Source organism: Lolium perenne, chromosome 3, assembly GCF_019359855.2.
Source record: "Lolium perenne isolate Kyuss_39 chromosome 3, Kyuss_2.0, whole genome shotgun sequence".
Taxonomy (NCBI): domain Eukaryota; kingdom Viridiplantae; phylum Streptophyta; class Magnoliopsida; order Poales; family Poaceae; genus Lolium; species Lolium perenne.
Genome location: NC_067246.2, coordinates 236,367,816 through 236,439,904, shown reverse-complemented (window position 1 = coordinate 236,439,904; position 72,089 = coordinate 236,367,816). Strand labels below are relative to the sequence as shown.

General features: G+C 45.3%; 3 protein-coding genes across 3 annotated transcripts; 2 read left to right on the top strand and 1 right to left on the bottom strand.

The window, feature by feature from the left end:
• Positions 1-58,821: 58,821 nt before the first annotated feature.
• LOC127338610 (GDSL esterase/lipase At5g03610-like) lies at positions 58,822-61,270 on the top strand. The gene is made up of 4 exons (XM_051364656.1): positions 58,822-59,996; positions 60,128-60,414; positions 60,513-60,789; positions 60,910-61,270. Exons 1-4 carry the CDS (start codon positions 59,690-59,692, stop codon positions 61,143-61,145), a joined length of 1,107 nt encoding a protein of 368 aa, XP_051220616.1. The 5' UTR covers positions 58,822-59,689; the 3' UTR covers positions 61,146-61,270.
• A 748-nt stretch (positions 61,271-62,018) lies between these two features.
• On the top strand, positions 62,019-63,088 carry LOC127339916 (cytochrome P450 71A1-like). Its single transcript, XM_051365712.1, has 3 exons — positions 62,019-62,030; positions 62,093-62,541; positions 62,797-63,088. Exons 1-3 carry the CDS (start codon positions 62,019-62,021, stop codon positions 63,086-63,088), a joined length of 753 nt encoding a protein of 250 aa, XP_051221672.1.
• Positions 63,089-69,125: 6,037 nt separating this feature from the next.
• Positions 69,126-69,975, bottom strand: LOC127343952 (uncharacterized). The gene has a single exon (XM_051370171.2). It carries the CDS (start codon positions 69,947-69,949, stop codon positions 69,365-69,367), a length of 585 nt encoding a protein of 194 aa, XP_051226131.1. The 5' UTR covers positions 69,950-69,975; the 3' UTR covers positions 69,126-69,364.
• Between the last annotated feature and the right edge of the window lie 2,114 nt (positions 69,976-72,089).

Sequence of the window (72,089 nt, the reverse complement as noted above, 5' to 3'; positions counted from 1 at the left end):
GCTAGATGGTTGTCTTCTCCTCATTGTGCTATCATGTTAGACCTTGTGAGCTGCCTATCATGATCAAGATCATCTACCTGTAATGCTACATGTTGTGTTTGTTGGGATCCGATGAATATTGAATACTATGTCAAGTTGATTATCAATCTATCATATATATTATTTATGTTCTTGCATGCTCTCCGTTGCTAGTAGAGGCTCTGGCCAAGTTGATACTTGTGACTCCAAGAGGGAGTATTTATGCTCGATAGTGGGTTCATGCCTCCATTAAATCTGGGACAGTGACAGAAAGTTCTAAGGTTGTGGATGTGCTGTTGCTACTAGGGATAAAACATCGATGATTTGTCTAAGGATATTTGTGTTGATTACATTACGCACCATACTTAATGCAATTGTCTGTTGCTTGCAACTTAATACCGGAAGGGGTTTGGATGATAACATGAAAGTGGACTTTTTAGGCATAGATGCATGGTGGATAGCGGTCTATGTACTTTGTCGTAATGCCCTGATTAAATCTCATAGTACTCATCATGATATATGTATGTGCATTGTTATGCCTTCTTTATTTGTCAATTGCCCAACTGTAATTTGTTCACCCAACATCTGTTTATCTTATGGGAGAGACACCACTAGTGAACTGTGGACACCAGTCCTATTCTTTACATCTGAAATACAATCTACTGCAATTGTTCTTTACTGTTCTTCGCAAACAATCATCATCATCCACACTATACATCTAATCCTTTGTTTACAGCAAGCCGGTGAGATTGACAACCTCACTGTTACGTTGGGGCAAAGTACTTTGATTGTGTTGTGTGATACGTTCCAAACGTATCTATAATTTCTTATGTTCCATGCTACTTTTATGATGATACACACATGTTTTGTACACACTTTATGTCATTATTATGCATTTTCCGGAACTAACCTATTGACAAGATGCCGAAGTGCCAGTTCCTGTTTTCTGCTGTTTTTGGTTTCAGAAATCCTAGTAAGGAAATATTCTCGGAATTGGATGAAATCAACGCCCAGCATCTTAGAATTCCACGAAGCTTCCAGAACACCCGAGAGGGACCAGAGGAGGGCCACAGGGCCACCAGACAGTAGGGCGGCGCGGCCCAAGGGGGGGCGCCCCCCTATTGTGTGGCGCCTTCGTAACCCCTCCGACTCCGCCTCTTCACCTATAAGAAGGTCCCTGACCTAAATCTTCGATACGGAAAAGCCACGGTACGAGAAACCTTCCTGAGCCGCCGCCATCGCGAAGCCAAGATCTGGGGGATAGGAGTCTCTGTTCCGGCACGCCGCCGGGACGGGGAAGTGCCCCCGGAAGGCATCTCCATCGACACCACCGCCATCTTCATCAACGCTGCTGTCTCCCATGAGGAGGGAGTAGTTCTCCATCGAGGCTAAGGGTTGTACCGGTAGCTATGTGGTTAATCTCTCTCCTATGTACTTCAATACAATGATCTCATGAGCTGCCTTACATGATTGAGATTCATATGAGCTTTGTATCACTATTAGTCTATGTGCTACTCTTGTGATGTTATTAAAGTAGTCTATTCCTCCTTCACGGTGTAATGGTGACAGTGTGTGCATCGTGTAGTACTTGGCGTAGGCTATGATCATAATCTCTTGTAGGTTATGGAGTTAATTATTACTATGATAGTATTGATGTGATTTATCCCCCGTTCATAGTGTAAAGGTGACAGTGTGTATGCTATGTTAGTACTCGGTTTAAATTGCAAAGATCTATTATGCTCTAAAGGTTACTTAAATATGAATGCTGAATGTTGTGGAGCTTGTTAACTCCGGCATTGAGGTGCTCTTGTAGCCCTACACAACGAATGGTGTTCATTATCAAACAAGAGTATATGTAGCACAAAGGAAGAGAACTTATTTATTTATGTGATCAATGTTGAGAGTGTCCACTAGTGAAAGTATGATCCCTAGGCCTTGTTTCCAAATACTGCAATCATCGCTTGTTTACTGTTTTACTGCATCTTTACTTCCTACAATATTACTACCATCAACTGCACGCCAGCAAGCACTTTTCTAGCACCGTTACTACTACTCATATTCATTCATACCACTTGTATTTCACTATCTCTTCGCCGAACTAGTGCACCTATACATCTGACAAGTGTATTAGGTGTGTTGGGGACACAAGAGACTTCTTGTATCGTGATTGCAGGGTTGCTTGAGAGGGATATCTTTGACCTCTTCCTCCCTGAGTTCGATAAACCTTGGGTGATCCACTTAAGGGAAACTTGCTGTTGTTCTACAAACCTCTGCTCTTGGAGGCCCAACATTGTCTACAAGAATAGAAGCACCCGTAGACATCAAGCACTTTTCTGGCGCCGTTGCCGGGGAGGAAAGGTAAAAGACACTCACACTCTGGTCCCAGGTAACTAAGTACTTTTCTGTTGCCGTTGTGTGTGTGCTCGAAGCTATTTCCTTTAGATCCTGCAATTGCATCTTTTTGTTTCTTGTTAAACACTAGCAAGGCATAATGGAAAACATTTCTGAGCTTTTTAAACTATTTCCTGAGTCAAGACATGAATGGTTTAATGCGAAAATTAAAAAACCTATGGAACCTTATTTGCATGCTAGTAGTAATATTAGTATGAACGCTTTGAACACCATTGTTGATAATGATATAGAAAATTCTAAGCTTGGGGAGGTCGGTTTTGATGGAAATGATCTCTTTAGCCCTCCGGGTATTGAGGAGAAAGTTTATGTTGATTATGATATACCTCCCATATATGATGATTATAATGATAGTGGTCTTTTGGTGCCGCCTACTATGGAGGATAAGTTTAATTATGATTACAATATGCATCCTATATTTGATGATGAGAATAATAATGATAGCTACTTTGTTGAATTTGCTCCCACTACAACTAATAAAATTGATTATGCTTATGTGGAGAGTAATGATACTTTTATGCATGTGAATAAGAATGCTTTATGTGATACTTATATTGTTGAGTTTGTTCATGATGCCTCTGAAAGTTATTATGAGAGAGGAAAATATGGTTGTAGAAAAATTTTCATGTTACTAAAACACCTCTCTATATGCTGAAATTTTTGAAGTTACACTGGTTTTATCTTCCTATGCTTGTTACTTTGCTCTTCATGAACTTGTTTATTTACAAGATTCCTATGCATAGGAAGCATGTTAGACTTAAATGTGTTTTGAATTTGCTTTTTGATTCTCTCTTTTGCTTCAACTCTTATTTCTCGGGAGTGCATCATTGAAATTACTGAGCCCATCTTAATGGCTATAAAGAAAGCACTTCTTGGGAGATAACCCATGTGTTTATTTTACTACAGTACTTTTGTTTTATATTTGAGTCTTGGAAGTTGTTACTACTGTAGCAAACTCTACTTATCTTATTTTATTGCATTGTTGTGCCAAGTAAAGTCTTTGATAGCAAGGTTCATACTAGATTTGGATTACTGCGCAGAAACAGATTTCTTGCTGTCACGAATTTGGGCAGGGTTCTCTGTAGGTAACTCAGAAAAATCTGCCAATTTACGTGCGTGATCCTCAGATATGTACGCAACTTTCATTCAATTTGAGCATTTTCATCTGAGCAAGTCCAGTGCCTCTAAAAAATTCGTCTTTACGGACTGTTCTGTTTTGACAGATTCTGCCTTTTATTTCGCATTGCCTCTTTTGCTGTGTTGGATGGATTTCTTTGTTCCATTGACTTCCAGTAGCTTTGTGCAATGTCCAGAAGTGTTAAGAATGATTGTGTCACCTCTGAACATGTGAATTTTTGATTATGCACTAACCCTCTAATGAGTTTGTTTTAAGTTTGGTGTGGAGGAAGTTTTCAAGGGTCAAGAGAGGAGGATGATATACTATGATCAAGAAGAGTGAAAATTCTAAGCTTGGGGATGCCCCCGTGGTTCATCCCTGCATATTTTAAGAAGACTCAAGCATCTAAGCTTGGGGATGCCCAAGGCATCCCCTTCTTCATCGACAACTTATCAGGTCACCTCTGTTGAAACTATATTTTTATTCGGTCACATCCTATGTACTTTACTTGGAGCGTCTGTTTGTTTTTATTTTTGTTTATGTTTGAATAAATTCATGCTTGTGTGGGAGAGAGACACGCTCCGCTGTTGCGTATGAACAAATGTGTTCTTAGCTTTACTCTTAATGTTCATGGCGAAGGTTGAAACTGCTTCGTTCATTGTTATATGGTTGGAAACAGAAAATGCTGCATGTAGTAATTGGTATAATGTCTTGAATAATTTGATACTTGGAAATTGTTGTGCTCATATAGATCATGTTTAAGCTCTTGCATCATGTACTTTGCACCTATTAATGAAGAACTACATAGAGCTTGTTAAAATTTGGTTTGCATGATTGGTCTCTCTAAGTCTAGATATTTTCTGGTTAAGGTGTTTGAACAACAAGGAGACGATGTAAAGTCTTATAATGCTTACAATATGTTCATATGCGAGTCTTGCTGCACCGTTTTATACTTGAGTTTGCTTCAAACAACCTTGCTAGCCAAAGCCTTGTACTGAGAGGGAATACTTCTCGTGCATCCAAATCCTTGAGCCAAATCCATGCCATTTGTGTCCACCATACCTACCTACTACATGGTATTTCCTACCATTCCAAGCAAATACTTCATGTGCTACCTTTAAACAATTCAAAAGCTATTATCTCTTATTTGTGTCAATGTTTTATAGCTCATGAGGAAGTATGTGGTGTTTTATCTTTCGATCTTGTCATTTACTTTTGACAGACTTTCACAATGGACTAGTGGCTTCATCCGCTTATCCAATAATTTTGCAAAAAGAGCTGGCGCGGGGTTCCCAGCCCCCAAATTAATCAACCTTCATTAATAATTCTCTTCACATGTTTTGCTCTGATTCATCAGTAAGCAACTTAATTTTGCAAATAGACACTCCTTCATGGTATGTGAATGTTGGAAGGCACCCGAGGATTCGGTTAGCCATGGCTTGTGTAAGCAAAAGGTTGGGAGGAGTGTCATCTATAAATAATGAAACTAAAATACATGTGTAAACAAAAGAGAAGAGGGATGATCTACCTTGCTGGTAGAGATAACGTCCTTCATGGGAGCCGCTCTTGAAAGTCTGGTTGATAAGGTAGTTAGAGTACCCATTACCATTCGTTGACAACAACAAACACCTCTCAAAACTTTATTTGTATGCTCTCTATATGATTTCAAAACTTAAAAAGCTCTAGCACATGATTTAATCCCTGCTTCCCTCTGCGAAGGGCCTTTCTTTTACTTTATGTTGAGTCATTTTACCTACTTCTTTCCATCTTAGAAGCAAACACTTGTGTCAACTGTGCATTGATTCTTACATGTTTACTTATTGCACTTGTTATATTGCTTTATGTTGACAACTATCCATGAGATATACATGTTACAAGTTGAAAGCAATTGCTGAAACTTAATCATCCTTTGTGTTGCTTCAATGCCTTTTACTTTGAATCTATTGCTTTATGAGTTAACTCTTATGCAAGACTTATTGATGCTTGTCTTGAAAGTACTATTCATGAAAAGCCTTTGTTATATGGTTCAGTTGTTTACTCATTGTCTTTATCATTGCTTTGAATCACTTCATTCATCTCATATGTTTTACAATAGTATTGATCAAGATCATGTTGGTAGCATGTCACTTAAGAAATTATCCTTGTTATCGTTTACCTACTCGAGGACGAGCAGGAACTAAGCTTGGGGATGCTTGATACGTCCCAAACATATCTATAATTTCTTATGTTCCATGCTACTTTTATGATGATACACACATGTTTTGTACACACTTTATGTCATTATTATGCATTTTCCGGAACTAACCTATTGACAAGATGCCGAAGTGCCAGTTCCTGTCACTGTTTTTGGTTTCAGAAATCCCAGTAAGGAAATATTCTCGGAATTGGATGAAATCAACGCCCAGCATCTTAGAATTCCACGAAGCTTCCAGAACACCCGAGAGGGACCAGAGGAGGGCCACAGGGCCACCAGACAGTAGGGCGGCGCGGCCCAAGGGGGGGTGCGCCTGTAGGGATTCGTTGCATAGAAAACAAAATTTTTCCTACCGCGAGAACGCAATCCAAGCAAAGATGCAATCTAGACGACGGGAGCAACGAGGGAATGATCAAGACTCACCCTTGAAGATTTCCAAAGCCTATAAGAGTAGGCTCTTATTGCTGCGGTAGACGATCACTTGCCGCTTGCAAAAGCGCGTAGAAGATCTTGATCACGGTGCCACGATCGGGCAGCACCTCCGTACTCGGTCACACGTTCGGTGTTGATGACGACGTGCTTCTCCCCGTTCCAGCGGGCAGCGGAAGTAGTAGATCCTCCTCGGAATCCCGGCAGCACGACGGCGTGGTGGCGGTGGTGGTGGAGAACTCCGGCAGGGCTTCGCCTATGCGCTGCGGGAGTTTGTACGTGGAGGAGGGGAGGCTAGGGTTTGGGGAGAGGGGGTGCCATGGGCGCCGGCCTCAAGGGGGCAGGGGTGGTGCGGCCAAGCCATGGGCTGCCCCCTCCCTCTCCTCCTCATTATATAGGTGGAACCCCAAGGGTTTGCCCAAAGTCTTCGAATAAGACCCCAACAGAAAAACTGCCTTATGGACGAAACCTAGAGGGACAGGCACTCTCCCCTTTCCCCTTTTCTTGGCCGGCCAAGGAGGTGGAGTCCACCATGGACTCCACCCTCCCACTTGGTTGGCTGGTTAGGGTTTGTGGAGTCCCTCCGGGACTCCTCCTTCCATAGTGATTTATTTCCGGATAATTCTAGAAACCACCTTCCATAAATTCACCGGATCATTTCCAAACTTGGAAAGTGACTTCCTATATATGAATCTTATTCTCCGGACCATTCCGGAACTCCTCGTGATGTCCTGGATCCCATCCGAGACTCCGAACAAAACTTCGAACTCCATTCCATATTCCATATCTACTTAAACGACATCAAACCTTAAGTGTGTCACCCTACGGTTCGCGAACTATGTAGACATGGTTGAGACTTCTCTCCGACCAATAACCAATAGCGGGATCTGGAGATCCATAATGGCTCCCACATATTCAACGATGACTTTAGTGATCGAATGAACCATTCACATACGATACCAATTCCCTTTGTCACGCGATATTTTACTTGTCCGAGGTTTGATCATCGGTATCTCTATACCTCGTTCAACCTCGTCTCATGACAAGTACTCTTTACTCGTACCATGGTATGTGGTCTCTTATGAACCATTCATATGCTTGCAAGCTATTAGATGACATTCCACCGAGAGGGCCCAGAGTATATCTATCCGTCATCGGGATGGACAAATCCCACTGTTGATCCATATGCCTCAACTCATACTTTCCGGAAACTTAATCCCACCTTTATAACCACCCATTTACGCAGTGGCGTTTGATGTAATCAAAGTACCTTTCCGGTATAAGTGATTTACATGATCTCATGGTCATAAGGACTAGGTAACTATGTATCGAAAGCTTATAGCAAATAACTTAATGACGTGATCTTATGCTACGCTTAATTGGGTGTGTCCATTATATCATTCACATAATGACATAACCTTGTTATTAATAACATCCAATGTTCATGATCATGAAACGATGATCATCTATTAATCAACAAGCTAGTTATACAAGAGGCTTACTAGGGACTCCTTGTTGTTCACATAACACACTTGTACCAATGTTTCGGTTAATACAATTATAGCATGGTATGTAAACATTATCATAAACTCAAAGATATTATAATAACCATTTTATTATTGCCTCTTGGGCATATCTCCAACAGTCTCCCACTTGCACTAGAGTCAATAATCTAGTTTACATTTGTAAAGATATAACACCTTGGCCTTCTGGTGCTTTATCATGTTTTGCTCACGGGAGAGGTTTTAGTCAACGGATCTGACACGCTCAGAAACGTATGTATTTTGCAATTCATTTGCGTCTCAACGCATCACTCATTTCCAAATGAGTCGGCATTAAATATGTTTGGTCTTCTGGTGGAACCTTAATTCCTTGGTCTGAAATAAGTCACTAATATTGTCACACACAATATAGCTTCAAAGTTCTGACACTATTGGAACTACACCAAGTTCTCAAAGAACTTCTTGACTTTAACATCCTCAGTCATTGTCAAAACAATGACATAATCTGCCTTCGTTTGTAGAATCCGTCACAACATTTAGAACTCATCTAAATCTAACATAGACAACTTCTATCTCATTGTGCTACCTTTTAAACAACACTTAGTCTAATTTGAGATTGAAATTTTATTTTCATATGTGACAAAACAAATATCGTTGCAACACCTTACAGTGATTTGTTTGTCATTTCTCCATACAAAACTATATATATATATATATCCTTGGTTCTTCTTAAGTACTCAAGGATATTCTTTACTGTTTTTCAATGATCATCACATGAATCATTCTGGTATATGCTCCTAACTCTTTAGAGCACAGGACATCTGATTTTGTACATATTCTTCGTGATCTAAATCACTCATGTGTTTTTACTCATCGAGTGTCAGATACACTTAAGTCTTGTTAAAACTTCACATGACAAGAACATTTTCTTAATATTTATATATTGAACTATTTCAATATCCATTCTATGTACTTTGACTTAAACATATTATGTGTTTCAATCTATCTTCATAGATCTTGATACAAAATTTGTTTCAGTCCATATCCTTTCATTGAATTTAATTTCTCAATGAAACCTTTTAATCAAGTATATAATTACATCATTTATAACCAACTATATGTCTTCTACATAAGTATTATAAATATGTCTCAGTGCTCCCACTTAATTTCTTGCAAATGCAAGCCTCTTCATCGTCTCTGATGAAATCAAAAACTCTTTGACTATTTCATCCGGTGAAGATTCCAACTCCGTGATACTCACTTTATCCAATTGAAGTTCGTATACCTATCTAGTATTCTACGGACTAGCAAAACAACTGGTTGTATCTTGTATACACTTCTAATACACACTTCTGTTAAGTAGTGTATTTTGCCATCCTACTAGCATATCTCATAAAAGAAATATGTAGTGATTACTAGAATAATTCATATAGACTATAAGCATTGCTACGGAAGATCTAATCTTGTCGTAGTCAACTCTTTGAACTTTATCGTAAACAACTTTTCGACAAGTCAAGCTTCTTCAAAGATATTTCATCCAAGTCCATCAATTTTATAGATCCATTTACTTTCAAAAAGTATTCATCTATCATGGATTTCATGGCGTATAGCCATTTTAACGGAGTCAGGGCCCATCATAACTTCTTTGTTTGTAGTTGGTTTATCATTGTTCAAAATCAATCCTTTGTCCACAAATCATTTATTTGATCACAAAGTAAACCATACATGCAAGGTTCAATATGTACTTTGATCTTCATGGCTAAAACACTTTGTAGTCATGGGAGCCATGATCGTCGTGGTCGCTTCCGGAACCAATTCCGATGCTGCGCTACTCTGATCATTATGCTCAGGTTCATAAACCTTATCAAATTATATTGTCCTCCCACTCAAATACTTCACTAGAAACAATTTCTCGGAAATAAGAAACATTGACAAACACTTTTGTCTTTGTCTCGTGGGAAGAATTCCCAATTAAATCTTTGGGATAACCAACAAAGACATTCATCCGATTTTGGTTGTAAACTCTTAGACCAAAATTTAAAGAAAGGACTATAAGGGTTTATACCTATGCCATAACTCGTATGGTGTCATTTCAACGGATCATGATGATGCTCTATTTAGTGTAAAAGCGGTAGTCACTAAAGCATAATCCACAAAAATATAATGGCATCATAATATTTTATCTCATCATTAATCCAACAAGGTTTGGATACATTTCTCGGATACTATATCATCATTATGATACTCCAAGAAATGTGAGTTGTAGAACAATTTCATGACTCTCTTAGATGTTCGCTAAAACTCGTAATTCAAATATTTCCACCATGATCCAATCATAGATATTTGATTTTTCTATTACGATGATTTCCACTTCATGCTGAAATTTATTTGAAGCTATTCAAATGTTTCAAACTTCTTCCTTATCGAATATATCCACATATATATACTCAATTCATTGTTGGAAGTTTTCATGAAGTAGAAGAATCTCCCGCACACAACTATGCCCAGTGAACCACATACATCATCATGTATGTTTTCACTAAGTTAGTTGCCCGTTCAACTCTTGGTCTATGAACGGTATTTTAGTCATTTCTCTTTTAGAAAATATTTGCAAGCGCCAAACGATTCAAAATATCAAATGACTCCAAAAATCCATTTGCATGGAGTTCCTTCATGCGTTCCTTTCTAACATGACCTAAATGGCGGTTCCACAAATAAGTGGAATTCAAATCATTTGCCTTATGGCATTTTAGCGTCAGTGTTATGTATATGTGTTTCACCATTAAGATTTATAATAACTTATCCATCGTACATGGAGTAATGTCATAATTTGAACAACTCATTGTTTTCATTTGACCAGAGCAAAATAACAATTATTAAGTTCCTTATTATAAATTCTAATGGCTAGATAGAATGCTAACGACGAACATAATAACACTTTATTTTGTTCCAGACGTGCATTATCATATTCCTTGTCAGTCACTTAGGCCATTGTATTCTTGTATTGCGTTGTTTTGTATGACACTTCATACCAACCAATATAGTACTAATACCCAAGAATTTCATAGTGTGACTTAACTAGGAATACAACCATAACATGTATATCATTTATATACACCTGAGCTAGACTTTCTAGTCTTTTATTTTCTTTTTGCCAAAATATCTTTTGCAGTTTCTCTTTTAGCTTTCCTCATTATTCAGAAAAACACTTCACTTTTAATAACTTCTAGGTTTGTTGGTCAAATAACAATAACCTTGATGTTCTTACATTGAAGTTGATCATCATATGACAAGTTTTTCAGATTTCACTATTAGTAACTTTGTAATATGATGAACAATTTCACTCATAATTTTATCCATTATATCATGACGACTTTCCGAGACCATGTCTGTACATGTTAGGCTCGTAAAGTTTTAACCTTGGTATTCGCATGTGCAAATCTGGCTTGCACCCGTTGTATGCACACGTAGAATCTATCACACCCGATCATCACGTGATGCTTCGAAACGACGAGTCTTAGCAACGGTGCATACTAAGGACGATAACTTCATGGCTATGCGAATATTATTAGTGCCCCAATAGTTGGAGGATTGTGACGCCTGGCGTCTTCAACCTTCATACATTCCCATAAAACTTATGAGTTTATGTAGTCTCACCAAATTTATATTCTATCATCTTGCAATAAGGTCTTAGATATCACATATATCTCATACCTTGATTATTTCTGAAAACTAAATTTTCAGCTCCTTACTTTTCAAACAGATTTGAACTTCAAGTTTCACGGAGACAAGATAGCTTTAGGTACTAATTGAAACCATAGCTCTTTGAATCAACAATGTAAGGTTTACTAAAAGTTTGCAATAGGACTTAATCAATTCTTGATTCTTTAACAATACGGTACCAATCCGTAAAGTTTCTTGTCAGAATTAACAGTATTTCTATCTCAATAACAAGACTAGCGCATGGTAGAAAACGGATGCCAATACTACAAAATTAATTCAAAATACTACTCAGACTATGTTTATGATAATTAGTTCATGTTTTAATCTAATTACTAATGAACTCCCACTTAATACAACATCCCTCATAGTTGTTAAGTGGTACACGATCCAAATCCACTATACCAAAACCGATCATCACGTGAGATGATGTAGCTTCAATGGTGAACATCAACATGTTGATCATATCATCCATATGAATCGTGTTCAACCTTTCGGTTTCCGTTGTCCCGAGGCCATGTCTGTACATGCTAGGCTCGTCAAGCAAACCCAAGTATTCCGCGTGTGCAACATGGCTTACACCCGTTGTATATGAACGTTGAATCTATCACATCCGATCATCACGAGATGCTTTGAAACGACGAACTTTGGCAACGGTGCATACGAGGGGAGAACACTTTATTATCTTGATATTAATGTGAGGGATCATCTTATAATGCTACCGCCGCGTTCTAAGCAAAATAAGATGCATACAGGATTAACATCACATGCAATTCATATGTGATATGATATGGCCCTTTTGTCTTTGCTCCTTCGATCTTCATCTCCAAAGCACGGACATGATCTCCATCATCAACGGGCATGATCTCCATCATCGTCGGCGTAGCGTCAAAGTCCATGGCGCCGTCTTCATGGTTGTTCACCTCATGTAGCAACTATTACAACTACTTTGAAATACTACTCAACATGAAATTTAAAGACAACCATAAGGCTCCTGCCGGTTGCCACAATACAATAATGATCATCTCATACATATTCATCATCACATCATGGCCATATCACATCACCAAACCCTGCAAAAACAAGTTAGACGTCTCTAATTTGGTTTGCATATTTTACGTGGTTTAGGGTTTTCGAGTGAGATCTAATCTACCTACGAACATGAACCACAACGGTGATACTAGTGTTGTCAATAGAAGAGTAAATTGAATCTTCACTATAGTAGGAGAGACAGACACCCGCAAAGCCTCTTATGCAATACAAGTTTCATGTCGAACGAGGAGCAAGTCTCATGAACGCGGTCATGTAAAGTTAGCCGAGCCGCTTCATCCCACTATGCCACAAAGATGCAAAGTACTCAAACTAAAGACAACAAAAACATCAACGCCCACAAAACCATTGTGTTCTACTCGTGCAACCATCTATGCATAGACACGGCTCTGATACCACTGTAGGGATTCGTTGCATAGAAAACAAAAATTTTCTTACCACGAGAACGCAATCCAAGCCAAGATGCAATCTAGAAGACGGGAGCAACGAGGGAATGATCAAGACTCACCCTTGAAGATTTCCAAAGCCTATAAGAGTAGGCTCTTATTGCTGCGGTAGACGATCACTTGCCGCTTGCAAAAGCGCGTAGAAGATCTTGATCACGGTGCCACGATCGGGCAACACCTCCGTACTCGGTCACACGTTCGGTGTTGATGATGACGTCCTTCTCCCCGTTCCAGCGGGCAGCAGAAGTAGTAGATCCTCCTCCGAATCCCGGCAGCACGACGGCGTGGTGGCGGTGGTGGTGGAGAACTCCGGCAGGGCTTCCCCTATGCGCTGCGGGAGTTTGTATGTGGAGGAGGGGAGGCTAGGGTTTGGGGAGAGGGGGTGCCATGGGCGCCAGCCTCAAGGGGGCAGGGGTGGTGCGGCCAAGCCATGGGCTGCCCCCTCCCTCTCCTCCTCATTATATAGGTGGAACCCCAAGGGTTTGCCCAAAGTCTTCGAATAAGACCCCAACAGAAAAACTGCCTTATGGACGAAACCTAGAGGGACAGGGACTCTCCCCTTTCCCCTTTTCTTGGCCGGCCAAGGAGGTGGAGTCCACCATGGACTCCACCCTCCCACTTGGTTGGCTGGTTAGGGTTTGTGGAGTCCCTCCGGGACTCCTCCTTCCATAGTGATTTATTTCCGGATAATTCTAGAAACCACCTTCCATAAATTCACCGGATCATTTCCAAACTTGGAAAGTGACTTCCTATATATGAATCTTATTCTCCGGACCATTCCGGAACTCCTCGTGATGTCCTGGATCCCATCCGAGACTCCGAACAAAACTTCGAACTCCATTCCATATTCCATATCTACTTAAACGACATCAAACCTTAAGTGTGTCACCCTACGGTTCGCGAACTATGTAGACATGGTTGAGACTTCTCTCCGACCAATAACCAATAGCGGGATCTGGAGATCCATAATGGCTCCCACATATTCAACGATGACTTTAGTGATCGAATGAACCATTCACATACGATACCAATTCCCTTTGTCACGCGATATTTTACTTGTCCGAGGTTTGATCATCGGTATCTCTATACCTCGTTCAACCTCGTCTCATGACAAGTACTCTTTACTCGTACCGTGGTATGTGGTCTCTTATGAACCATTCATATGCTTGCAAGCTATTAGACGACATTCCACCGAGAGGGCCCAGAGTATATCTATCCGTCATCGGGATGGACAAATCCCACTGTTGATCCATATGCCTCAACTCATACTTTCCAGAAACTTAATCCCACCTTTATAACCACCCATTTACGCAGTGGCGTTTGATGTAATCAAAGTACCTTTCCGGTATAAGTGATTTACATGATCTCATGGTCACAAGGACTAGGTAACTATGTATCGAAAGCTTATAGCAAATAACTTAATGACGTGATCTTATGCTACGCTTAATTGAGTGTGTCCATTATATCATTCACATAATGACATAACCTTGTTATTAATAACATCCAATGTTCATGATCATGAAACGATGATCATCTATTAATCAACAAGCTAGTTATACAAGAGGCTTACTAGGGACTCCTTGTTGTTCACATAACACACATGTATCAATGTTTCGGTTAATACAATTATAGCATGGTATGTAAACGTTATCATAAACTCAAAGATATTATAATAACCATTTTATTATTGCCTCTTGGGCATATCTCCAACAGCGCCCCCCTATTGTGTGGCGCCTCCGTAACCCATCCGACTCCGCCTCTTCGCCTATAAGAAGGTCCCTGACCTAAATCTTCGATACGGAAAAACCACGGTACGAGAAACCTTCCAGAGCCGCCGCCATCGCGAAGCCAAGATCTGGGGGACAGGAGTCTCTGTTCCGGCACGCCGCCGGGATGGGGAAGTGCCCCCGGAAGGCATCTCCATCGACACCACCGCCATCTTCATCAACGCTGCTGTCTCCCATGAGGAGGGAGTAGTTATCCATCGAGGCTAAGGGCTGTACCGGTAGCTATGTGGTTAATCTCTCTCCTATGTACTTCAATACAATGATCTCATGAGCTGCCTTACATGATTGAGATTCATATGAGCTTTGTATCACTATTAGTCTATGTGCTACTCTTGTGATGTTATTAAAGTAGTCTATTCCTCCTTCACGGTGTAATGGTGACAGTGTGTGCATCGTGTAGTACTTGGTGTAGGCTATGATCATAATCTCTTGTAGGTTATGGAGTTAATTATTACTATGATAGTATTGATGTGATTTATTCCCCCTTCATAGTGTAAAGGTGACAGTGTGTATGCTATGTTAGTACTCGGTTTAAATTGCAAAGATCTATTATGCTCTAAAGGTTACTTAAATATGAATGCCGAATGTTGTGGAGCTTGTTAACTCCGGCATTGAGGTGCTCTTGTAGCCCTACACAACGAATGGTGTTCATTATCAAACAAGAGTATATGTAGCACAAAGGAAGAGAACTTATTTATTTATGTGATCAATGTTGAGAGTGTCCACTAGTGAAAGTATGATCCCTAGGCCTTGTTTCCAAATACTGCAATCATCGCTTGTTTTCTTGTTTCTGCATCTTTACTTCTGCAATATTACTACCATCAATCGCGACGCCAAATAGCACTTTTCTCAAGCGCCGTTACTACTGCTCATATTCATTCATACCACTTGTATTTCACTATCTCTTCGCCGAACTAGTGCACCTATACATCTGAAAAGTGTATTAGGTGTGTTGGGGACAGAAGAGACTTCTTGTATCATGATTGCAGGGTTGCTTGAGAGGGATATCTTTGACCTCTTCCTCCCTGAGTTCGATAAACCTTGGGTGATCCACTTAAGGGAAACTTGCTGCTGTTCTACAAACCTCTGCTCTTGGAGGACCAACACTGTCTACAAGAATAGAAGCACCCGTAGACATCATTGTGCAGGTTCCATGTTGGCGCCGGAATCCCTGGTGTTGCGCCGCACTACACTCCACCGCCATCAACCTTCAACGTGCTTCTTGGCTCCTACTGGTTCGATAAACCTTGGTTTCTTTCTGAGGGAAAACTTGCTACTGTACGCATCACACCTTCCTCTTGGGGTTCCCAACGGACGCGTGTTAACTGCACGCATCAACCTACACTCAACACAATATCCGGTCTTGATGCGCAAAGGTAAAGCAAGGAGCCTATCATGGAGCGATATACCTTTGGATCCACGTCCTTAACACCGGGATCAAGTGCAAGATGGCAATTGGTAGCCATTGGAGTCTTTGCACCATTTAAGTCCTTCATATTGAATCTCTTGAGCATGTCTTGAATGTACTTGGCTTGGCAAATGAATGTTCCTTCTCTCAATTGCTTGATCTCGAATCCAAGAAAGAACCTCAATTCACCCATCATGGACATCTCAAACTTGTTGGTCATAAGCTTTGAAAATTCTTCATTAAAAGCTTTATTAGTAGACCCAAAGATAATATCATCAACATATATTTGGCAAATGAAAAGCTCACCATCAACCCTCTTAGTAAAAAGAGTGGGGTCGATTAGCCCGAGTTGAAATCCACGGTCTAGTAACAACTCTTTAAGGTGCTCATACCACACACGTGGGGCTTGTTTAAGGCCATAGAGTGCCTTGTCGAGTTGATACACATGGTTAGGGAACTCGGAATCCTTGAACCCGGGATGTTGCTTAACAAAAACCAACTCTTTTAAAGGTCCATTTAGAAAGGCACTTTTAACATCCATTTGTTGCAATTTAAAGTTATGGTGAGACGCATATGCAAGAAGGATACAGATGGACTCAAGGCGAGCCACGGGAGCATAGGTTTCACCGAAGTCAATGCCTTCCACTTGAGAGAAACCTTGAGCCACCAATCTTGCCTTGTTCCGAATGACAATGCCATGTTCATCTTGCTTGTTCTTGAATATCCACTTCGTGCCAATAACATTGCGACAATCTTTGGGCTTCTCTACTAATCTCCATACTTTGTTGCGCTTGAAGTTATTGAGTTCTTCATGCATAGCATCCAACCAATCTGGATCTTCAAGTGCATCAAAGACTTTCTGTGGTTCCACCATGGAGATGTAAGCTTGGTGATCACTAAAGTTGGCTAGTTATCTCCGGGTGGTCATTTGCTTCCTTAAGTCACCAACAACTTTGTCAATAGTGTGACCTCGAAGTTCCAAGGTTCTTGCAACTCTTATTTTACGATGGGCTTCAATGTCTTCAAAAGAGCTTTGAGACATCACTTGGTCTTCTTGACTATTTTGATCCCCGTCTTGACCATCAAAGTGAGCTTGCTCAATTTCTTGAGTTTGCTCTTCATCATGAGGTTGATCTTGGACATCACTTGGGTTTGCACCATCATCATTGGGTTGTTCTTGATCAACACTTGGTGCTTCTCCATAAAACTCATTAGGTTGATCTTGTCCTTGATCTTGCTCATGAGAGGGAGGGTCTTGAGCTTGTTCTTCGGTTGGTGTAACATTGTCCACAAGATTCGGAGCTTGTTGAGCTTGTGAGGATGAGGGCTCCACTTGAGTAGAGCATAGTCCTTCCCGAGGCGCCACACCGTGTCCCTCAATGGGGAGGTGAAATCCCGTCCCCATTCTTACTATGGCGTCTTGAGGTATTTCATCATCTGCACAAACATCAACTTGCCCCACTTGGGAGCCATCATTTTCTTCGAATTTCACACTACAAGATTCAATGACAATGGCCGAGACTTTGTCAAAGATTCTATAAGTGTGAGATTCGGCACTGTAACCAACAAAAATACCCTCCAAAGCTTTAGGTGCAAATTTCGACAAACGAACTCCTTTGATTTTATAGAAACACTTACAACCAAATACTCGGAAGTAGGAGATATTGGGCTTGTTTCCGGTGAGGATTTCATAAGGAGTCTTGTTCAAACCCTTGCGAAGATAAAGCCGGTTAGCGGAATGACATGCGGTGGAGATGGCTTCGGCCCAAAAGTCATATCGGGATTTATACTCCGACAACATAGACCTTGCCATATCCATGAGAGTCCGGTTCTTCCTCTCCGCAACACCATTTTGTTGAGGGGTGTATGCAGCGGAATATTGATGTCTTATCCCCTCATCACTAAGGAAGTCATTGAGTGTGTAGTTCTTGAAATCGGAGCCGTTATCACTTCTAATTGCCAATATAGTGAGGTTGTGTTGACGTTGCACTTCGGTGACAAAGTCGATGAAGATTTGTTGAGTCTCATCCTTCTTCTTGAGAAAGAAAACCCAAGTATATCTTGAATAATCATCAACAATAACCAAACAATGTTTCTTCGCACCAAGACTTGCATGAGTAGTGGGACCAAAAAGGTCCACATGAAGGATCTCCAATATTCTCTTGGAAGAGATGATGGTCTTGCTTGGATGCGGAGAATCATGCATTTTACCTTCAACACAAGCCCTACAAACACGATCTTTGGCAAAACAAACATTGTCCTTTAGTCCCACAATATGGTTTCCCTTGTGGAGACTTTGCAAAGTCCTCATGTTGACATGGGCCAAGCGGCGATGCCACAACCAACCCACGTCCGCCTTTCCGAATAAGCACATCACATTTGTAGTGGTTTTCCCCAAAAAGTCAACCACATACAAGTTGTTTTCGACGTACCCAACGAAAGCGACTTTTAGAGTCTTGCTCCACAAGAGAACCACAATATCAATATCAATGAAGACGGCGAAACCCATCTTGCCAAGGGCATGAACGGATAATAAATTGTAACCAAGAGTCTTGACAAGCATGACGTCCACAAGAGTAATGTTGTGTGCAACCACAACCTTGCCAAGACCCAATACCTCGGATTTGGAGTTGTCGCCGAATGTAACGGTCCACAAATCCACGTTAGGCCTCAACTCCGTAACGAGGTCCTTGCCGCCGGTCATATGACTTGTGCAACCACTATCAAGCACCCATTTTGATCCTCCGGCGGCATAGTCCTACATAAGATCAAGTCTTTGTTTTAGGTCCCCATTTTGCAATGGGTCCTCTTTTGTTAGAAACAAGGGTCTTAGGAACCCAAATAGACCACGCAATATAACCATCATATGGACCAACATATTTAGCATAGACATCTCCATAGTAATCACGGAATAGCACATAATGAGGGTTATATTTTCCCGCAAAATTATTATGAGTGGTATTGTCCCTAGTGACATTACCACCCACAACATTTTTCTCCTTTGCTTGTGCGGGCTTGGCCTTCTTGTTCTTGTTAGTGTTTAGCCCATATCCAATCCCCTCCTTCCCATTGTTTGATCTTTGATTGCTCAAAAGATCATCCAAATTTTCTCACCTTGGGAAGGAAAGGACTTAGCAAACTTGGCCTTAAACCTAGTGTTCTCCTTAATAACATTCACATGATCACAAGAAGAAGTAGAAGAACAAGGCATATCATTTTTAGTTAATTGAATTTGAAGTTGCTCATGTGACTTGGTAAGGGTAGAGAATTCACTTTCCAAGGCCTTGTGAGTCTTTTCAAGTTTCTCTAACTCCTTAGTTAGTTTAGCATGACCAACACCAAATTCAAATTTTTCCTTTTTAAGCACATTAGATAAGGCAATAGCATGATCACACTCTTTAGTGAGGTTAGATAAAGTTTCATTGTGAATTTCCTCAATGGAAGACAACTTTTCCTCTAAAGCTTCTCTAAGCTCTTGTTCTTCCCCAAGAGCTTGAGATAACGCACCAATCTCATCGGCATTTTCCCTCTCAAATCTCTCCTTGAGATCAAGGAGATCATTGGCATGTGCAAGCCTATCCAAGATAACTTGGACATGCTTTTTGGGTTCACCTTGCAAGTTAGAGATAAATTCATCCAAGCCAATAATTTCTCTCTTTATCTTGAGACTCTCAAGATCACATTCCGAAACAATAGTCTTGGAGGAGGGTTTGGATGAAGTAGTTACCTCGGAGGTCTTGGCCATGAGGCACGTGTTGAGGTTGAATGAGAGGTCCTCATTGGGAGATTTGAAGAGAGATGTCATAGGGGTAGAGGCACTAGAGGCCTTTTCACTTGATGTGTCTTCATGAGCATCTTCTTCATCTCCGGAAGTGAGAGCATGAGAGGCCTTGACCATGAGACATCTTGCATTGTTGGAGGAGTCCTCATTGGGAGATTCAAAGAGAGATGATGAAGGTGTGGAGGTGATAGCAATAGCGGCCACTTCACTTCTTGAGTCATCTTTGTCATCGTCTTCTTCTTCTCCGGAAGAATACTCCTCACGGGCAATCAACACATACTTCGATGGCTTCTTGCTAATGTCATAGCCACTCTTCTTGACAAAGGGCTTCTTGCGTGGAGCCTTTGATTTGTCCTTGAGAATGAGCTTTCCACCATGATCTTCTCTATTCTCATATGGGCACTCGGCAATGAAGTGATCTTGATTGCCACAATTGTAGCAAGTTCTAGCTCTTGGGCCCTTAGCATCTCCTCTTTGGTTTCCCTTTAACTTGTACTTGGACGGGTCTCGCCAAAAGGATTTAGTGAGAAGAGCAATGTGACCATGTAGATCACGTTTGAGTTCTTCGGAGTGCCCTTCATATTTAGTTTCCCTCAATTCTTCTTCATCCTCAACACACACATGTGCCTTCAATGCTAAGTTTTCACTTCTCTTCATCCCAATGGCCCGAGCACGACTATCAACGGCAATCTTTGACTCAACTTTGAAAGCATCCATTTCTTGCATGACATCATTGGAGGTCATTTGCTCAAAGTTGTGCTTGTTCTTGAGAATCCTTAGATCGGCCGGTTCAAAGGGCAATAGAGCATTGATGTACTTCCTCTTGATCCAATCATCATCAACATAGGTGGCACCAAGGTCTCGAAAGGATATAGCAAGAGCCTTGAGACGGCGATACATATCCCGATGATGTTCACCATCTTCCATGTAGAAACCTTCGGCTTTATTGCTAACCTCTTGGAACTTGTTTTGCCTCATGCTTGAGCTTCCAAGAAATACTTCGGCGAGAATATCCCAAGCATCCTTGGCGGTTGTTGCTTTCTCGATGTAGGGTCTATCATCCTCACTAACGGCTTGTTGTATCATATATAAGGCGGTGGCGTTGAGTTGGCAATCAACCACTTCCCTACGAGACAAGCCATTAGGATTGTGAGGCTTGTATCCTTCAACAACAATTCTCCATAGTTCAATAGATGAGGAATTTAAATAAGATTTCATCTTGGTTTGCCACAAAGAAAAAGCATTAGGATTAAGTGACGGTGGATCTCCTCGTGGATTAATGCGAGGGTGAGGAATGGGAGGATCCGGAGAATACACGAGCGGAGGAGGAACCGTCGAGTACACTCCGGGGGCATTAGGATCTAACTTGGGAAGAGTCTCACTACTACCCTCTCCATCCTTGGTTTCGGCCTCCGTAGAGGCACCAAGGGATATTTTATCAACAACGGGGGTGACAAACTCGGTAGTGGTGGTAGGAGGGATAGGAGGTTTATTGGCTTGCATAAAGCTCATCATCATCTCCCTTAATTCACTTATAGAGTCATTCATCGAGGATATTGACGATTTCAATTCCTTGATGTCTTCCATGGATGCGGGCTCCCCCTCATCGGCCATACTCTCTTAGGCGGTAAAGCCCGAAATAAGAGCCAAGGCTCTGATACCAATTGAAAGGATCGTATGACACCTAGAGGGGGGGGGGGTGAATAGGTGTAATCTCAATTTTTAATACTTTTTCAAATTAGGCTTGACACAAAGGTAAATTCTCTAGATATTCAACTAAGTGAATTCACCTATATGACAAGATAGCAAGCAACAATACAAGATACATGTAGTAAAGTCGGTGAGAGGATAGAGGTAACCGAGGTGGAGCACACGGAGAGACGGTGATATGATTCCCGTAGTTCCCTTCCTTTGCAAGAAGGTACGTCTACGTTCGGAGGGGTGTGGCGACACGAAGTCCAACCAACGCCACGAAGGCTCACCCTATTCTCCTGTGAGCAACGCCACAAAGGCCTAGCCCACGCTCCACTAAGCGGTTGCCTTGAGGTCGCAACCGGCACCTTTACACGAAGCTTGGGACACACATCCACAACCAAATTGGAGGCTCCCAAGATGTAACCACGAAGCTTTACACGAAGAGTAGCTTCGAGGTCACCTCACAAAGATCCACTAAGAATGTTGATGAAACACAAATCCCTTTGGTGGAAGAGTAGATCTAGGTCACCTCTACCAAATCCTCAAGTATGGTGAAGTTTGGTTGGAGGAGTAGAGAGATCTAGAGAAAATGGAGCTCAACAATGGTGTCTCAGATTTTTGGGGAAGAAGAGCTCAAAGAGACTTTGGAGAAGAAGCCCTATTTATATCCTGTCGGAAACGGCCCGTTTGGAGCCGTTGGAGAACTGACCGGTAGTACCGGCCAGGTTGGGCCGGTACTACCGGCCCTGGTCGAGCAGCGCAGTGCGGCCACGTGGCCAGGAGGAGCCGGGCCGAAGGGGGGAGGCCGGAGCCACCGGCCGGGGTACCGGTCGTGGTACCGCCGGGGCTCCAACCCCCCTGGCTTCTATACTGAGGCGCCGGGCCATTTTCCGGTACCTTGGGCGGTACCAAGGCCGGAGGCTCCGGCCATGGCCAGGCCGGCGGTACCGCCCAAGCCTCCGGCCTCTTCTCTCTTCCCCTTTTTCTTCTTTCCTTTATTTCTTCCTCTTTTCTTTTCTTCCTCCATTTTATTTTCCTTTTCTTCTCTTTCTTTCCTCTTTCATACTTTCTTCCAACAAACAACCATACACAACTCATCAAATGATATCTTGCACACTCTTCAACTTTTGGGCATTCCAGGTATGCAACAACCTACAAATCTTATAAAACGAAATGCTCATATAAAATCATTGTCATCAACACCAAAACAACTTATAACGGAGATATGTTCTTTCAACTGCCACCAACGCGATCCCATGGAGTATGTCGGCGCCGGTGTACATTCCGGGAGTGGTCACTCCATCGACATCCGAGTTATACAACGACGGCCCCTCCGCCACTCCCGGGTGCGTCACGCCAAACTTGTCACTGCACTACCAGGATACGCTGCCGCATGGCGGCTTCAACCCCAACGTCGTCTTCTACTCCCCGGCGTACGAGCAAGCGCCCCAACGCGAGCCAGGACCCGGTGTGGACGGCGCCCCGTTCACTGGCCGCAGGGGCCCACTCGAATTCGACGGCGCCGGTGCTGAGGAGTGGAGGAGGAGGGGTGGAGGACGACGAGGACGAGGACGACGAGGGCGGCGACGAAGAGGACAACGAGGGTGCTGATGAGGATGCCGATGATCTTGTGGAGGTTGACGCGGCCGGTGTGAGGAAGAAGAAGAAGAAGGCGTCGGGCACACGAGGCCCCATGTGGACGGTTCTGGAGGATCAATGTCTCTACGAGTCGTGGTCGGCGGTGAGCCATGACTCCATCATCGGCGCCAACCAAAAGTACGAGAAGTATTGGGCGAGGATCAAGGCCATGTTCGATGAGCGCAAGCTAATCAACGGTAACTACAACAAAGTGACAATGAAGAGGAGCCAGAAGGCAATGTCGACACGATGGGCAATCAGCCAGGCGTCGGTGAACATGTTCCATGGGTTCCATCACGAGGTCGAGACTAGAGGCGACAGCGGCATCGACGTCAGCGGCGTGGTACCACTCTTTCTTAGCTAATTTGTAGCGACTACATTTTGTTCGACGATCTGTAATTGTGTTTCCTGTTGTTAGTTCGACAAAGCCATGGAAATGTATCGAAAGAACTCGGACGGGAAGTCGTTCGTGTTGATGCATTGCTATAGCAAGCTCAAAAAGAACTAGAAATGGCAGTTGACGCGCCTTTCCTTGTCGAAGGGGAAAGACGCCATTGATCTGGATGCGTGGCTGACAACATCGGCAGGGCGTCCTATCGGCAACAAGGCTGCTAAGGCCGCCTTGGCTGACGTTGCGTCGACCGAGAAGATGCATGCGTCGATCACGCAGTACCTCGCCGAGGTCTCCTCGACCCTGCTCTTCCGCGACAAAAAGACCAACGAAAGATGGGCGGCGCTGCTCAAGAGGCAAGAGAAGAAGATGGAGCTCAAGAAACGCAAGGACGACATGTCTCTGCTGACAGCGTCGACAGAAGGAATGTCTCCCCGGACGCGGGCGGCGCACAACTTCTTCAAAGGGCAGATCATTGACGACATCGAAGCCAAAATGGCGGCGGCCGAGGCGGCGGCCCAGGCAGCGGCAGCAGCAGCGACAGCAACCCCAACCCCGGAGCAAGAGCCGGCAATCGCCGTCTGCGACAACATCTGCTAGTACACCTGCGTCGGCCTCCGCGTCGGCGACCGACCATGCACACCGGGCAGATCACGACGAGGTCGTCGTGATCGACGGCCTGTGTCGACTCAGGATGCGTCGTCGGCGTCGCCGTCGCCCAACCCCTTCCCCTTCTTCTAATTTTTACTTCGGCCTGTAATATGATCGCGCGCCCAGTACTTTGATCGCCGCTATTCTGCTCGCGACGACTTCGACGGGAACGATCTATTTTGAATGCAAACTATTTGAATTTCTATTTAGGGACGACGTTTGGGGTACGCGGCTCGGAGCGACGTCTCCCAAACGCGGCACGAACAAAACACGTCCCCAAACGCTGGATTCGGCACCGTTTGGGGGACGGTTTGAGGAACGCGGCTGGAGATGCTCTTATATTTCAAGAAAATCGTCGGGTGCATTAAGCTTGATTTTTTTTACGAATCATTAGGCTTGATTTAAGAGATTGGCATGCTGACTAACTTATGCGAGCATATGCGCAAAAGATGCAAAGGTCAGCTCGTTCCAGCAAGAAACCATTCGTTCCGGCCTGTGCACTCTTTTTTTAATTAGGAGGCAACACCTCGTCCTGGTCTTTTTCCTTTTTTATTAAACGGAGAAGGGTCACAAAGGACCCGAGCTTTCATCATGACAGAAACACGATTACAGCACAGCTTCAAATACAACTCATACTCCGAAAGTCAGAGTTCACAAAGATTGTGCCTAGATGTAGACAAAGACGATGAGCTAGCGTGAAGTCATATTGTCTACATAGATGAATGCAAAAGAGGTCTGGCGAGAACCCAGGCGCGAATAACCTGCAATTGCATTCTTCAAGAGTCTCTTGCAGTCTCGCCAACCTTAGAGCCAGCGACTCAACCGACAGTCGCGTTGGGAGACGCCTGTGAGGTAAGACGTTGAGATGTAGATCAAGAGGCTGCATCATTGAGCTCAATACACGAATATCTTCTCCGATGAATATGATGAGCGGCTTCGGAGACATTCTCCCCTGTCTCCGGTGGAGCAACCTAAGCGGTGTGAAGATTGCATAGACACCATGATCAGCATCTTCCAAAGAAGCCGATGTGTGGCAGCCAGACCATAGAAATGGAAGCACAAAGAACCCCCGCAAACAGAGAGTACAAGGACACCATCTCAACTTGTATAGAGAGAGCATTGGAGCCTTGCACGAAAACCTCTGGTGCCAACGCAACGCTACTAGCGAGTGCATTGTTTAACCATATTTACCTTGTGTTTCTTTCATGCATAGCATGATAGGATTTTGTATTTTACGGCGCTACCGCGAACCTTTTATGGTTATTTCCACATGATCCCAAATTATGAAGATATTGGTGAACATATCATTTCGAGCTTTCATATTAGACATAAATATAATATTTTAAAGAGATAAAAGTTATTTAAATGATTTTCCATGCAACTAGGTGAAAGGGTAATGCGAGAGGAGGCTCCAGTAACTTCAACAGGCGTCCGTACCGTCCGTACTACGCGCCCATACCATGCAGCACCAACTCCGCCTCGTCAAATACTTTCACCACATAAATCGGAGATCCGACATTCAGAGGCGTCAGAAATCGCATAAACCTCACCTCCGAAAGGGATCTGAAGGGAAAACGTGTAGAGGGCACCATCCTTGTTGCTATACAGCTCATTGGAGGCCAACACATCATCACCATCGGTGCATTGTTCCATTCCGATAGCAAAGAATACTAGTCAGTCACGGTTTGTGTAGGCAGCTGTTGTATATATGTATTACAAACATAGGAATATTACCTTACATGTCGTAGTCTAACTGAAATGTGTGTTCTTACTGTTGCAGCATGAACAGCATGGAACTTGGAAGTGTGTTACCTGAACTTGAATTCTACCTTACATGCTTTGCATCTTTCCAGAAAACTTCGTTCTACCAATTTTTCCCAAGTCCCAACCAAATTATTCCTCTTCTCCTGAATGACTATCTCAACAGTATGCGTTTGCCATGGTTTCATGCCCCATGTGTAACTTGAACAACATGCATGCAACTTGGAGTTGTGTTATCTCAACAACATGCATGCATGCTAGTTATCTGCTTTCATACTTCTGAAATGTGAGTTCTAATTGTCGCGTCTAACTGAAATGTGTGTTCTAAATGTTGTAGTCCGAACAGCATGTAACTTGGAATTATGTTATCTGAACTTGATTTTTACCTTATCTGCTTGCAATTTTCCAGTAAACCCTGTCCTAGTAAACCCGGTATATTGTTAGTGGAATGCCCCTCTGATGAGGTTCGAGATAGCAACGTTCTGTGTCGTGAAGGTATCATTAAACTATTGTCTATGGTACCTTATGCAGTCTATTAATACACGAACTTCCTTGCCCTAAATCATGGACAACACTATCTGTAAGAAGATGTATTTTCCGTTCACAAAAACAATTGTACATTCGTTCATTTGTTATTAGAAATTTTTGAGTTGGTGAAGGAACGTGACCCTAGAAATCTACCAAGTAGCCATTTGAAATAAAGTAATGGCTTTGATTATTTATATGAAGTTGCTAGTATCGAGGAATCTTTACATGAAAGAATTGGCGGTACAAATACCTTGTTGAACCCTATATGCAAAGTATATGATGCAAGAGCTTAAACATGAGCACAACAATTGCCAAGTATCAAATTATTCAAGACATTTTAGAATTACTACATGTAGCATTTTCTGTTTCCAACCATATAATGATGAACGAAGCAATCAACCTTCGCCATGAAAATTAAAAGCTAAGAACACATGTGTTCATATGAACCAGCGGAGCGTGTCTCTCTCCCACACAAGCATTTATTCAAACAAAAACAAAAACAAAAGCATACAAACGCTCCAAGTAAAGTACATAAGATGTGACCGAATAAAAATATAGTTTCAAGAGAAGGAACCTGATAATTTGTCGATGAAGAAGGGGATGCCTTGGGCATCCCCAAGCTTAGATGCTTGAGTCTTCTTAATATATGCAGGGGTGAACCACCGGGGCATCCCCAAGCTTAGAGCTTTCACTCTTCTTGATCATAGTATATCATCCTCCTCTCTTGACCCTTGAAAACTTCCTCCACACCAAACTCGAAACAAACTCATTAGAGGGTTAGTGCATAATCAAAAACTCACATGTTCAGAGGTGACACAATCATTCTTAACACTTCTGGACATTGCTCAAAGCTACTGGAAGTCAATGGAACAAAGAAATCCATCCCACATAGCAAAAGAAACAATGCGAAATAAAAGGCAGAATCTGTCAAAACAGAATAGTCCGTAAAGACGAATTTTAAAAGGGCACCAGACTTGCTCAAATGAAAATGCTCAAATTGAATGAAAGTTGCGTACATATCTGGGGATCACTCACGTAAATTGGCATAATTTTCTGAGTTACCTACAGAGAATTTTGTCCAGATTCGTGACAGCAAAGAAATCTGTTTCTGCGCAGTAATCCAAATCTAGTATGAACCTTACTATCAACGACTTTACTTGGCACAACAAAACACAAAACTAAGATAAGGAGAGATTGCTACAGTAGTAAAAAACTTCCAAGACACAAATATAAAACAAAGTACTGTAGCAAAATAACACATGGGTTATCTCCCAAGAAGTTCTTTCTTTATAGCCATCAAGATGGACTCAGCAGTTTTAATGATGCACTCGCAAGAAATAGTATTTGAAGCAAAAGAGAGCATCAAGAGGCAAATTCAAAACACATTTAAGTCTAACATGCTTCCTATGCATAGGAATCTTGTAAATAAACAAGTTTATGAAGAGCAAAGTAACAAGCATAGGAAGATAAAACAAGTATAGCTTCAAAAATTTCAGCACATAGAGAGGTGTTTTAGTAACATGAAAATTTCTACAACCATATTTTCCTCTCTCATAATAACTTTCAGTAACAACATGAGTAAACTCAACAATATAACTATCACATAAAGCATTCTTATCATGAGTCTCATGCATAAAATTATTATTCTCCACATAAGCATAGTCAATTTTATTAGTTGTAGTGGGAGCAAATTCAACAAAGTGGCTATCATCAAATATAGGAGGCATATTGTAATCATAATTACTCTCCATAGTAGGCGGCACCAAAATACCACTATCATTATAATCATCATATATGGGAGGCAAAGTATCATCAAAGAAAATTTTCTCCTCAATGCTTGGGGGACTAAAAAGATCATGAAAACAAGCTTCCCCAAGCTTAGAACTTTCTATATCATTATCAACAATGGTGTTCAAAGCGTTCATACTAATATTACTACCAGCATGCAAATAAGATTCCATAGGTTTTTAAATTTTCGCATCAAACAATCCATGTTTTAAATCAGGAAATAGAATAAGAAGCTCATTCTTGTCCATTATGCCAAACTAGTGTAAACAAGAAACAAAAAGATGCAATTGTAGGATCTAAAGGAAATAGCTTCGAGTACTTACAACGGCGAAAATAGCTTAGTAGCCGAGATCCGGAGTGTGAGTACCTTTTACCTTCCCTCCCCGGCAACGGCGCCAGAAAGTAGCTTGATGTCTACTCCCCCTCCTTTTCCTGTAGACAGTGTTGGGCCTCCAAGAGCAGAGGTTTGTAGAACAGCAGCAAGTTTTCCCTTAAGTGGATCACCCAAGGTTTATCGAACTCAGGGAGGAAGAGGTCAAAGATATCCCTCTCATGCAACCCTGCAACCACAAAGCAAGAAGTCTCTTGTGTCCCCAACACACCTAATAGGTGCACTAGTTCGGCGAAGAGATAGTGAAATACAGGTGGTATGAATAAGCAGTAGCAACGGCACCAGAAAAGTGCTTTGCCCAAGACAGTAAACAAGCAATAGTAACGCAGCAGTAGTAACGCAGTAAAACAGTAAACAAGCAGCGATAGCAGTATTTAGGAACAAGGCCTAGGGATTACACTTTCACTAGTGGACACTCTCAACATTGATCACATAACAGAATAGATAAATGCATACTCTACACTCTTTTGTTGGATGATGAACACATTGCGTAGGATTACACGAACCCTCAATGCCGGAGTTAACAAGCTCCACAATTCAATGTTCATATTTAAATAACCTTAGAGTGCATGAAAGATCAATACAACTAAACCAAGTACTAACATAGCATGCACACTGTCACCTTCATGCTAAGAAAGGAGGCATAGATCATATCAATACTATCATAGCAATAGTTAACTTCATAATCTACAAGAGATCATAATCATAGCCTACGCCAAGTACTAACACGGATGCACACACTATCACCATTACACCGTGCAGGAGGAATAAAACTACTTTAATAACATCACTAGAGTAGCACATAGATAAATTGTGATACAAAACACATTGCAATCATAAAGAGATATAAATAAGCACTTCACTATGCCATTCATAACAGTGAATAATTATTATGTGAAATATAGCCTAAGAGACCCACACGGTGCACACACTGTCACCTTTACACACGTGGGACAAGGAGTCTCCGGAGATCACATAAGTAAAACCCACTTGACTAGCATAATGACATCTAGATTACAAGCATCATCATATGAATCTCAATCATGTAAGGCAGCTCATGAGATTATTGTATTGAAGTACATAGGAGAGAGATTAACCACATAGCTACCGGTACAGCCCCGAGCCTCGATGGAGAACTACTTCCTCCTCATGGGAGCAGCAGCGGTGATGAAGATGGCGGTGGAGATGGCAGCGGTGTTGATGGAGAAGCCTTCCGGGGGCACTTCCCCGTCCCGGCGGCGTGCCGGAACAGAGACTCCTGTCCCCCAGATCTTGGCTTCGCGATGGCGGTGGCTCTGGAAGGTTTTCTCTGGTTTCGTCGAACGTATCAGGGTTTTCGCGACGGAGGCTTTAAATAGGCGGAAGGGCAAGGTCGGTGGACTTCTGGGGGGCCCACACTATAGGGGGGCGCGGGCCACCCCCAGGCCGCGCCGGCCTATGGTCTGGTGGGCCTGTGCCCCCTCTCTGGCGGCTCTCGGGTGTTCTGGATGCTTCCGGGCAAAATAGGAACCTGGGCGTTGATTTCGTCCAATTCCGAGAATATTTCTTTACTAGGATTTCTGAAACCAAAAACAGCAAGTAAACAGAATCGGCACTTCGGCATCTTGTTAATAGGTTAGTTCCAGAAAATGCACGAATATGACATAAAGTGTGCATAAAACATGTAGATATCATCAATAAGGTGGCATGGAACATAAGAAATTATCGATACGCCGGAGACGTATCAAGAGCACACTACTTTTGATATTGCAAATCTCTGGGAAACTAATTCTGAAAATGATAATGTTAATAATTGCCATAGTATCAGTACTATCCATGCTTCCTCCCATAATGATATAGAAAGCTCTAAGCTTGGGGATGAGGTGTTTGAAAATCCTTTTGCTACTGATCATTATATGTTTGATACATCTCCTTCTAGAAACAATGATGGTATGGTCACAGATGAACATAGTGTGAAAGATAACTATTCTATTTCTTATGATGACACTGTGCCTCCAATCTTTGATGATTATTATACAGAATGCTATGATATAGGTTATAACTATCCTTATGAAACTTGTCATAGTTATGATTGGGTTGCCAAAAACAATTCCCTTAGTATGCAACTTGTTTACCATGTTCAAATTCTTGATAATAATCTTGCTCCAATTACTATTAATGAGAAGAACTCTTCTTATGCCAAAATTAACGATACTTTTATGCATATGAACCATGATAAGAATGTTTTAAGTGATGGATATATTGTGGATTTCATCAATGATGCTACTGAAAGTTATTATGAGAGAGGGAAACATGGTTATATGCATCTTAATAATATTAAGTTTCCCCTCTTTATGTTGAGAATTTTGAAGTTGCGCTTGTATTGCCTTCTTATGCTTGTCACTTTGTTCTTCATGAATTTATTTGTGTACAAGATTCCTTTTCATAGGAAGTGGGTTAGACTTAAATATGTTTTGAACTTGCTTTTTGATGCTCTCTTTTGCTTCAACTCTTATCCTTGTGCGAGCATCATTAAAATTACTGAGCCCATCTTAATGGCTATAAAGAAAGAACTTCTTGGGAGATAACCCATGTCTTTATTGTGCTACTGTTTTGTTGTGTCTTGGAAGTTGATACTACTGTAGCAACCTCTCCTTATCTTATTTTATTGCATTGTTGTGCCAAGTAAAGTCTTTGATAGTAATGTTGATACTAGATTTGGATTACTGCGCAGAAACAGATTTCTGTCTGTCACAAATTTGGGCAGGGTTCTCTGTAGGTAACTCATAAAAATCTGCCAATTTACGTGCATGATCCTCAGATATGTACGCAACTTTCATTCAATTTGAGCATTTTCATCTGAGCAAGTCCAGTGCCTCTAAAAAATTCGTCTTTACGGACTGTTCTGTTTTGATAGATTCTGCCTTTTATTTCGCATTGCCTCTTTTGCTGTGTTGGATGGATTTCTTTGTTCCATTAACTTCCCGTAGCTTTATGCAATGTCCAGAAGTGTTAAGAATGATTGTGTCACCTCTGAACATGTGAATTTTTGATTATGCACTAACCCTCTAATGAGTTTGTTTCGAGTTTGGTGTGGAGGAAGTTTTCAAGGGTCAAGAGAGGAGGATGATATACTATGATCAAGAAGAGTGAAAAATCTAAGCTTGGGGATGCCCCCGTGGTTCATCCTTGCATATTTCAAGAAGACTCAAGCGTCTAAGCTTGGGGATGCCCAAGGCATCCCTTCTTCATCAACAATTTATCAGGTTTCTTCTCTTGAAACTATATTTTTATTCGGTCACATCTTATGTACTTTACTTGAACGTCTGTTTATTTTTGTTTTGTTTGAATAAATTCATGCTTGTGTGGGAGAGAGACACGCTCCGCTTGTTCATATGAACACTGGTGTTCTTAGTTCTATCTTTAATGTTCATGGCGGAGTTGAAAACCGTTTCGTTAATTGCTATTTGGTTGGAAACAGGAAATGCTTCATGTGGTAATTGGTATAATGTCTTGAATAATTTTATACTTGGCAATTGTTGTGCTCATATAGATCATGTTTAAGCTCTTGCATCATGTACTTTGTACCCATTAATGAAGAACTACATAGAGCTTGTTAAAATTTGGTTTGCATGATTGTTCTCTAGAGTCTAGATATTTTCTGGTTAAGGTGTTTGAACAACAAGGAAGACGATGTAAAGTCTTATAATGCTTACAATATGGTCATATGTGAGTCTTGCTGCACCGTTTTATACTTGAGTTTGCTTCAAACAACCTTGCTAGCCTAGCCTTGTGTTGAGAGGAATTCTTCTCGTGCATCCAAATCCTTGAGCCAAAGACTATGCCATTTGTGTCCACCATACCTACCTACTACATGGTATTTCTCTGCCATTCCAAAGTAAATTACTTGAGTGCTACCTTTAAAATTCTATCCTTTGTCTTTGCAATATATAGCTCATGGGAAAATAGCCTTAAAAACTATTGTGGTATTGAATATGTTGCTTGTTGGGGGGATAACCCCCGGTATGCCAAAGGCATGCCAAACCGGATGGTTTGAGCCATCAAGATACCGGTTTAATGTTCTTACCGGAAGCCTAGTAGGAATCCGGGAGAGCAAGGCTAAGCCGGTATCCCCAAAGGGGTATGCCGGAACCCGGTATAGAAGATACCGGAAAGGAGAGCCTGTCGGCAGGTCTGGTCAAAGATTCTCTTCAGAGCAAGAAGACAAGGATGAGCCAAGCAAAGTAACTTTATTCAGAGCCCTGGCGCCAAAGAGAGAGGTGACGTCCAAAGAAGCCGGAGGACATCAGCAGCCCTGATAAAAGAAGGCCCCGGTGTCATCTATGATTAAAATAGCTTTGTACAGTAGCCTGTTAAAGTAGCTTTGTACAGTAACTCTGTAAAGTAGTTTTGTCCAGTCAAAGATGCCATTAGGGTTTCTTGCAGTGTAAGCCACCCTCTCCCCTATATAAGGAGAGGGGGCAGCCCTTCTTCACGGGTAAGCAAGTATGTACGCGCGTGTGTAGGAAGGCAGAGCCTGTAACTTGTGAATCAATGAAAATGGTGATCTAGAGGGAGTTCTTCCTTGTGTCTTTCTTCTTTAACCTCTGGCCTTGGCCAAGTTCTTGAGGAAACCATCCGGAATCTCTTCCCACCTGATCGCAAACCCTCCCCCGAATCCTCTTGCGTCCATTCGGCCCCAATCTAAGCCATCCTATGGCATCTGCTCGTTCACCACGACGACAGTTGGCGCCCACCGTGTGGCATGAAGTGGCGCTTGATGGAGTTCATATTCGGGCGGGCGTCCTCGAGGTCTCCGGCGAGCGTACGGTGTCCGCGTTGGTGCAGAGCATCTACGCCATGGACTTCATCAACGACAACGCGGGCTGCTTCGCCAACGGCGGCGTCTTCCCCAAGAACGGCCGCATCATCGAGTTCGGCAGCCACCGCGTCTACCTCGGCACCGTCCCCGTGCGCCAGCGCCTCTCGCCGGTGCTGGTGGCACCGGACCCGCCAAGATGGCTTTGTGCTGGCCGCGCTGCCGGCAGCGTTGAGGTAATGATGACCGGTGTGGCTGGTGCAGGAAAGGAGGTTGCGGCTGAAGGTGCCGGTCGCGCGGTTTCGACCCGTGCGGCTAAGCCACCGCTGGAGCGTGGCGCAGGCGCAGCGGGAGCATCATCCGCGCCACCGGAAACACCGCTCCAGGCGGCGATGAACGTCCTCGCCACCCCCATCGCGCGAACATCGACCCGGCAGCGGCTCAAGCGGAGCCGGAGGCGCAGCGCCGAAGATGCCGGAGAGCGGCAAGGACATCGTCGGGCGCAGCGCGAGCTGAACCTAACCGTGCGTGAGTATAACGCTGCCCATGGCTTTGCTTCTGTTAGCGCGCATGCTGCTAGGATGCCGGAAAACCGGCTAAAAGCTCGCAACCTAGATCAAGATTTGCGCAAAGAGATTTTTGCCGGCAAGAGCGCCTCTGCATCTGTTAGCATCGTGGAAAAGCCTAAGTATAGCAGCCCGGATAAAACTATAAAAGCTGCTAAGGCTGCAGTAGAGCTATGTGAGTCGCTTTCCGGAGAGGCTTTGGTAAAGCAGCAAGAGCGCGTCAGAGAGCTGCTGGAAACCATAGAGCAGCAAAACGCTGAGCAGCTGGCTAAGCTGAACAAGGCAGCGGCCTCAAAATCTGCGCGTTCGACAAAGAATGCCGGTAGCAAATCCCATGGGCAGGCTTCGTCCCCCCATCCGGATAGAAGGAGAGAAAAAGAAGTGAATGCGCAGCAGATGACCGTGTACGATCCGGTTCTTGCCGGAAAGCAACAAGCCGGGCAACATGATGCCGGTAGAAAAAGCCAAGGGGCAGAGCGAGGCTACGCCAGAGGCTATGCCGGAAACAATCATGCCGGTAGATATGAGACCGGGCAAAACTATCGAGCTGCAAGGGCAGCGTACGACGAGGAGGAAATGGATCCCCCAAGGTACCGGCAGGCAAGGGCCGCGGTACCGGAATGTTACGATGAAGCCGATTCCACCAGACCGGCAGCATACCGGAACCCGTTGGGAGAACGCTTGGGAGAGAGATACTTACCGGAACGGGATGCGAGGCACCGTCTGGATAGAGTGTACTTGTCAGAAATGATCGAGGAGGAAGGTCCTCCAGGTCCAAAGTGTTTTGGCCCAAGGATCATGAAAGAAAAACCACCAGTTCGCAACTTTATGCTGCCCCGTGACACAAAAACGTATGACGGCACCACAAAGCCGGAAGATTGGCTCGCGGATTACGTGACCGCGGTATACGTTGCAGGCGGTGGAGGAACCGTAGCAGGAGGAGGAAACCGGCGTTGGGCCGTAAGGATCATACCATCGTTTTTGGTTGGACCGGCAAGAATCTGGCTAAACAACTTGCCGGCAGGAAGCATAAATGGCTGGCTGGATTTTGAGGAGGCCTTTGTGAGCAATTTCAGCAGCACCTATCAGAGGCCAAACAGGCCGCAGCAACTTGCTCTGTGTGTGCAGCGTCCGAACGAGACAGACCGGGATTATCTAGCCCGGTGGAACACCACAAGGAACTCCTGTGAAGGGGTAATCGAGGCACAAGCCATTGCTTGGTTTAGCAGTGGATGCAGAAGAGGTTCACCGTTGTGGCAAAAGTTGCAGCGCAACATGCCGACAACGTTGGCAGAAATGATACGTGTGGCGGATAGCTATGCGTTGGGAGACCCAACGCAACCGGCAGTGCAACCAGAGCCGGAACAGCTGCGCCACGAACAACACCGGGACAACCGGAATAACAAAAGAAGGGAAGATTTTCCGGATCGAAGGTACGGCCCGCAGCAAGTTGCTGCTGTGCAGAAAATTTCGAGGGCCAGCGACAACCGAGGCAAAACACCGGATCGCAGCCATGGGCAGGTCCTAAGAAACAATGGGTGGAAAAGAAACCTTGGGTCCAGAAGAAGAATTGGCAAGAACCCGCAAAATACACCATGGAAGCTGCCATGGATCAACCTTGCCGGTGGCACACGCCGAATCCGGCGCATCCGTCAAACCATCTGACAAAGGATTGTACCTGGACCAAGTACTTGATGCAAAAAGGAACAGTGAAAGATGCGCGGCCACCACAAGACATGCCGCAGCAGCAACAACAGCTACCGCCACCACCACCACTTACCGGGGCAAACGCCTTACCGGTGCAGCCAAACCGGCAGCAGTACCAGCAAGTTAACCGGGTGGAGCAAAATGATAACCAGCCACCTCCACCGGCACCTCTAGGCCGGAATGTTTACGAAGATCCGCATCTGTGCTGTGTTGTCTTTGTCACCGAGCCAACAGACCGCAAAGTGTACACCGGCGCTCCATGGAGGTCAATGCTTTGTGATGCGGCAGTTCCCAAGTACATGATGTGGTCCAATCAGGAAATTACCTGGTCATCCAAGGATCACCCAAGATCATGCCAAATCCGGTGGATATGCTCTTGTTGTGGACCCGATCATGAAGGGGCCGCAAACTCGAAGTGAAGTTCAGCAAGGTCTTGCTGATAGACAATGGCAGTAGCATCAACATCATGTACAAGCACACCATGCAAACGCTAGGCATAACAGAAAACATGCTTCAACCAACGCGCACAACGTTCCATGGGATCGTTCCTGGCTTGTCCTGTGCCCCGATAGGAAAAGTTCGGGTGGACGTGGCATTTGGAGGACGTGACAATTGCCGGGTGGAAAATCTGGAGTTTGAGGTGGTGGATCTAGACAGTCCCTACCATGCATTGCTGGGGAGACCGGCATTGGCAGCCTTCATGGCCACCACTCATACGGCTTACCTCAAGATGAAGATGCCGGCACCTCGTGGGCCATTGACTGTGGTGGGAAACTATAAGATCTCACTGGAAACAGCATCTGCCGGATCAAACCTAGCAGAATCGCTGGTGATCGCGGAGGAAAAGAAAAGAATGCAGACAGCTGTTGCGCTGGCTCAATCCTCGCAAATGAGCTTAGCAGCAATGAGTGAAAACATGGGCACACCGGCATTCAAGCCAACCAATGAAACAAAGAACATTGTGCTGGATCCGGCTTACCCAGAGCGCACCGTTAGATCGGTGCCGGCCTTGACCAAGCATAGGAAAGCGCGCTCGTCAGCTTCCTCCGTGAGAATCGGAATATCTTTGCCTGGTCAACTGATGATTTGGTAGGTGTTCCGAGGGAGCTGGCTGAGCACTCTCTAAACGTCCGGAAAGATGCCAAGCCGGTGCGGCAACCACTGCGCCGGTTCGCTGAAGACAGAAGAAAGATCATAGGAGAAGAGGTAACCAAGCTGCTTGTTGCCGGATTCATTGTGGAGGTCACGCACACAGAGTGGCTGGCCAATCCGGTAATGGTTGAAAAGAAGAAAGATGAGAACCTGGAGGCAAAAGCTCCGAAGGTGTGGCGTATGTGCATCGACTACACCAACCTGAACAAGGCTTGCCCAAGAGATCCTTTTCCTTTGCCACGAATCGATCAAGTGATTGATTCAACTGCTGGGTGTGAGTTATTGTCCTTCCTGGATGCCTATTCCGGTTTCCACCAGATTCCCTTGAAAAAGGAAGATCAAATAAAAACTGCGTTCATTACCCCGCACGGGGCTTATTGCTATGTCACTATGCCTTTTGGGTTGCGCAACGCTGGTGCAACGTACCAGCGCTGTATGCAAAAATGCTTGTTTGATCAAATTGGAAAAAATGTGCAAGTCTATGTGGATGACATCGTGATAAAAACTAAGGTAAAGAACACTTTAATCGATGACATCCGGCAAACATTCGATAACCTAAGGCGGTTCCGGATGAAACTCAATCCGGCAAAATGCACCTTTGGTGTCCCTGCCGGCAAGCTGCTCGGTTTCCTAGTATCAAGCCGGGGCATAGAGGTTAATCCGGTAAAGATCCGGGCAATAGAAAGAATGGCTATCCCTCGAGAGTTAAAAGATGTGCAGAAGTTTACCGGAAGCTTGGCATCGCTAAGCCGGTTTGTAAGCAGGTTGGGAGAAAAAGCTCTGCCACTCTATGCTCTCATGAAAAAATCCGACACGTTCGTCTGGACCCCTCAGGCAGACGCAACGTTTAAAGAGCTAAAAACAATGCTAGCCACAGCACCTATACTGGCTTCACCTCTAGAAAGAGAGCCTATCTTTGTTATACATAGCAGCAACAAACCGGGTTGTGAGTGTAGTGGTTGTAGTTGAAAGAGAAGAGGAAGAAAAAACCGTCCAGAGGCCGGTATACTACTTGAGCGAGGTGCTCTCCCTCTCAAAACAAAACTACCCTCACTTCCAGAAAATGACTTATGGCGTGTACATGGCCGCCACCAAGCTCAAGCACTACTTTGAGGAGCACCCCATGAAAGTGGTGAGCGAAGCACCAATTTCCGACATCATGTGCAACAAAGATGCCAGCGGCCGGATTGCGAAATGGGCAATCCAGATATCACCGTACGTACCGGTATATGAAAGAAGAGATGCCATAAAATCACAGGCTTTGGCTGATTTCCTTGTTGATTGGGCGGAGATGCAGTACAAGCCGCCAGATCAGAGGATAGAATACTGGAAGATGCACTTTGATGGATCCAAGCTCAAGGAAGGTCTAGGTGCCGGTGTGGTGCTCACTTCCCCAAAAGGAGATCACCTCCGGTATGTTTTACAAGTGCATTTCAGGGCATCAAACAATGTCGCTGAATATGAAGCTTTGATCCATGGGCTTAAGGTCGCAAAAGAAATCGGTGCGCACCGGATCATTTGCTATGGAGATTCAGACCTTGTGGTACAGCAGTGTTCCGGAGATTGGGATGCAAAAGATGCCAACATGGCCTCGTACCGGTTTCACGTGCAAAAGATTGCCGGATTCTTCGAAGGATGTGAGTTTCACCATGTGCCGCGAGCAGAAAATGAGGCCGCGGATGCTTTGTCCAAGCTGGGCTCATCTAGGCAAGAAATCCCTCCCGGAATAGCTTTGGCTCACCTAAGAGTGCCATCGATCAAACCGAGCCCGGAGTCAGAATCAATTTTTGTACCAGAGTCACACGTAGTACCCATGGATATCGATGAAGGGAACCCGGGGACTGCTCCGGCAAGCTCGGGGACTGCTCCGGTAGGCTCGGGGACTGCTGTACCCATACCGGAAGAAACGATGCTGGTAGATAGCATGGAGATAGATGCACCGGTGTTTTTGGTTAGAGAAATACCATCATGGGTTAAACCTATTAAGGAATTCCTGATCACGGCACCTTGCCTGACGAAAATGAATCAAGGAGGATACAAAGAAGGTCCAAAGCTTACACATTCATCAATGGTGAGGTGTACAAGAGAAGCGTTACCGGTGTCCTTCAAAGATGTGTGGAACCGGAGGAAGGAAAAGAAATGCTTGAGGAAATTCACCAAGGAGAATGTGGGCATCATGCTTCATCAAGGGCTTTGGTAGCAAAAGTTTTCCGGCATGGGTTCTATTGGCCCACTGCTTTGGAGGACGCTGAGGATTTGGTAAGAAAATGCAACGGCTGCCAGAGGTACGCCAAGCAAAACCATACCCCAAAGATCCGGTTTAAAAACAATACCGCTAACATGGCCATTTGCTGTTTGGTGCCTGGACATGGTTGGCCCATTCAAAACTGCAAGAAGCAGCATGACTCACATCTTGGTCATGGTGGATAAGTTCACCAAATGGCTAGAAGTAAAACCTATCGCAAAGTGTGATGGGCATACAGCGGTGAAATTCCTAAAAGATGTCATTTTGCGGTATGGATACCCGCACAGTATCATCACTGATAATGGAACCAACTTTGCTCAAGGTGAGTTCAAAAGGTTCTGTGAAGACAACAACATCCATTTGGATTTGTGCTCGATGGCACACCCACAAGGCAATGGCCAAGTGGAAAGAATGAATGCTTTGGTGCTTTCCGGTATCAAGCCTAGACTCATTGATGCGGTGGAAAAGTCACCGGGATGTTGGCTCGATGAGCTACCATCAGTACTGTGGAGTATAAGAACAACCCCAAACCGGTCTACCGGATACACTCCTTTCTTCATGGTCTATGGAGCAGAAGCGGTGATACCAACCGATATCATTCATGATTCACCAAGGGTACAGCTCTATACCGAGCAGGAGGTAAAATAGGCCAGAGAAAACGATGTGGACTTGCTAGAAGAAGCAAGAGAGCTGGCTTTGGCAAGAACAGCCATTTACCAGCAAAACCTAAGACGCTATCATAACCGGAAGGTTAACCCGAGAGTTTTCCGGGAAGGAGATCTTGTACTTCGCACAGTGCAACGCACTGAAGGCCGGCATAAGCTCTTGCCACCATGGGAAGGTCCCTTCATTGTAAGCAAGGTGCTTCACAATGATGCATACTACTTGATCGATGCACAGGAGTGGAAGAAAGGAAAGGCGGACAGGTCCGGAGAGGAGAGCAAGCGTCCATGGAACGTAGCTCTGTTGCGCCCTTTCTACTCTTGAAGTGGTGGTGTAAGAAGTTCCTTTTTGTACCTTATATGCTATGAATAAAAGATGCCGGAACCTTGAATGAATCTCGGGGACTACCCCAACTTAAGTTGCATGTAACTTGTTTATTTTTTTTCAGTTTACCGGTTGCTTATTGAATGTTTTTTCTTTCCGGTTTAGTAGTGTGCTAAATCCTACCGGAGTCTTCGACTCTGCTGCTGTCCGCAAACCGGCTTCATGGCAAGCAAGATAAACCGGTAGGAGATAAGCACATGAACTGCGAAAAGGGAGAGCAGGAAAGAACAATCCGGAAAGTTTAACTAACCCCGGTTAAACCGGTTTTTTGCAAAATTTCAAAGTTATTTCTAAGTTCAAGAAGATGCTTGTTTGGTGAAAGAACCTTGTGCTCATACGCCAAAGAACGCCCGAGAAGGCAGGCGAGCCAAGGCAAAAGAACCAAGTATGCATCAAATTGGATGCGGAAGCAATTGAGAAATCTTTGCAGTGCAGGATAAAATCAAAACCAAAAGCAAATTATGCTAAGGCAAACTCATAAATACTTAGCTACCGGTATAACCTACCGGCAGGAAATGTTGTAGCACAACCACAGGCAAACTTAAGTCTTACATCATAAGCCCCGGCATTCCGGGGCAGAATTTAACAGATATTGTCTTAGAGCAACAGGACCAACAGATATAATGAGCAAACACTTCAAAGGAAATCATCATGCAGCAGGGGCTTCCGGAGGAGCAGCACCGGCATCAGCGTCATCCAGAAGCTCTTCTTCGGCTTCATCCTCCTCCTCGTCGAGATAGTCCGTGACGCCAGGAGGGGGAGGGATGAAGGTGCGCATGTCGGCATACTCCGCGATGCGGTACGCGCGATCCTGCCGCTTGGCGGAGAGGATCGGGTCCAGATCCGTTTCTGCGCCTTCGCGCACACCGGTAAGGGCGTCCAGATTGAGCTCCGGGTACCAGGAGCAGGCGACGCGGAGGGCGGAGTCCGCGCCAGCGCGGGCAGCAGAGCACTGCCACTCGCGGATCCTCTTGCCGGCACCTTTCAGACGGTCGCTGATGAGAGAGAAGGTGTCCGGCACCACCTCGCCAGGCCACAAAGTCCTGTATAGCTGGGTAGCTACATCAGGGATGTCCGAAAGATTGCGGTCTATGCAGCGCATATGGGACACCCGCGCGTTAAGCGCGACCAGATGGTCCTTGGGCGTCCATGGCACGGTAAGATCCGCTTGGCCCTTGTCCTTGCGCTGCGCGTCGACCTTCTTGACGGCATACCTCTGCGAGTCCGGAAAGAGGCCTGTGCAAAGAAAGAAAAAGCTTAAGAAAAAGAGACCGGAAGAAAAAGAGACCGGAAGAAAAAGAGACCGGAGAGAAAAGAATCCGGAAGAAGAGAGACCGGACGGAAAGATAGCGGAAAGAAAAATGGGGTTGAAGGAAAAAAGGCCCGTATGCAGTAGTCAAAGTGTAAAAGAAAACAACTTACGGAGGGCAAGAGTGTCGGTCTGCAGGATCAGCTGATCGCACTCCTTGTGCCCCTCCTCCAGCCGCGCGGCCTTCTCCTCGGCACCCTTCCGGGCCTTGGCCATCTCCTCCAGCTCTGCCCGCAACACCACGGTGGCATTGCAAGCATCCTCCGAGCCTCGTCCAACTTGGCCGCTGCGGTCACTTCAGCGGCTTTGAGGACCTTGGCGTGGTCAAGCCCCAGCTGAATCAGCTGAGACTTGAGCTCCTGGTAGCTGGTCTTGAGGGCGTTCAGCTCCTCCTGGTGCTGCCGGCTGAGCTCATCCTTCTCCCCTGTAACCGGAAAAATGAATGTTAGCAAGGTTACACTGGTAAAAATGAAAAGAAACCAAGTTCAAAGGAAGGAAAAAATAATACGTTGGGCCTCGGCGAGCTGCTCTTTCAGAGCATCGATGGAAGCTTCCGGGATCACTGTTGAACAGAAATTGTGAATATCACAAGGAAAAAAGGCTTCCGGTAGCAAAGATGCCGGTGGAACAAAAACTTACCTTGGCACTTGTCATGTGCCTCAGCGAGCTCCCGGTGCTCCCACAAAAGCTCCTCGAAAAGGGCCTTCCGAGTGTCAGCGGTGACCTGTTCAAGAAAAAGAAGAAATGAGTTAAGTTTTGCGCTAAGAACAAAGTTCTTAACCCGAAACTCGGGGACTGGCAGTGCCAGTTTTGCGCGTTTCTAAGGTAAATTATGTGTTAAGAAGAAGAGGTTTAACCCGAAACTCGGGGACTGGCAGTGCCGGTTTCACGCTAAAATCTTAAGTTAAGTTTTGCGCTAAGAGCTGCGCTCTCACCACAAAACTCGGGGACTGGGAAGATAGACAAGAGAGAAACCGGCACGAACTAAGGAAAAGATAAGGCAGAACCGGAAACAAAGAAACCGGCAAAGGTTGAAAGTTAGTAGAACGTACCGTTAGATTGTTCGTGGAGTCATACCACGCGCTGTCAAGCTCTTTTACGGCAGCCCGGAGCCGCATGAAGTGCTCCTCAGAGCTCCGATCCCCGACAGGATCAGGTGCCGGCAGCCGATCCTTGCCCATGCCGCGGGTCGCCGGAGTGATGTCCGCGGCGTTCCACTTTTGGGCATACGGCAGGAGGTGCCCCAGGTCCCGGCCTTGGCGCTGGAACTCCGTAATGCGGCCAAGGAGGCCGGTGGCCTTCATGCTGGCGCTTTTGGCAGCCTTGGAGACGTGCAGCACCAAGGGCTGCTGGCCGCCCGAAGGGGCGGAGGCCGTCGCCTTCCCCTTGATGAGCTTGGAGGGCTTGGGCGGCGGCGCGGTAGAAGAGGCCCCGGAAGTCTTGGCCGGCGGCGCGCCAGGAGCGGCCTTGGAGGGCTGGGCGCGAGGAGCCTCAGGCGGAGGCATGAGGATGGTGCGTGGAGAAGGGGGAGCGCTAGGAGCGTCACCCGTCTTGGAGCCTTCCGGCGCGGAAGATTCCGGCGCGGAAGTTGTCTTTTCGAGGACGGGAGGAGCAAAAGGCTCCGCCCGCCCGGCAGCTTCTTCTTCTCCGGCGCCGGTGTTGCTGGCGCCGGTGTCTTGGTGTTCCGGGAGGAAGGAAAGATCCTCCTCCGTGCGGTGATCTGACAGTGAAGGGGCCGCACGCCCCGAATTTGTTGTGCCCCCCGAAAGGGAGGCAGAGGTGTTGCCGGCACCAGATGGTGCCGGGCTTGAACGAGGAGGAGGGGTTGAGGTCCTGGCGGATCCCTCAGAGCCCGATGGCCTTGGACCAAGCTTGAGAGCGGGGCTGAGAAAAAGAGAAAAGACAAGTGGTTGAGAAAAAGCAACCGGAAAAGGAACTTAGCAAAAAGGAGGCAAGCCGGAAAATGAAATTACCGGAAGCGGTTGGCATCGCTTTGCGCCCGTAGCGGCGCACGCCCACTTCTTTCTCCCCACGGGCTCCGTCCGGAAGCGCTTGGAGGAGGAGCATGGCTGGAGCCGGCAGTAGATGCCGGCTGCTTGTTCTTCTGGCCCTGGGCCATGAGTTTGTCCACAAACTCAATGCCGGCCTCGGCGCGTAGGGGCGGCACGCGCTCGTGGATCTGTGAGTTGAATATGGCTAAGAAGCAATTCGCAAGAAAGCGATAATGGCAAAGTATAAGAAGCCGGAAAAGAAAATACCTCGAGCACAACCAGCTCCTCGGGGTTTCCGGTGGGCTCCGGCGGGTCCCGGCCAAGGCGCGCAGCCGGGGTCTTCCCCATCTTCAGGTCCTTCCAAAAGATGTAGGGATCCGGGTCGAAGGAGTCAAAGGCACGCTTCCGGAGAGGTCCTCGCGGCTCTGCCTGGATAGAGGGGAAGCGGTCCCTGGCCTGAAACAAGGTAAAAAAAGAAGGTTAGCAAAAGCAGAAACTTACGGCAAAGACAACCCCAAGTTGCGCAATCTCTTACTTCTTGGGTCGGACGGTTAGAGGAACTGAGGGGAAGGAGGCCCCATTCCCAAGTAAAAGGCATAGCAGTTTGACAAATTTGCTTAGCCTTGAGAACAACATCTTTCTTGCTGAGAGCACGGCCGGTGATCTTGGTAGGATCGCCTGGGCCATACATCTCGCTCATCCTATGTGCGCGGCGCTTAAGAGGAAGCACCCGGCGCGATATGAAAGTCCGGATGACATCGTCGGAACAGATGTTGGTCTCCTTCTTCAAAGAGGCCAAGAAGCGCACTACCCGATTGGTTTCGGCATGTTACGTCCTCGGGTTGTAGCTCCAGTTGGCTCTGCTGGGGGCCCCTCTTGGTATGGAGGAAGATTGATGCGATCGGCGCGGCCGGTGTTCTTCACGTGAAGAAAGTTCCTTGCCAGGTGCGGCAAGACTCGAGGCCGGTAAACTTAAGAAAAGTGCTCCCTTGGCGGGAGCCGACGATGCAGGAGCCGCCTTTGCACGGGCGGCTTGGGCTTAGGAATTTCCTTGCCCTGGACGGAGTTGATCCGCAAGTTGAAGAAGCGGGCAAACGTCTCACAAGTGGGACGAATGCCGATGTAAGCCTCCATGAAGGTGGCATAACAAGAGAGATAGAAAATGGCGTTGCCAGGAAGGTGGTGAGGTTGGAGTTCGTAGAAATCTAGGAACTCCCAGAAAAAGTAGAGCGGGAAGGCCGAAGCCACGCTCGAAGTGAGCAAGAAAAACAACAAACTCGTCGTCTTCCGGATCCGGTTCGATCTCGTCATCCGGAATCCGACAGGAAACTCCTTCCGGAATCCTTCGAGACCGGTACAGCCAATCAATCTCGAACTCTGTAACGTTGGAGCCCATCCAGGCTCCGCGAGTGGGTGGGGAAGGCTCCTCGCCGGAAGATTGGCTGGAACTGCTAGAGGCTTGGCCAGAGCTGCTGGCCTCTTGACTACCGGAAGCTTGGCTAAAGCTACCGGATTCTAGGTTGCCGCCGGACTCTTGGGGGTTACCGGATTCCTGCTGGCTGCCGGAATCGGTTTCCATTGGATCTGAGGCCGTAGATTCACCGGGAGAAGGTCTACGGCGCTTAAGAGAAAGGGAAGAAGAGGATGCGGAGGAGGTTTCCTCGTCGGACATCGCGAGGGTAGGTGGAGAAACAGAAACCCCAGACTCGAACCCCGCGTGAAGATCTACGAGTAAGAGGAAAACCAAAGAAAAAGGAGCAAATAAGAACACCAAAGGCTCAAGATCTGGAAAGCAAGCGAACGGCGAGTAAAGAGAAATTAGTACCAACCTTGAGCGGCGCGGTCGCTGGGGAAAGAGTTTGCTGGCGGAGAAGCGGGTCTACGGCCGCCGGCGAGCACCGTCGACGGCGAGACGGAGAAGCTCGTGAAGAAGCACAAATGCGGCGAACGCGAAGAAGTTGCTGCCGAAGATCTCCGCACAGCGAAGTCCGGCGGCGGCACGGCGTGAGTTCGCCGGGCACCGGAGCTCGAACGGGCGACGGCGGACGGAGAACGGCGGAGGCGCAAAGGCGTGGAGCTCTGTGCGCGAAGGAGAAGAATGCGAAGAAGATGAAGAGGAACGGGCAGTTGCGTTTATATAAGAGAGAGAAAGTGGACGTGGAACCGCTGGGCCGCGGCGGTTCGCCTCACGGCCCGCGACGGTTCGCGCCTTGGGCCACCACGTGGCGGAGGAATACACGCGCGAAAACGGAGGCCACACGGAGGCGCACGCGGGATTCCGAAAAGGTAGTGGGATCCGCTGTGGTGCATTAAATGCGTGCGCGGGAGTCGAAACGATGTGACAGCGGACACTGGCGCGTCGATTCTGATGCGCATGTCACTGACAGGCGCGGGACCCGATATATTCTCGACTTCGCCGAGGAAGGAGTAAAGACACATGGTGCCGGAAAAAAGAGGTGCCGGAACAAGCCTTGCAAAGAGAAGAAAAGGAACAAGGGTAAAGGTGCCGGAACTAAGCTCAAAAGATGAGTGACTAAACCGGTATCTTAAAAAGATGAAAACCTGGCATGGTCTGTAGGAAAGAATCCTCCAGACTATACCAGCTTCGGGGACTAATGTTGGGGGGATAACCCCCGGTATGCCAAAGGCATGCCAAACCGGATGGTTTGAGCCATCAAGATACCGGTTTAATGTTCTTACCGGAAGCCTAGTAGGAATCCGGGAGAGCAAGGCTAAGCCGGTATCCCCAAAGGGGTATGCCGGAACCCGGTATAGAAGATACCGGAAAGGAGAGCCTGTCGGCAGGTCTGGTCAAAGATTCTCTTCAGAGCAAGAAGACAAGGATGAGCCAAGCAAAGTAACTTTATTCAGAGCCCTGGCGCCAAAGAGAGAGGTGACGTCCAAAGAAGCCGGAGGACATCAGCAGCCCTGATAAAAGAAGGCCCCGGTGTCATCTATGATTAAAATAGCTTTGTACAGTAGCCTGTTAAAGTAGCTTTGTACAGTAACTCTGTAAAGTAGTTTTGTCCAGTCAAAGATGCCATTAGGGTTTCTTGCAGTGTAAGCCACCCTCTCCCCTATATAAGGAGAGGGGGCAGCCCTTCTTCACGGGTAAGCAAGTATGTACGCGCGTGTGTAGGAAGGCAGAGCCTGTAACTTGTGAATCAATGAAAATGGTGATCTAGAGGGAGTTCTTCCTTGTGTCTTTCTTCTTTAACCTCTGGCCTTGGCCAAGTTCTTGAGGAAACCATCCGGAATCTCTTCCCACCTGATCGCAAACCCTCCCCCGAATCCTCTTGCGTCCATTCGGCCCCAATCTAAGCCATCCTATGGCATCTGCTCGTTCACCACGACGACATTGCTATGTATCTTATTTCTTATAAGTTGCTTGTTGAGCGGTAACCATGTTTCTGGGGACGCCATCAACTATTACACCTTTGTTGGATATCATGTGAGTTGCTATGCATGTTCGTCTTGTCTGAAGTAAGGGCGATTTTCATGATCAAATGGTTTGAGTATGCATATTGTTAGAGAAGAACATTGGGCCGCTAACTAAAGACATGAATCATGGTGGAAGTTTCAGTTTGGACACAAATCCTCAATCTCTTATGAGAATATTATCTGTTGTTGAATGCTTAAGCATTAAAAGAGGAGTCCATTATCTGTTGTCTATGTTGTCCCGGTATGGATGTCTAAGTTGAGAATAATCAAAAGCGAGAAATCCAATGCGAACTTTCTCCTTAGACCTTTGTACAGGCGGCATAGAGGTACCCCTTTGTGACACTTGGTTGAAACATATGTTATGCAATGATAATCCGTGTTAATCCAAGCTAATTAGGATAAGGTGCGGGCACTATTAGTATTCTATGCATGAGGCTTGCAACTTATAGGATGTCTTATACATAACACATATGATTTATTACTACCGTTGACAAAATTGCTCCTATGTTTTCAAAATAAAAGCTCTAGCACAAAAATAGTAATCCATGCTTCCCTCCGCGAAGGGCCTATCTTCTACTTTATTGTTGAGTCAGTTTACCTATTCCTTCTATCTTAGAAGCAAACACTTGTGTCAACTGTGCATTGATTCTTACATGTTTACCTATTGCACTTGTTATTTTGCTTTGTGTTGACAATTATCCATGAGATAAACATGTTGATGTTGAAAGCAACCGCTGAAACGTATATCTTCCTTTGTGTTGCTTCAAAGCTTTTACTTTGAATCTATTGCTTTATGAGTTAACTCTTATGCAAGACTTATTGATGCTTGTCTTGAAAGTACTATTCATGAAAAGTCTTTGCTATATGATTCAGTTGTTTAGTCATTATCTTTACCATTGCTTTGAATCACTTCATTCATCTCATATGTTTTACAATAGTATTGATCAAGATTATGTTGGTAGCATGTCACTTAAGAAATTATCATTGTTATCGTTTACCTACTCGAGGGCGAGTAGGAACTAAGCTTGGGGATGCTTGATACGTCTCAAACGTATCTATAATTTCTTATGTTCCATGCTAGTTTTATGACAATACCTACATGTTTTGTTCACACTTTATATCGTTTTGATGCGTTTTCCGGAACTAACCTATTGATGAGATGCCGAAGAGGCGATTGCTGTTTCTGTTGTTTTTGGTTCCAGAAAGGCTGTTCGGGCAATATTCTCGGAATCGGACGAAATCAATGCCCAACATCTTATTTTTCCCGGAACCTTCCAGAAAGTCAAAGGGGGACCAGAGGGGAGCCCTGGGGGCCCCACACGTGTGGGCGGCGCGGCCCAGGGGGGGCGCGCCCCCCTGTTGTGGGGAGGCCTCGTGGCCCCTCCGACTCCGACTCTTCGCCTATTAAAGCCGTCCTGACCTAAAACATCGACACCGATTGACGAAACTCCAGAAAGACTCCAGGGACGCCGCCACCATCGCGAAACTCCAATTCGGGGGACAGAAGTCTTTGTTCCGGCACCCTGCCGGGACGGGGAATTGCCCCCAGAGTCATCTCCATCGACACCACCGCCATCTCCATCGCTGTTCTACAAACCTCTGCTCTTGGAGGCCCAACGCTGTCTACAAGAATAGAAGCACCCGTAGACATCAGCAGTGTCGATGGAGATGGCGGTGATGTCGATGGAGATGCCTTCCGGGGGCAATTCCCCGTCCCGGCGGCGTGCCGGAACAGAGACTTCTGTCCCCCGAACTTGGCTTCCCGATGGCGGCGTTTGCGTAACTTTTCTCGTCCCGTGGCTTATTCTTTTAGGGTTTTCGCGACGGAGGCTTTAAGTAGGCGGAAGGGCAGCCTCGGAGGAGTCCTGGTGGGGCCACACCATAGGGGGGCGCGCCCCCCCCTTTGGCCGCGCCGCCTTGTGGGGTGGGCCCCCCTGGCTCCCCTCTGGCCCCTCTTCGGTGCTCTGGAAGCTTCCGGGAAAAATAAGATACTGGGCGTTGATTTCGTCCAATTCCGAGAATATTTCCTTTGTAGGATTTCTGAAACCAAAAACAGCAGAAAACAGGAACTGGCACTTCGGCATCTTGTTAATAGGTTAGTTCCGGAAAATGCATCAAAACGATATAAAGTATGAATAAAACATGTAGGTATTGTCATAAAACTAGCATGGAACATAAGAAATTATAGATACGTTGGAGACGTATCAAGCATCCCCAAGCTTAGTTCCTACTCGCCCTCGAGTAGGTAAACGATAACAAGGATAATTTCTTAAGTGACATGCTACCAACATGATCTTGATCAATACTATTGTAAAGCATATGAGATGAATGAAGTGATTCAAAGCAATGGTAAAGATAATGACTAAACAACTGAATCATATGGCAAAGACTTTTCATGAATAGTACTTTCAAGACAAGCATCAATAAGTCTTGCATAAGAGTTAACTCATAAAGCAATAGATTCAAAGTAAAATGCATTGAAGCAACACAAAGGATGATTAAGTTTCAGCAATTGCTTTCAACTTGTAACATGTATATCTCATAGATAATTGTCAACATAAAGCAATATAACAAGTGCAATAGGTAAACATGTAAGAATCAATGCACATAGTTGACACAAGTGTTAGCTTCTAAGATATAAAGAAGTGGGTAAACTGACTCAACATAAAGTAAAAGAATGGCCCTTCGCAGAGGGAAGCATGGATTACTATTTTTGTGCTAGAGCTTTTTATTTTGAAAACATAGAAACAATTTTGTCAACGGTAGTAATAATTCATATGCGTTATGTATAAGACATCCTATAAGTTGCAAGCCTCATGCATAGAATACCAATAGTGCTCGCACCTTGTCCTAATTAGCTTGGATTTACATGGATTATCATTGCATAACATATGTTTCAACCAAGTGTCACAAAGGGGTACCTCTATGCCGCATGTACAAAGGTCTAAGGAGAAAGTTCGCATTGGATTTCTCGCTTTTGATTATTCTCAACTTAGACATCCATACCGGGACAACATAGACAACAGATAATGGACTCCTCTTTTAATGCTTAAGCATTCAACAACAGATAATATTCTCATAAGAGATTGAGGATTTGTGTCCAAACTGAAACTTCCACCATGATTCATGGCTTTAGTTAGCGGCCCAATGTTCTTCTCTAACAATATGCATACTCAAGCCATTTGATCATGAAAATCACCCTTACTTCAGACAAGACGAACATGCATAGAAACTCACATGATATCCAACAAAGGTGTAAAAGTTGATGGCGTCCCCAGAAACATGGTTACCGCTCAACAAGCAACTTATAAGAAATAAGATACATAGCAACATATTCAATACCACAATAGTTTTTAAGGCTATTTTCCCATGAGCTATGTATTGCAAAGACAAGGAATATAATTTTAAAGGTAGCACTCAAGTATTGTACTTTGGAATGGCGGAGAAATACCATGTAGTAGGTAGGTATGGTGGACACAAATGGCATAGTTTTTGGCTCAAGGATTTGGATGCACGAGAAGTAATCCCTCTCAATACAAGGCTTAGGCTAGCAAGGTTGTTTGAAGCAAACTCAAGTATAAACCGGTACAGCAAAACTTACATAAGAACATATTGCAAGCATTATAAGACTCTACACTGTCTTCCTTGTTGTTCAAACACTTCACCAGAAAATATCTAGACTCTAGAGAGACCAATCATGCAAACCAAACTTCAACAAGCTCTATGGTAGTTCTTCATTAATAGGTGCAAAGTACATGATGCAAGAGCTTAAACATGATCTATTTGAGCACAACAATTGCCAAGTATCAAATTATTCAAGACCATATACCAATTACTACATGAAGCATTTCCTGTTTCCAACCAAATAGCAATTAACGTAGCGGTTTTCAACTCCGTCATGAACATTAAAAGTAAAAGCGAAGAACACTAGTGTTCACATGAAAGAGTGGAGCGTGTCTCTCTCCCACATAAGCATGAATTTATTCATAGAATGAAAATAACAAAACGAAAATAAAAGCACACAGACGCTGCAAGTAAAGTACATAAGATGTGACGGAATAAAAATATAGTTTCACTAGAGGTGACCTGATAAGTTGTTGATGAAGAAGGGGATGCCTTGGGCATCCCCAAGCTTAGATGCTTGAGTCTTCTTGAAATATGCAGGGATGAACCACGGGGGCATCCCCAAGCTTAGACTCTTCACTCTTCTTGATCACATTATATCATCCTCCTCTCTTGACCCTTGAAAACTTCCTCCACACCAAACTCAAAACAAACTCATTAGAGGGTTAGTGCATAATCAAAAATTCACATGTTCAGAGGTGACATAATCATTCTTAACACTTCTGGACATTGCACAAAGCTACTGAAAGTTAATGGAACAAAGAAATCCATCAAACATAGCAAAACAGGCAATACGAAATAAAAGGCAGAATCTGTCAAAACTGAACAGTCCGTAAAGACAAATTTTTCCGGGGCACTTAACTTGCTCAGATGAAAAAGCTCAAATTGAAGGAAAGTTGCGTACATATCTGGGAATCACGCACGTAAATTGGCAGAATTTTCTGAGTTACCTACAGACGGGGCTGCTCAATTTCGTGACAGTAAGAAATCTGTTTCTGCGCAGTAATCCAAATCTAGTATCAACCTTACTATCAAAGACTTTACTTGGCACAACAATGCAATAAAATAAAGATAAGGAGAGGTTGCTACAGTAGTAACAACTTCCAAGACACAACAAAATAGTAGCAAAATAAACACATGGGTTATCTCCCAAGAAGTGCTTTCTTTATAGCCATTAAGATGGGCTCAGTAATTTTAATGATGCTCACATAAGGATGAGAGTTGAAGCAAAGAGAGCATCAAGAAGCAAATTCAAAACGCATTTAAGCCTAACCCACTTCCTATGAAAAGGAATCTTGTACACAAATAAATTCATGAAGAACAAAGTGACAAGCATAGGAAGATAAAACAAGAGTAACTTCAAGATTCTCAACACAAAGAGGGGAAACTTAATATTATTAAGATGCATATAACCATGTTTCCCTCTCTCATAATAACTTTCAGTAGCATCATGAACAAACTCAACAATATAACTATCACATGAAACATTCTTATCATGAGTATAAAATTATTACTCTCCACATAAGCATAATCAATTTTATTAGTAATAGTGGGAGTAAAACTACCATAACCATCATTGTAATCATCATAAATTGCAAGCATGGTATAATCATAATAACCTTTATCCTCCATAGTAGGTGGCACCAAAATACCACTATCATTGTAATCATCATAAATAGGAGGTAAAGTATCATCAAAGAAAATTTTCTCCTCAAAACTTGGGGGACTAAAAATATCATGCTCATCAAAACCGGCTTCCCCAAGCTTAGAATTTTCCATAGCATTAGCAACAATGGTGTTCAAAGCATTCATACTAATAACATTCCCATTAGCATGCATATAAAGTTCCATGGGTTTTTTAATTCTCTCTTCAAACACATCATGTCCTAATTCAAGATAAAGTTCATAAAGATCTCTCATTTTGTTGTTGTTTTCCATTAAGCCTAACTAGTGAAAATAAAACAAGAAACAAAAAGATATAATTGCAGGATCTAAAGGAGATACCTTCGAGCACTCACACACCGGCAACAGTGCTAGGAAATAGCTTAGTAGTCGGAGGATGTGAATACCTTTTACCTTACCTCCCCGGCAACGGCGCCAGAAAATAGCTTGATGTCTACGCACACTTCTATTCCTGTAGACAGTGTTGGGCCTCAATATAAAGTATGAATAAAACATGTAGGTATTGTCATAAAACTAGCATGGAACATAAGAAATTATAGATACGTTGGAGACGTATCAATCACTAAGACAATTCGAGGGATATTGTTTTGAGTGGGAGTTCACCTAGTTTTATAATTTTATTGAATTAAAATTTGAACTCAATTTTTCATAAACATTAGTCTAAACTATTGCAAATATATGTTGTAGATATGGCATCCCTAATCAATTTTAACCAGTTCCTAGAGAAAGAAAAGCTTAAGAGCAACGGTAGAAACTTCACCGACTGGTTCCGTCATGTGAGGATTTTCCTCGCTGGCGGAAATCTGCAATATGTGCTTGATGCACCGCTAGGTGACCCTCCTGCAGAAACTGAAACCGATGAAGTAAAGAATGTTTACGCGACTCGGAAAACTCGGTACTCTCAAGTTTAGTGTGCCATCCTATGTAGTCTGGAAGCCGATCTTCAAAAACGTTTTGAGCACCACGATCCTCATGAGTTGGTCAATGAGCTGAAAGCTATCTTTGAAACTCATGCGGTCGTGGAATGCTATGAAGCATCGAAACACTTCTTCAGCTGCATGATGGAAGAAGGCAGCTCCGTTAGTGAGCACATGCTCGCCATGACCGGGCATGCGAAGAAACTCAGTGACTTGGGAATAGTGATTCCTAACCGACTGGGGATTAATCGTGTCCTTCAATCACTGCCACCTAGTTACAAGAACTATGTGATGAACTAAAATATGCAGAACATGAACAAAGAGTTACCTGAACTCTTCGCCATGCTGAAATCTGCTAAGATTGAGATCAAGAAAGAGCACCAAGTGTTGATGGTCAACAAGACCACCAGTTTCAAGAAACAGGGCAAGTCTAAGGGAAAATTCAAGAAGGGTGGCAAGAAAGCTACCACGCCTCCTGTGAAACCTAAGACTGGCCCTAAGCCTAATGCTGAGTGTTATTACAGCAAGGAGAAGGGACACTGGAAGCGTAATTGCTCCAAGTATTTGGCGGATCTGAAGAGCGGCCTTGTCAAGAAGAAGAAAGAAGGTATATCTGATATACATGTTATAGATGTTTATCTTACTGGTTCTCGTACTAGTACCTGGGTATTTGATACTGGTTCGGTTGCTCATATTTGTAACTCGAAACAGGAACTAAAGAATAAACGAAGACTATTGAAGGATGAAGTGACGATGCGCGTTGGAAATGGATCCAAAGTCGATGTGATCGCTGTCGGCACACTTCCTCTACATCTACCTTCGGGATTAGTTTTAAACCTCATTAATTGTTATTTTGTACCCGCGTTAAGCATGAACATTATATCTGGATCTTGTTTAATGCAAGACGGTTATTCATTCAAGTCTGAGAATAATAGTTGTTCTATTTTTATGAATAATATCTTTTATGGTCGAGCACCTGAAAAGAATGGTTTATTTCTGTTAGATCTCGATAGTAGTGATACACATATTCATAACATTGATGCTAAGCAAATTAAATTGAATGATAATTCTACTTATATGTGGCACTGTCGTCTTGGTCATATTGGAGTGAAACGCATGAAGAAACTCCATACCGATGGATTACTTGAATCACTTGACTTTGAGTCACTTGATAGATGCAAAGCATGTCTAATGGGAAAAATGACTAAGACTCCATTCTCTGGTATTATGGAGCGAGCTACAGACTTATTGGATATCATACATACCGATGTGTGCGGACCAATGAGTGTAGCCTCGCGCGGTGGTTATCGTTATGTTCTAACCTTCACAGATGATTTGAGTAGATATGGGTATATCTATTTCATGAAACATAAATCCAAAACTTTCGAGAAGTTTAAGGAATTCCAAAGTGAAGTAGAAAATCAACGTAACAAGAAGATTAAATTTCTACGATCTGATCGCCGATGTGAATATCTGAGTTATGAGTTTGGCATGCATTTAAAGAAATGCGGAATACTTTCACAATTGACACCGCTGGGAACACCACAACGAAACGGTGTGTCCAAACGTCGTAATCGAACTCTCTTAGATATGGTTCGTTCTATGATATCTCTTACTGATTTGCCGTTATCATTTTGGAGTTATGCATTAGAGACAACCGCATTCACTTTAAATAGAGCACCATCAAAATCCGTTGAAACGACACCGTATGAATTATGGTTTAATAAGAAACCTAAGCTGTCGTTCCTTAAAGTTTGGGGTTGCGAAGCCTATGTAAAAAAGTTACAACCGGACAAGCTAGAACCCAAAGCGGAAAATACGTCTTCATAGGATACCCTAAGGAAACTATATGGTACACTTTCTATCACAGATCCGAAGGCAAGATATTTGTTGCTAAGAACGGAACCTTTCTTGAGAAAGAATTTCTCACTAAAGAAGTGACTGGAAGAAAAGTAGAACTCGATGAGATTGATGAATCTTCACTCGTTGATCGTAAGCGCGATCTGGAAGATGTTCTGTGCCGCCTACACCGCAAGCAGAGGAAGCTAATGATAATGATCATGAAACTTCAAACGAGATAGCTACTGAACCTCGCAGATCGACAAGGGAACGTGCCACTCCTGATTGGTATGATCCTTGTCTAAATGTCATGATTGTGGACAACAATGATGAAGACCCTGCGACGTATGAAGAAGCGATGATGAGCCCAGATTCCAACAAATGGCAAGAAGCCATGAAATCCGAAATGGGATCCATGTATGATAACAAAGTGTGGACTTTGGTAGACTTACCTGATAGCCGCAAGGCTGTGGAGAATAAATGGATCTTCAAGAGAAAAACAGATGCTCATGGTAATATTACTGTCTAAAAAGCTCGACTTGTCGCAAAGGGTTTCCGACAAATTCAAGGTGTTGACTACGATGAGACTTTCTCACCTGTAGCGAAGCTAAAATTTGTAAGGATTTTGTTAGCAATAGCTGCATTTTTCGATTATGAGATTTGGCAGATGGATGTCAAAACGGCGTTCCTTAATGGAGACATTGAGGAAGAGTTGTATATGGTACAACCCAAAGGTTTTGTCGATCCTAAAAATGCTGACAAAGTATGCAAACTTCAGCGTTCAATTTATGGACTGAAGCAAGCATCGAGAAGTTGGAACCGACGTTTTGATAAGGTGATCAAAGACTTCGGGTTTATACAGTGTCATGGACAGGTCTGTATTTACAAGAAAGTGAGTGGGAGCTCTGTAGCGTTCCTGATATTATATGTAGATGACATATTATTGATTGGGAATGATATAGAACTATTAAGCAATGTAAAAGGTTATTTGAATAATAGTTTTTCAATGAAAGACCTTGGTGAAGCATCGTATATATTAGGCATCAAGATTTATAGAGATAGATCAAGACGTCTAATAGGGCTATCACAGAGTACATACCTGGACAAGATTCTAAAGAAGTTTAGAATGGACGAAAGTAAGAAAGGATTTTAACATATGTTACCAGGCAAGGTTTTGAGTAAGACTCAAGGTCCGGCTACGGCAGAAGAAAGAGAAAGGATGAGTCAGATCCCCTATGCCTCGGCAGTAGGCTCTATCATGTATGCCATGCTATGTACTAGACCGGATATAGCACATGCTGTTAGTTTGACTAGCAGATATCAAAGTGATCCAGGAATGGAACACTGGACAGCGGTCAAGAATATCCTGAAGTACTTGAAAAGAATTAAGGATATGTTTCTTTGTTATGGAGGTGACCAAGAGCTCGTTGTAACCAGTTACACCGATGCAAGTTGGAATACTGATCCTGATGACTCTAAGTCACAGTCTGGGTACGTGTTTTATTGAATGGTGCTGTAGTAAGTTGGGCAAGCTCGAAGCAGTGCACGGTGGCGAAGTCTTCAACAGAATCGGAATACATAGCGGCTTCAGAGGCTTCATCAGAAGCGGTATGGATGAAGAGGTTCATTGTAGAGCTCGGTGTGGTTCCTAGTGCATTGGACCCACTAGTCATCTACTGTGATAACATGGGTGCCATCGCCAATGCACAAGAACCAAGGTCACACAAGAGGCTGAAGCATATCAAGCTGCGTTATCATTCGATTCGCGAGTACATCGAAGATGGAGAAGTAAAGATTTGCAAAGTACACACTGATCTGAATGTAGCAAATCCGTTGACTAAAGCTCTCCCTAGGGCAAAGCATGACCAACACCAGAATGCCATGGGTGTTAGGTACCTTACAATGTAATCTAGATTATTGACTCTAGTGCAAGTGGGAGACTGTTGGAGATATGCCCAAGAGGCAATAATAAAAGTGGTTATTATATATCTTTGTGTTTATGATAAATGTTTATATACCATGCTATAATTGTATTAACTGAAACATTGATACATGTGTGTTATGTAAACAACAATGAGTCCCTAGTAAGCCTCTTAACTAGCTTGTTGATTAATAGATGATTAGAGTTTCATAATCATGAACATTGGATGTTATTAATAACAAGGTTATATCATTATATGAATGATGTAATGGACACACCCATTTAAGCGTAGCATAAGATCACGTCATTAAGTTATTTGCTATAAGCTTTCGATACATAGTTACCTAGTCCTTTCGACCATGAGATCATGTAAATCACTTATACCGGAAAGGTACTTTGATTACATCAAACGCCACTGCGTAAATGGGTGGTTATAAAGGTGGGATTAAGTATCCGGAAAGTATGAGTTGAGGCATATGGATCAACAGTGGGATTTGTCCATCCCGATGACGGATAGATATACTCTGGGCCCTCTCGGTGGAATGTCGTCTAAATAGCTTGCAAGCATATGAATGGTTCATAAGAGACCACATACTACAGTACGAGTAAAGAGTACTTGTCAGGAGACGAGGTTGAACAAGGTATAGAGAGATACCGATGATCAAACCTCGGACAAGTAAAATATCGCGTGACAAAGGGAATTGGTATCGTATGTGAATGGTTCATTCGATCACTAAGTCATCGTTGAATATGTGGGAGCCATTATGGATCTCCAGATCCCGCTATTGGTTATTGGTCGGAGAGAGTTCTCAACCATGTCTACATAGTTCGCGAACCATAGGGTGACACACTTAAGGTTTGATGTCGTATTAGTAGAACTTGAATATGGAATGGAGTTCGAAGTTTTGTTCGAAGTCTCGGATGGGATCCCGGACATCACGAGGAGTTCCGGAATGGTCCGGAGAATAAGATTCATATATAGGAAGTCATTTTATAAGTTTGAAAATGATCCGGTACATTTATGGAAGGTTCTAGAAGGTTCTAGAAAAGTCCGGAAGAAATCACTTTGGAAGGCGGAGTCCCGAAGGGACTCCACCTCCCATGGCCGGCCAACCCTAGAGGGGTGGAGTCCCAGGTGGACTCCACCAAGGGTGGCCGGCCACCCCCCTCATGGAAGGGTGGGAGTCCCACTTGAGGTGGGAATCCCACTTTGGGTAGGTTTCCCTACACATGGAAGGTTTTGGGTTGGGGTCTTATTCGAAGACTTGTAGTCCAACACTTGGGGGTTCCACCTATATAATGAGGGACAAGGGGAGGGGGCCGGCCACCTCAAGCCATAGCTTGGCCGCACCCCATAGTGGTCGGCCACCCCCTCTCCCAAACCCTAGCCGCCCCACCTCCTCCACCTCTCCCGCAAACGCTTAGCGAAGCTCCGCCGGAGATCTCCATCGCCACCGCCACCACGCCGTCGTGCTGCCGGATTCAAGGAGGAGCTACTACTTCCACTGCCCGCTGGAATGGGGAGAAGGACGTCGTCTTCATCAACACCGAACGTGTGACCGAGTACGGAGGTGCTGCCCGATTGTGGCACCGTCAAGATCTTCTACGCGCTTTTGAAAGCGGCAAGTGATCGTCTACCGTCAAGATCCTCATCATGTAGGCTTTGGAAATCTTCAAGGGTGAGTCTCGTTCATCCCCTCGTTGCTCCCGTCTTCTAGATTGCATCTTGACTTGGATTGCGTTCTCGCGGTAGGATTTTTTTTGTTTTCTATGCAACGAATCCCTACAGTATCCCCACCCCGTAAAACAGAATATTCTGTTTTACGGGGTGGGGATACGGGGTCTGCTAACTCGGACAAGCTTTCGGCCAGTGAAAAGTGAATACAGAGCCCTCTACTCGCGTTTTAAGGGGCAGAAAAATACGGGGTCTATTAGGCTTGCTATAAGATTTTGACATTCTAAAAGGTTTCTTTTCCTTTTAAAAAACCCAAACAATTCAACTGTATACATTAGATGTAGGTTATTTTCGGTCGGGCAGTCGGACCGACTCGTTTTAGAAACTATATGTTCCTCTTAAAGTAGATATTAAGAAGATTTTGCCTCAAGTTTAGATTTTTTTAAAATGGCACAAGTTCAGAATCTAGACATTTGCTTTTCAATTTAAACGTTCATAGAAGGTATATACACACCATATAATTATTCATTAGTTCTAATTTTATAATGTATAGGGCCCTGGATCTATTTATATTTTTTTGTCACTTCTAAGGTTTTTTGTACTGCTATGATGATTATTGATATATCGATAAAATTTTCGTGAAATAAATAAATAACCCAAGGTTTCGCCTCGATTCTTAAAAGGTCCAAAGGAGAAAGCTCGGAGGGGTTCACCATATGCACTGAGGGCCATCGGCCATGACGTGCAGCTGGTCCTTGGCTTGGCTAGTGAACTCCGTGTCCGATTGTGCTGTACGTACGTGACGCGTATCTGTATGCGACTCCGTGTCCAACCGTGCTGTAGCATGTACATACATCTAGCTATGGTCTCCGATTCCGACCGATACCGCGAGTCCGTTTACGACTTCCCCTTCCTGGTGTTTGAGCTTTACGTTGCTGGTTCCATAAATACAAGAGAGGAGCGCATCGCAGTCTCGCAGAAGACAAAGTTCGATGATCCTCGCCGCGCTGCTAAGTACCACACAGAAACCGACTCGACGATCCGCGTCCGCAACATAAGCACTAGAGGCAATGAAGCTTCATACGGCCGTCCTGGGCGTCATCCTCCTCCTCGCCCTTGTTCTAAACCCCAATGGCGTTGAGGCACGGCCTGCCCCTGCCGACGGCCATCAGAAGAAGTCGTCAAGCTACAGCCTTTTCATCTTCGGGGATGACTTCGCCGACAACGGGAACCTCCCGCTAACCGACCCCGTCACCCAGATGTCGCGGCAGTGGGCGTACCCCTACGGCTCCTCCTATGTTGACGCCGATGGAAACCCACGACCAAATACTCCGTCGGGACGCTTCTCCAACTATAAAATTCAGTCCGATTTCATTGGTATGCACCTTATGATTATTTCAACTAGCTAGTATGATTATTTATGATTGCCAATTGGCTATAGTATATATACTCACACGTCGTTTCAAAAAAAAAAAATACTCACACGTGTGATCTCTTGTAACTTTCAGCAACGATCCTGGGGCTCGAGGAAGCACCTCCAGCCCACGCCCTCACGGCGGAGAAGACCTGCGATCCTTCCGGCATGACCTTCGCTCATGGTGGTGCTGGCGTGCTGGATACCACGTCAGCACAAAAGGTACCCACCCTCGCCAAGCAAGTGGACACTTTCAGAAAGATGGTTAAAGATGGGATCATCTCAGAGAAGCAACTGAGTCGCTCCGTGGCCCTCGTGGCCATCTCCGGCAACGACTACTACGGGAACACCGGCGTGATTGGCCTGAGTGCCCCAAACGATGTAAGTAGCTACCAGCAGACCAAACTTTGAACAGTCTATTTATTTATTTATCTCTGCTTCTTGCTTACTAATTTTGATACTATCATGTATGTATTCAGATCAATGCTTATATTGCGAAGGTGACCAAGGAGATTTCCGACAATGTGGACCAAGTGCAGAAGCTCGGGGTGACAAAGGTTCTTGTCAACAACTTGCACCCAGTCGGTTGCACGCCATCGCAAACAAGGACCAACAACTACACCGCGTGCGATGTTTTCGGAAACCTAGGTGCATCTGTCCATAACAATAACTTGAAGCAAGTGATGGCAGCAAAGAAGAATGTCCACGTTGTTGACCTCTACACCGCCTTCAGTAACATCGTGGATAATGTGCCAGGTACGTACATCCATGCATGCATCTGCAAGTCTCAATGCTATTAAGGATAAGATTTCTAATCTATGTATTTGGTTGTGTGCTTGAAATTGATGTGAACAATTTTATCTGATGTACCTATAGGTAAAGGCCAAGAGCTATCCAAGCAATTCAAGCGGAAGTTGTCGCCGTGCTGTGAGAGTTTCGATTCAAAGGGTTACTGTGGACAACAAGGCGAGTCGTCGGAGCTTCTTTACAGCGTGTGCGACAAGTCCAACAAATTTTTCTACTGGGATGACATGCACCCAACACATGCAGGGTGGGAGGCAGTGATGAAACAGGTTGAGAAGCCCTTATGGGAGTTTATAGATCAAAACTAGCTAGGTTCCAGGATCTTCATAGAGCCATGCGTGATGCCTATTTTTTGTTTCCTTTGGATTGTATCTTGGACTACTTAAAGGCTATAGTTTTTTGAACTCTGTAATAATACTATATATTTAAACGATTACTTCTTTTTTTGTGAAAATTTATGTTCAATGAGTAGGTTCATAAAAAAATTATATGCAGATTGAATACTGGAAAAGGTGAATACTACATCATTGGCTATACGACATACATCATTGGATCAATTGGCCATATGGGCAACTCCATATCGTGGTGTTCTCGGAAAACTCCACACACGTTGAACTCAAACTACTTCAACTACCTACTTCAAAAAAAAAACTACTTCAACTACCCCATTTGAATGAAATCAAACTTTCGCCGCTCCTCATAAAGCTTGACATCCCCAAGGCTTTCGACTCTATTCATTGGGTTACATTCTGAACATCATGGTGAGACACGGCTTTGCACCATGGTGGTGCGCTTGGGTTGCGCTCATTTTCTTGAACTCAACCTTGCATGTGCTCCTCAATGCCATTCCTGCCAAAGAGATCTTTCATGGTTGTGGTCTGCATCAAGGTGACTCCTCGTCCCCCTGCTGTTTGATCTCATTATGGACCCCCTCCCACGGATCCTGGATCTGTCTACTTAGTCTGGTCTGTTGCAACCTATCCGTGGAAGATTTGTCAAGTCCCGCACCATATATGTTGACAACGTTTTCGTGCCGCTTGAGGCACAATGCATTTCCTACCTTGCAGCTCTACTGCAAAACTCTGCTCTTAAGCAGAGTGACTGCTTGATTCTTGATGATGAGTGATGACCAACAACGGAAACCTCCCCCTAACCGACCTCGTCACCTTGATGTCTCAGCAATGGGCCTACCCGTACGTGGAGGAGCGCTACCTTCTCCCTGGGCGCTACCCATCATCTCGGCAACCTGCACCAGCTCGGCCAGGGCCACCACCAACGGAAGCTGCAGGCTCTGGCCCGGCGCCACGGCTCAATCTTCCTCCTCCGCCTCGGCTCCGTCCCCACGCTTGTGGTCTCCTCGCCCTCCCTGGCCGACGCCGTGCTCAGGACCCAGGACCACATCTTCTGCAAACGACCACAGCCGCACACGGCCCGCGGCACGCTCTACGGCTGCTGGGACATGGCCTTCGCGACCTACGGTGAGCGCTGGCGCCAACTCCGCCGCATCGCCGTCATGCACCTCCTCAGCGCGAAGCGCGTCGACTCCTTCCGCTCCCTCCGGCTAGAGGAGGCCGCGGGCTTCGTGGAACGGATCCGCGGTCAACGTGAGCGAGCTCATCATCAGCTGACCAACACCACCGTTGTCTCGAGAGCGGCGTTCGGGAACAAGCTCAAAGATTGCTGCACTAGCCAATTGAACCAAAAGTCCGAACTGATGAAAACAGACTAGATAGTGTATTTATATTCAACACTCCCACTCACGTCTAGGCTATTTTAGTCCTTAGCGTGAGTTCGGTGTAGGCCGCAGAATCTTTTTTCTTTGTTTTTAAAACTACGTGAGCAGGGTCTTGAACTTGAGACCTCTTAGCTCTGATATCATGAAAGATTGCTGCACTAGCCAATTGAATCAAAAGTTCGAACTGATGGAAAAAGATTAGACAGTATTTATATTCAATACAGCCTCGGCGGGCTGGAGCCAGCCAAGGTCCGCGGCATGATGAAAGAGCTCACGGAGCTGCTCCGGTGGGTGGACTGGGCGACGGGTCTCGACGCGAGGGTGAAGAAGACTGCGGCTGAGCTCGACGGTATGGTCGAGAGGACACTGGCGGAGCATGAGGCGAGCCGAGGAAACGAAGACAACAGGGAGGCTGGCGACCTCCTCGACGGTCTGCTCTCAATCTTTAAGGATGGTGATCAGGGGTTCACGCTGGACAGGATTGATGTCATTATGTCAAGGCGCTCATATTGGTAATTCGATCAAGAACTAGTAATAATAATAATAATACCACTATGACTTTTGCTAATCTTTCGATTCTTGTGTTCCGAACTCAAGAAGGTCTTGGTAGAACGTCAAGTGAAGCTTAGTACACCAGCCATGCGAACGTTTCACACCCACATTTGAGACATCGCCGGGGTGCTCAGTAATCCGCGGGCATAAAGCCACACGACTCTTATTTGTCAAATCTTATTCGAGGCTTCTAGCGTCACCTATCGTTGCGACATGTACCATGTACATATTTGGGCATGGCCTATTAGTGGCGATGGGAGCAGCCTACGCACAGATGAAGGTTCAAAAAACTGAACGGCTAAATAGAAAAACCAAAGAAACCAGAAGAAAACTAGAGAAAATGAAGAAAACTGAATAACTTCAAGGTACTTGGGCTGACCCTTTTAAGCCGAAGCGTGTGTGCAAGGCTTTTAATATGTCCCGCTAATGGACGGAAAATAGGGTTTACCGAGACAAGGTGGGTGCAGCATTTGGCTCCGCCCACATTTTCTGTCGCAAATAGTTTTAAGTGGGCCATCCCATGTAGAGGTTCTCTACAACGGTTTTGGGAAGCTTATAAATACTTTTTAATGGGTTTTCCATGGTTTTCTAGTGGTTTTTCTATTTTTCTCATTTGATTCTGTTTTTCATAAAAAAGAGTCATATTTGAAAAATGTTAAAATTTAAAATGTTCAGATTTTGAAAATATTTATCTAAAAAATGTTCAGATTTTAATAATATTCATACTAAAAACATTCAGATTTAGAAACAAAATATTCAAATATACTCTTTTGTTTTGAAACAAAAAAAGGGAAAAACAAAAGAGGGTGTGGGAGCGGTAATTATAATGGCCCAAGCCCAAGTATGCAAACGCACGAGCAGAGCACATGCTTAGAGGGATACATATGAGCTCCCTAGGGATGAGACGCCAGACGGCTAGAGATTGTGGCTGACCTTGCCGGAGACGCGGATGGTGCGTTGGTGGCGACATCACCGACGAAGGCAAGGATATTACCTCACCGGGCTCGCTATCGGCCATTGCCCATTGGCATATGCATATGCTGGTTGTAGTGGTATGTGCTACAACTGGATAAATTGTTCTAAAACTTAACATCTATTCCCACCCTCCTCCCGTTTCGTCCTGCCCGCTCCCGCGAGCGGCAGGGCGGAACCCTCATCTCCGCCTCGTCCCCACCCCTCCCTCCGCCTCCTCCCTCCCTCGCCGCCGCCGGAGGGCGTCTCCGGCAAAGCCCCGGGGCGCCGGCGGCGGCGGGGCCCCCTCTCCCCCTCGTCTGGCGGCGGCGCGCGGCCGCGCGATCGGCGTCTCTGCTGCTGGAGGCGTCGGCGCCCGCCGGGTGCGAGATCTGCGTGGTTCCGGCGGGCTGGCGGCGCGGGCGGCTCCTGGCTGGCGCGTCCCGACGCCGGCGTGGCCGTGGCCAGGGGTGGCGGCGGCGGGCCTAGATCTGGGCCGGCGGGCCTAGGTCTGGGCCGGGCGTGGTCTGGCTCGGGCTGGGTTGTCCCGTAGGGCCCCGTCCTGGGCAGCTGGGTTGCCCTGTGCCCTCGACGGCAGAGGTGGGTGCGGGTCGAGGCCATCGCTGGGGTTTGTCCGGGCTGGCAGTGCTCATGCGCCCTCTGTTTTCGATCTTGGTAGGGACCAAGATGTCATTTCTGGTTTGCTCCGGCCGGAGAATGGCGGGGTTCGGTGGTTGGGAGGGGGTGCTCCAATGGTGCGGTGGCGGGTGCCGTCACCGCCTTCCTGTTTCCCTCCGGCCACCCTTGACCACCGGGGGACGGTGCGTCTCGGTTCCGTTCCTGCAGGTCTGGTGTGGCACCACTGGACGCCTTGTCCTACAGGGACGCTTGCGAGCTCGATGGGGTGTTTGCGAAAGCAATGCAAGGCGTTTGCCATTGCCGGCGACGACGACGTCCTTGGACGCCGTTAACCTTCTTGGAGGCGTGGCCATGACACTCATCTTGTCGCCGGTTGCCTGCCCCTGGGTTTTGTCTGCTACCCTAGTTACTAGCGATCCTCCGAGCTCCTCCTCGAAGCCCCTTTCGTTGAGGCCATGCGTCAGGCAGGACCCGGCTTCATATAGACGGTGTGTCTCCCCTTTGCGCGACCATTCCCGAGCCTAGGGTGGCTGTCTGTGGGTGCGTCGTGGCAGGAGGCACCCCGGTGTTCCTCAGCAGCTGGTGGTTTGTCGTGATGGCATGCGCTGAGACTTAGGAGTTCTCTTGGGGTGGGTGCCGAAGCTCCCACGAAAGCATTGCACAACTGCTCTGTGCCGACAACGATGACGCTCGCGAGCGCCATTTTCCTTCCTGGAGGCGCTGTCATGAAGTTTCCCCCTTCGAGCTATGGAGGTTCGCCGGCTTCACTAGCGTAGTTAGCCTGCTCTCGGGGTGTTGGTGGTCATCTGTTCGACATGCTGCTCAGTGTGCTAGTCCTACATGGTTTCAGATCCGCGGAGTGGCGTCTCGGGGAGCCGCCGGTGTTTTGCTGAAGTCTTGGGCGTTCTCGGAGAACCTGTAGTTTAGGGCCCGACCCTAGTCTGCCTGTTCCTTTGTTGTAGGCTTTAGCTCTTCACCACCTGGGCTTGTATCTCTAGCTGGTGTCCCCAGTTTTTTCTTTTTCTTCTTTTTTCTTTGTTGCGTGCTACCTTGTACCCCTGGCCGGTTGATGGCTTTGTTAATTCAAAGCTGGGCTCGTCGAGCCTTCTGTTTAAAAACATCTATTCCCACAAAAAAATCATTATTATGATAGTGTTGCAATAGGTAATCAGGACAGTCATATGAAAAGAGGAAATTATATTAAAAGGATAGGCTGGCACGACGACGATTACCTAGACTAATTAGAAGCAGTGTCATGTCATTTAACTGAGCTTAGTAGGTCGTAGGCTCGTTGAGTTGGTCTTTTTTTTTTTTTTTTGAAACAAGGGCAAAAGCTTTGCCCATTCATTGATTAAGAAAGGAGTTTACAAGAAAGTAAAAGTTTTAGACATAATACAAGTTTTACTCTCGCGGCATCAAATTACACAAATTTTTAGCACCCGCTAAAACCCAAAGCGTAGCTTCTTTTTTGATCCTCTCGAAGACGACTTGCGAAGGGGCGCGCTTGTTCTTGAAAACTCTATCGTTTCTCTCATTCCAAATCTCCCAAATGATGAGCATGGCAAGAGACGCCATACCCTTGCGGTTTTGCTCCGTAGATATCATGGTCCACCACTCCGGGAAGGAGAGACCCGCCCAATTATTGGCATGAGAAGCCGGAATGTCGAACCCTTCTTTGGCCTTGTCCCATAGACGCAAGGTGAAGCGGCAATGGACTAGAAGGTGATCGACCGACTCCGTGCATTGGTTGCACAAAGGGCAAACCCCACAATTTGGCCACCCCCGTTTTGAGTTGGTCTTTTGAGATTGGTTTAGTGAGCACTTTTACCTGGAAGCAGTTGAGCCCTCGAGCTTTTGGCCAAAAGGCCATCCCGAGCACATGACCTCCAATTTGAGAATTGGCACCAAGAGATCGAGAGTGAGAGAGAAAATATAACCTGTGTACGTATGAGAGCTTGTGCTTAATGAAATGAAGATTGCCATGATGCTGCCTGTGGTCCATGGCTTTGGTACACATAAAAGAAAGTTTTTGGCCCACGCAAAGCCTAGATCAACAGTACTTTTCCGGGTCCTGCAGCCACACGGCCCGCAGACACACTGAGAACACCACCCTCTTTGTTAGCTCGCCATCTCAACGATCACACGCAGGCAACTTTTTTTTTTTGAGGGGATCACACGCACGCAACTATTACTAACATGTACTACAACAAGATCTTTTAAGGAGCTAAATAAAGCCTCTTTGATTAGGCTCAAGATCTTTGGATCGACAAGTTCACGTTCCGGTACCTGTCGATCGTGGGCACGAGCTAGCTGTGGAGGAGAGGTGTATAGTAGTAGCACTGGTGCACAACTAAAGGGCGCCGCGTACTATTCGTGATAAACATCTCGTTGTACCCCTTCAAAGGAGCTCAGGGACACATGCAGCACGATTAATATTGTTTCCGATCGGCCTTGGCATATGCTTAAAGGTCTCTTTCACCTACATGATCAAGCTAACTAGCTCTACCACACCACACCACACCATACCACACCACTTGGCATTAGAAATTCAGACACTGTACCTCCACAAGCTTGGATATTTAGCTAGCTGCCACGCATAGAGCCAGCTGAATTGACTGAAGTCGTTATGAAAATTGCATGCATGTCTTGTTTATCATTAGTTAGTAAGGTTCTAACTAATCGAACTAGCTTGTTTTTCAGAGTTACTTGGACGACAGAAAGGACAGTATGCCTCAACTTTTTTAAAAGATAACGAAGAGTACATGGCTAGTTCACCCTGATTATCAAGGAGAAATCAACTGGCAGCGGACTTCCCTTTGTGCTACAGCAAACTAAAGGCAGATTCAGAACGAGCCGATCGAGTTCTTATTATAATTGCGCAATCATTCTTCGAATTCTCGAGCAATGATTCCGCGGGATTTCTGCATCTGTGTTGTTTTACATATATGCATAGTGTGTGGGGTGGGCTATATAGGTAGCGGCGCGCCCCAGTTGACGGCGTGGTGGCACGGCTAAATATTGCTGGAGGGGCTAAACCAGCACTGATGATGCGCCCCGCTGAGGCTACAGTTCAGCTTGGAAATCTGCCAGGAAAATCCCGGGCAGCATTCTCATGGGGAAGAAGGGTTAAACAAAGGGAGTGCATGGGAGATGGTTAGTGGACATCCCCAGCAACATAAAACAAACAGACCCAGTTTCAAGTCGAGCCCCCAGCTGCAATCAGGACTGGCAGTAGTGGAGGAGGATATGTCTAATGTATCTGCCCATGTGCATGTGTGTATCTGTACTCCAGTACGTACTTGTAGTAGCGTGTACTGTACGGTCATCGGTCAGCATCATGTATACTATACTCCAGGCCATGGAACTTGATCCCACTAATTGACAGATGAACAGATGAAAGAAGATAATCGGTGCGGTGTTCATTGTAGACTGCTGCTCTTCAATAATTTTCTTTTTGTAGATTGTTGCTCCTGCCAGTGGTATGTTCAACTGTCCACGTGCGCCTCGCTGATTCGCGGGAGATATCCATAGATAAGGAAGTGAGTGAGTGGTCTTGCTCCCGTTTGATGGAAGGAAGGAGAAGGAAGACATTGTACGTGCCCGTCTTTACGTCAAATCCGTAACGGCAGTAGCCAGGATAGCAACAAGCCATGACATGAGTCGAGTAACCCATACATACAGAAATAATCATTAAAGGAAAAGCTATGCATAATTATAAGCAGCTCCATTAGCTAGAGGCTGGCCGCTTGGCTTGGGGGGTTTATGTTTATCGGCTAGCTAATGCTAATGATCTTCCGGCCGGCCGGAAGGGCAGTCTTTGTTGCTTTAGTTTTTAGCAGTGGTTGCAACGGTTGTTGGGTGGCGAGTGTGCGTCGTCCATGGCACCACACCTCGGCCGGCTTAAAAAGCTCTCTCTGCTAGTGGAGGGGGAATGGGGCCTCGCTGGCAATCATTGGTCTACTCATTGATTTCTAGCGAGCGAGCGAGCGTTTCAGAACTTTCATCTACTCATCATCATCATCAGAACAACGTGCACTCTCTCAGCAGTCTGCACACTTTTCTCTCACTCACACTCCCTGCCATAGCCGAGGACAAAAGGGGGAGTGAAATATGGAATGTAGGCCGCTTGCTGCACGGAATACTAAAACTTTTCCGAGGAATTTACGAGCAATATCAATGTCCCACTTGTTAGCTGCTAAAGTACACTTTTTTTTTTCTTGAAGAAGATGAGGAACTAAGAAAGGGAAACTAGTTTAGTGGGGTTCTTAGCAAGTGTGAGCTAGCATAGCATGTGTACCAAAAAAGTAGGGTAAGATCCATCCATCTGCTGGTGCGATTTGCACATCTCTCCTAGAGGTGTTTAAACATGATCAGTGCAACCAGTGAGGAAAATTGTAAAGAGAAAGGTGCATAGTAGCAGCAAAAAAATTGTATCTTTTTCTTCACAAAGGCATCATTTCACCCTGTAAAGGGAGCAGGGGTGAGTGAGAGGATGATGCTCTAGAGGAGACGGGCCGGGGAAAAGATGGGCAAAAACAGAGTGGCCGCGGCGCAAGCAGGAGGAATTAACAGAAGAGGAAGTAAAAAAGCTAGAGAAACGAACGAAGAAGAAGAAAGAAAAAAGGTCTGGACAACAAACACCTTGCTTGATTACAAGTCATCCTCGGTGATGCTCTCCAGGTGCGGCCGCCACACGGCCACGCGCCCGCGCCGCCGGTCCCTGGCCGTCGAGGCCTTCTCCTTCATGATCTCCGACAGGTACCGCTCGTTTGCCAGAAGCCGCTCCTTCTCGCCCTCCGAGCTCTGGGACTGGGACGCCGATGAAGCCGGCGTCTTGCTGCGGCCGGGAGCCTCGCCGCCGGAGGACTCTTTCCTCCTTCGCCGCCTCCTCGCCGCTTGCGCGGGCACGGGCGCTGGCGCGGGCGTCTTCGGCTTCGCAGCTGCTTTCTCCGGCGCCGGGGTCATCACCGGCATGAGGAAGTAGATCTTGCCCTTCTGCAGCTCGGCATTGGGCGGCAGGATCACGGGCTTCTGGACCACGATGCCGCCGCCGCCGTCGGCGGGGCAGGTGGACGGCGGCTTCCGGAGCACGTGCTTCGGGTACGCCTTCATGATCTCGCCGGCCAGCACGGGCTCGCTGATCTCCTCCACCCGGCCGTTGGAGTGCACGATCCGCACCACGTCCAGCGCGCCGCACGGCAGGATGCACGCGATGCAGCACCGGATGGTCTCCATGGCTGGCTGCTCAACTGATCCACCACTCAACCCTCTCTTGTTCTATATCTCCTTGATCTCACTCTTGCTCCGGGTCGGCCGCGCTGCGCCGAGCTGGCGAGAGCTACAAGCTCATAAGGCAGCCAGCTACGACTGGAAGGGCGATGATGTGCACGCTATACCGGCGAGCGAGCCCTCACCTGGTCCTTTTGGTGCGGGGTATGTTCGAGCACTTATATAGTGGTACCGTCGGATTCTGGCCGGCTTAGCTTAGCTTTGGGATATATATATAGGCTCGTGTATTGTACAATGGTGTAGTATGGAGGAAGTGGTTCCTGTTCTTTCGGGTTTCTTTGTGTCAGCTAGTCTTCTCAGCAGTGCTAGTGCCGCTCCTGATCATTATCTATCACACCACTATTCACACTTGCTGCCTTAATTTATAGAGGGAATGAACAGCAGGGGATCGACGTGTACACAAAAATAAAGTAGGATTGGGAATGTGGGAATTCATTTTCTACTTTATAGTATTTCATTTCTTTTTCTATTATCCTTTTGGCCTTGGAGTTGACGGGGCCCCTTGGCTTAAATCATTGGTACTCCACAACCTTGTACTTTGGTAAAGTGCTGGGGGGGGGGGGGGGGGGGGGGGGGTGGTTTTCATGGGCTCATCATGTGAGAGTGGACGATCGTCTGTAAAAACTTCAGTTTGGTGCATGCACAACTAGCTCGAGGGGTTCTGAAATAGGATGAAAAATGAAGTGCTCCATGCAATCTGTAAAATCACCGTGTGTAGCACCACATGTGCGCGGTGATTTAATCTACAAAGAAGATAAGAGCGTGGTGATTTGTGGGCATGGACCGCCGTCACTGTTGTTGTGATTGAAGGCCGCTTGATATGTCTCTTATTTGGCGACCTGCAGTGGACAAATACGCATTCAATTGGGGGACAAATACCATCGGGGAAGCAACAGTGTCTCACAATATCAATGCCACTCCGTATCTGAATGTTTTGGTTCAACAAAAGTAGCGGGTTGACAAATGCTGCATGGTATGCATTGTATTTGCAAGAATGCAAAACATGATGTGTATATGTATCCTCCTCTGAAAGGAATTGTTCATGGCATTATCACAAGGCATGGGCTTTGGCTAGGAACCAACATAATGATTGAATTTGAAGAAACAAAATGAGTGCAATTACTATTCACCCTGATAGTAACTGATGATCAGTGTATTAACTGATTTCTCGTTAACATAAATTTATGAATAAGAATAAATAATTAATTACCAACATAGGAGTGACGACAGTGGTGTCCCCATCCATAGAGTTACTCCAGATTATTGAGACTCTTTGAACGGCTGTGTGCATCTTAGCTATGCAGAGGTCGGGTGTAATTGCTTTTGATGAGTAATAAAACACCCATTATAAAAAAAATAGAGTTACCCAGCGGAAGCTCTTCACACGCTTAGAGAAGAAAAGGTTGATAGGTGGGACCCGCCTGCCATCGAGAGAGAAAAAAGAAAGAGAGAAACTATTCAGCGGAGCGGTGAGAAAATAATAGAATTTGTCCTAATCTTTACCATGTAGGACTCATAGGTGGGCTTGAGTTTTAAACTCCCAGCACTGAGATGGTGGTTTGGTGACACCGTCACCCCAAATGTGGTGGTTTTCTTTTCAATTTTCAGTGTTTCATATAAATGTTGGTGATTTATACTATGCGATAACTCAGAGCATCTCCACCGGCGAGCCTCGGATCGTAGTCGGCAACAATTTGATGATTTAAGTGAGAGAAACTGATCACGCTAGCGCTTCCATTAAAAATTCACGTCATCTGAAGCCCAATACAAGCGCCAGAAAAACTTCAAAAGAACCATGTAGGAAGGGAGGATATCGAGCGCGCCGACAGCTGCCGAGAACAAACTCTATGTAGGAAGATTCCCTCTGACCCACGTGTCAACCTCTCTCTCCCGAGCTGCTACCGCTCTCTTTCGTTCTTCATTTCCCACCTACCATCCAAACACTCTCTCTTCTCTTTCATTTGCTGCTAGCGCATGCTATTGGAGTTAACCGGTCGGAGGGTGGCGTGCTGGAGGCGAGCCGGCAGGGCAGGTGCCTAGCCGTGACAACCAACGGGAGGGAGGCAAGGGTGTGGCGCGGTATTGT

Excerpts from the sequence above, each read along its gene's own strand:
- LOC127338610 (XM_051364656.1), top strand. The coding sequence starts at position 59,690 with ATGAAGCTTCATACGGCCGTCCTGGGCGTCATCCTCCTCCTCGCCCTT. Across the intron at positions 59,997-60,127 it reads AATTCAGTCCGATTTCATTG|CAACGATCCTGGGGCTCGAG; the intron begins GTATGCACCTTA and ends TGTAACTTTCAG. Across the intron at positions 60,415-60,512 it reads GCCTGAGTGCCCCAAACGAT|ATCAATGCTTATATTGCGAA; the intron begins GTAAGTAGCTAC and ends GTATGTATTCAG.
- LOC127339916 (XM_051365712.1), top strand. Across the intron at positions 62,542-62,796 it reads ACTAGCCAATTGAACCAAAA|CCTCGGCGGGCTGGAGCCAG; the intron begins GTCCGAACTGAT and ends TATTCAATACAG.
- LOC127343952 (XM_051370171.2), bottom strand. The coding sequence starts at position 69,949 with ATGGAGACCATCCGGTGCTGCATCGCGTGCATCCTGCCGTGCGGCGCG.